Below are 72,089 nucleotides of genomic sequence, written 5' to 3'. Positions count from 1 at the left end.
TATTTATGTTCATTTGTCTTTTTCTTTTCATTCTCTCTTTTTTTTCTTTTTAAGATTCCACATATGAGCGATCTCATATGGTATTTTTCTTTCTCTTTCTGCCTTACTTCACTTAGAATGACAATCTCCAGGTCCATCCATGTTGCTGCAAATGGCATTATCTTATTCTTTTTTATGGCTGAGTAGTATTCCACTGTATAAATATACCATGGCTTCTTTATCCAGTCATCTGTGAATGGACATTTAGGCTGTTTCCATGTCTTGGCTATTGTAAATAGTGCTGCTATAACATATTATTTCTATGGTGGGCCATTTGGAAAAGAGCAGAAGACAAACCAAAATTATAGAACAGTATGTATACTTAATATAAGCTTTGATAAAGCAACAGAGAGGCTCTCACTCCAAGTATACTCAGACTTCAGCATCGACATGTGTGTGAGGAGAAGGGCTTCTGAGAGCTCTGCAGCATCTCTACAGTGTCATATAAAAGACAGTCCCTTTATTTCTGTAAAGATTTAAAACTCAAATCCAATTCCAATACCATTACAGCACGATCAATGAATGACTCTTCTCTTTTATGATTCCCAGCAGTTCTCCTGGCCAATTAGCCCTTTGAATTTATAAAGCACACTTTTGCAAATTGTACATTTAAATTACTTGGCAGGTGGCAGGAAATGCTAGATCTGTATGTGTGCCAATTGCAATAAAGGAAAGGGAACAGTGAAAAAAAAAGAATGTTTATTTAGACATAAAAGTGTTTTGATAAAAGGATCAAGGCAGGCGTGCTGAAATATAAGGAAATGGGAAGACCTGGCTTTAGGGTTTTTAGTAAGGAGGTGTAACTCTGAGCCAAACAGGAAACCGTAGTTGTTTCTTGTTCCTTATGGGCCATTTAAATGTTTTAAACTCTTGTGAAGGCACAGGGGAAACTGGCCTGTGGGTGGAGATGTGTTGTCCATCACAGACTGTCAGAATAGCATTCTACTGACGTTACAACTTCAATAAATTAAAAGCACCTATATTTCACTATGAGTTTTGACTAACCAATGTAATTCACCATCAAATACCAAATCTTTGCTGCTTAAGCATTTTTGGCTCTCTCTTTCCCTTCCTGATTTATCAGGATGGTATGATATCCATGTAGGTACAAGATAAAAAAGGAAGATCATGGGACGGTTTGAAGGAGCTTCCCAAATGGGTTATAGAGGCATTGAGCCCTTACCACCCTGTTGCAGAAAAATGTGTTACAGCTCGGTTGTGACAGCAGCCTGGAACCTGGCCAGAGACCAAGTAGCACTCGGAGAGTTGGAGAACTCAGGTTAATTTATTATGCCAGCAGAGCCAGTGGAATTAACACTCCAAGCTCTGAACCCCTTCTGTGGGTTTACACAGGCCTTTATAGGCTGCCTGTTTACACTTTGCAGCATCATATGCAAATAAAGTATAACAAAAGTTGATCAACTAGGAACAAGCTTTGTAGAAATAGACCAATCAGGAGTAAGGGAAATAACCAATCAGGAGTGAGGGAAGTGAACCAATCAGGAGTGAGAGAAATAACCAATCAGAAGTGAGCTCCATGCAAATGAAGTACTACAAATGGACCAATCAGGAGTAAGGGAAATAACCAATCAGGAGTGAGCGCAGGGAACCAATAGAATTTTAGGGGTAAGTAAGCCGTTTCAGAGCCAAAAAGTGAGATAGAGCCTCTGGCCAGGGAAGCGGATGGTGCTGGCAGGAGAGCAGTGGCCCTGCCTGGGGGTCCTGCCGGTCTTTTTATGGGGCTTCCCACCTCAGCCGCAGTGGTGACACCGTGTACCCCACTGACATCTGAGACCTGCCCATTGGAGATAGCCAATGATGGAGAGAAGTGTTATCCATGATCAGCCACCAGAGTCAATATAAAGACCATTCAGACTGTGATGTTTTGCCCAGCAGCACAGCTGTGCTGTTTGCCAGCAACTTTGAGACAAAGCAAAAAAAAGTACTGAAGAAGAAACAAAGGCATGGTTGATCTATTGGGAAAAAAATATAAATATCAACAAAACTGCTTGCTTCCCGGCCTCTCCTCGCCTCGGGATCCCGCTGTTCGTCCTGAGGGCTGTTAGATGAAACCAGCCACTGAGTGACGGAGACATTTCTCACCGCCTCTCTGTGTCTCTGGTTCTATTACTTTCCCTGTTGGCATGTATTTTGTTTTATGTCTGTTTGATGGCTCAAATTCTGCCAAAGGTCATCCCAAAAGACCATGACCAGCATTTCCTCTTTTTTGAGCCAATGGCTCAGTCATTTATGTGATGACAATTTCCCCAGAGGCTCAGCAGTTGCTGTTCTGCTCAAGCCTATTTGCATGTCTGTTTTGCTAACAGAAATTTCCAGGGTCATAGTCATGACAACCTAAGTCTGAAGTGTGTTTTTCTGCTCGTGGTGAAGTTGGAGGAAGTCTACAAGATGTTTATGATGCAGGAAAACAGATGTGGGGCATGAGGAGGGGTGTCCCAGGCTTCGGGTGAACCCCTGGGACGTGCCCCGCCACTTGTGGGTCCTTGGCTTCGTGCAGGAAAGAATTCAAGAGCGAGCCACAGTTGAGTGAAGGTGGATTTATTTAGAGATACATTAAAAGGCAAGAGAAAGGCCACGAGGTGTGGGGGTTGAGTGCTCAGATTAGAGTAAAAGCCGGTACGCACTCCGTAGACAGAGTGCGGGCCGTCTCCAAACAGGGAGAGAGGGGCCATGAGGGGCAGTGTTGCCAGTTTTTATGGGCTCAGTGGCTTCATATGCTAATGAGTGGAAGGACCAGTCTAACTAGCCTGAGGAAGGGCTGGGATTCCCAGGAAGCTGGCCATTTCCCACCCTTTGACCTTTAGTGGCCAGCCTCGGGACTGCCCTGGTGCCTGTGGGCATGTTACTCCCCATGCTAATATATTACAGTGGGCATATAATGAAGCTCAAGGTCTACTGGAAGTCAAACCTCCCTCCATCTTGAACCTCAAGGCCTCCTGGGGGTTGAATCTTTCACCATTCTGGTGTTAACTGTTGTGTTATTTCCTGAGCGGTGCCCTGCTCACTTCCTGTCTTGTTTATACTGTGAAAAGGTTGTGACTGTGTCGGGTGAGAGGGTTGGCTGTGAGAGCCAGGGCCGTGGCAGGACGAGGGAAAGTCTGTGCATCCTGATTCTGGTGTCTGGGGAGGTGTGTTAGTGCTGGCAGGTATCATCGATGTAGGTACATAAGACAACCAGGACCAAAGATAAACCAAGTCAGTAGGAAGCATTCAAGAGTTATTATAGGACCAGGGAAACAGAAGCTCCTAGGAGACTGAAGACCTGTGGGAAAGGCACATAGACAGGAAAACCCCAAAGGTTAGTTCCAAATGTACACGGCAGGAGCTGAGCCCTTTCCCTCCTGGATAACCTGCATGCGCAATGGCTTGCGGGCGTCCTTTTAGCCAGAGGAGACTGAAGGGAGAAGGACGCTCATCTCAACGACAGTGCGTTGCCCATCACAGAGTCAGTCTGCTCCTGGGTGAGCAGGTCCACCAACAGGATGGCAGGCCTTCTGAGTGCTCCCCCACCTGAAAAAAAGCCACCGCTGCAGAGCGCCTCAGAGTGTTTGAGCTATAATCAACGTTAGAGTGGACCGTGAAACTCCTTTAAGTGCAAATTACTAGGATTCCATTCTAGACCTGCTAGAACACCTGAGCATCTGTCTGGGGGAAGGTGAGAGGCATTAACTCCCACTGCACTTGGGTCTGCAAACCACTGAGCCCCATGTGCCTGCTGCTTTCAGCTTTAGGGCCAGTTCACTCATTGACCTTGTGCGACAGTTTGCCTTAGCAATCAAACAAGGATAATTGTTTATATCCTGCCTATAGGTTAAAATAATGAAAAATTCCTTTTTGAATTTGAAAGTCCTACCGAGAGATGATTATTAACTTTCATTGGACCAAGGTGAGCTTTCCTCTGGCCTCCAGCTGTCCATCCATATTCTTATATGTGTAGCTGATACACTGAAAAAGGCACTGTATTCCTAAGAGTGTTGGGTGAATTTCCTCAAACACCACCACCACAACAAATTATTGACTATTATGGGCAAGATATTCCATACAGGCATTGTGCAGGATAAATAGGTTGATCAAAATGCATTTCTCCAGGAATCTCTGCTGAAGAGAACAAAGAACATGCATTCTGTATTGCAAGGCAGGGCATGTTCATTGACGGAAATTAGATTTTGAACAAGACAATACGAGGAAAGCTTCCCTTTGACAGAAGTTGTCAGGGAGGCTCCATAAGAGAGAAGAGGATGGGCTGTGTTGTTCATGGTGTTCACATGTGAGGAGCACAAAGGGCGCTGTAGAAACAGTTCACACAGGGCTGTGGGTGGGGAGATGCAGCCGTGTGTTCCAGTAATCCACAAGGTCCTCATGACATCTGTATAAAGTACAAAATAAAAAGTCAGCCTACAGAGCAGGGGGAAGTATTTGTCAGCCATCCATCTGATAAGAGATTAATATCCAAGATATACAGGGAGTGCACATAACTCAATAGCAAACAAATAAAACTGATTTAAAAATGGGCACAGGAGTTGAATAGGTATTTTTCCAAAGAAGACATACAAAGAGCCAAGAAGTACATGAAAATGTGCTTAACATCACTAATAATCAGGGAAATGCAGATGAAAATCAAAATCACGAGCTCTCGCCTCATACCTGTTAAAATGACTATTATTAAAAATCCAAGAAAAAAGTGTTGGTGAGAATGTGGAGAAAAGGGAAGCCTGTGGACTCTGTAAATTTGTGGGAATGTAAATTGGTGCAGATGCTGTGGAAAACTGCATGGACGTCACTCAAAAATAATGAAAAGTAGACCCACCATATGATCCAGCAGTCCCCCTCCTGGGAATATATCTGAAGGAAATGAAAACACGATCTTAAAGTGAAGGGGCCAAACCCACAGAGGGACCAGCAAGACCTCCCAGGCAGGGCCACTGCCTTCCCGCTTTTGTGCTTCTGTAAAATGGCTTGCTTCTAGGAAAACAAAACTTGCTCCTAAAATTCCATTGGTTCCCAAAAGCCCACTCCTGATTGGTCCATTTCTAACACCTCATTTACATATGGCACAAACGTAATCAAAACCTGAATCCTATAAAAGCCTGTGTAAACCTACAGACAGCATCCAGAGCTTGGAGTGTTAACTCTTGCAGGCCCACTGGCCTGATAAACCCGAGTTCTCCAACCCTCCCAGTGTCGCTCTGTCTCTCGACAGGATTCAGGTTTCTGTAACAAAAGAGACATCTGCATCCCCATACTAATTGCGCCATTATTCACAATAGCCAAGACTTGTAAACAATCTAAGTGCCTGTTCATGGATGAACAGATAAAGAAAATTTGGCGTATACTCACACAGTGGAATATTATTTGGCCATAAACAGAAAGAAACCCTTCCTTCTGCAACAACACGGATGAACTTGAGGGTATTATGCCAAGTGAGATAAGTTAGATGGAAAAAAACCAACACTGTGCGGTTCTCACTTATACGCAGAGTCTAAAAAAAGCCAAACTCACTAAAATCGAGAGTAGAATGGTGATTTCCAGAGGCTGGGGGTGAGGGGTGTAGGGAAATGTTTGTCAAAAGGTATAAACTTCCAGTTACACGATACATAAGTTCTGGAGATCTAATATACTGTATGGTGATTATAATCAGGATTAATAGATTATATACTTCAAAGCACAAAAAGAGTAAATCTTGAATGTTATCACCACACACATACAAAATTTTAATTACATGAGGGGATGGAAATATCAACTAACCTTATTGTGGTAGCAATTTTGCAATATATAGACTTCCCTAATTATCACATTGTATGCAAACCTGCATATGTTTTATGTCAATAATAACTCAATTAAATTGGAAAAAAAGAAAAAGAAATTGTGAAATCTTGTTAAAGTATCCACAGCAGTGGATAGATTTAGGTGTCATCTGTCTTGCAACGTACCCTGTCCAGGTGACACTGTACCTCAGTGAAGACACATCAGTCTTGAGCTGGCCCTCAGCAGTAACCCTAAACTCCAGCAGCCTGCTAAGCGTGCGTTGTTATTTTGGGGTCAGGTGGTAAAGTCTGAGTTCACAGAGGTGGGTGGATTTATCATTGCTTATTTAACGAGCCCCTCACTGGTGGAGAGTCCGCTCACTTCCAGTGCCTTATTCTTGTACGTAACACGTATACACCCTTGCGCGTCTGTGTGAGTGTGTCTGTGTGGTTACAAACCAAAGTGCCCAAACTACGTCCATTTCAAATTCCAGGCACGTTGTCAGCCTGCCCTGTGCCACGGATGCACTCTTTCTTTTCCACCATAAACTGCATGTTTCACTTAACCTACATCAACCCTACGAGTTAGGAAACTTGTACATTTTGGCCAAATCTGTGAAAGAAAGATGCTCTCTTACAGTTGATTTGACTTGTAGTTCGTTAACTGTGAATGAGGTCAAATGCCCTCTCCTGTGTTTATCGACCATTTCTGTGTCTTTGGTTTAGATTTTCTGCTCATTCACTTTATTTATTCTTCTCTTGGTGTGTGGTGTCTATTTTTCAAATATTTTTTATTTATCATGAAAATTATAGGTTTACCATTTGCCTTTTGGCTTGGGCCATCCTCCAGCTCCATTCCAATCTGGATAAAACATACTTATAACAGGAGATGACTTAGCTGGAACTGCCTGAGGCACTTTGGAAGCATTTTCTGCAATGTGTTTTGGTTTCCCTTTTCCTGATCAAGGCGATTTTTACACAGATACAGAGAACAAATTAGTGGTTATCAGTGGGGAGAGGGTAAGGTGGAGGGGCGATATAGGGGTAGGAAATTAAGGGGTACAAATGATTAGGTATAAAATAATCAATCCACAAGCATATATTGTACAACATGGGGAATATAGCAAATATTTTAAAGTAACTATATAAATGGAGTATGAACTTTAAAAATTGTGAATCATTCTATTGTACACCTGTAATTTATATAATATTATACATCTATCATACTTCAATAAAAAATAGCAAATGAAAGGTGAAAAAGACCAACTTTCTAGTCAAAGAGAAGTGCCTTTCATTTAGTAATCACCAGAAACACAATCCCATCAACCGAGGTGGTCATTGTTTATAATTGGGATTTCAAGCACACTCCCCATTGGCAAGTTTGGCTAAAATCAAGTATTTTATTAAACAACTTCTAAGGCATGTTGTTTCCTAAACAGTTGTATTGAACTCATGCAATAGGTTAGATTATTAGAATAGGGGAGATACAGCAGAAAGAAAGGTTTGTGAAAACAAGTATGGGACACAGAGCCACGTCCGGATGCTGAGAGGATTCAGAAGGGAAGTGTCAGCTCAGGTGGGCAAGGACCTGTGGGCTCACCTGGAACACTGGACACACCCAAGTGAAAATGCATAAGGGGATTCGTAACAGAAAGAGAGCTACACTGTCCTTGTCACCGGGGCTTCGAGCTCTCCTCAGAGGCGTAACAAAACTAGTTGCCAGGCGTTTAGAAATACGTCACTTAGCCCTGAGCCTACGTGACGGTTTGGAGTTTGGAGAAGTTAATATATTCAGATTCAGATACAGCTACTCCGAAACTTCCTGAGGAAGGAGAATCTCAGTGTTCAGGTGAAACGCTCTATAATTGCTTATCCAGGAGGAGACATTCTAATGAAGCCTTAGCTTTAACGAAAGCAGCATTAATTTTGAGCAACTGGTCAGCCGGGACAGGTGGCCAAAACATAAATCAGAAGATCATGTATCTCATGAGGAGGTTTTTACATCAATAGCACATTTCGGTTTTTCTGCCTTTTGCCGCCCGCACACAGAGCCCTAACGCATCCCCCCGGGAGGAGTAAGAGAGTGTGGAAAGCTGGAGTCAGAAACGTGCTGTGGTGTGTCGTCGGGCCGACAGGATCCTGGTCTGCTGGCGTTGACCGCAGGCTCTGTGCACTTTCCCTTTGGTTGGGGAGCGTTCCAGAAAGAACAGACTGTGTCGCCAACTGCACTGATGTGCTTCCATCCTGAGGACCCTCAGAGCAGTGTCCCTGTGCCCAGGAATTTAAAATCACCCTTAGATTAATGTTCTAGTTGGTAGAAACAAAAGATGACACGCGTAAATACTATTTCATTTCTTCGAGGAATTAAATTACCATCTTTGCAAACTTCAGTTAAAAGCATCTGTTTAAAAGAGTTGCAGAGGGAAGATACAAGAATGCTGCCAACCCACCCTTACACACACTCCCCCTGCCCGCCGAGCAAGGAACTCTAGAGGGAGCCCCGTGGCTGTGTGGAGTCTTCTAAACATAGATAAGAATACACTGGCTTTTTTTTTTTTAATTCCAGATTCTGCAGCAGACATGATCCTCTAAAGAGCTCCTTAGGACAAGTTCTTGAAGAAATGTGAACACACAATGAACAAGAAAGCAAAGTGGCAGAGAAAACCATTCATCTTGCAGAAGTGGTCACGTATTGTCATCTGGATTCCACATGCACAGTTTTATAAAGGATGTGTCTGCCCGGTATCCCTCTCTGTTTTTAATATCTGCTTTTTGTAGTCAGATTTTAGATGGTCTCCTTTGAAATTCTTCTCTATGAAAGTGTTACAGGCAATTGGCCAACGCTGAACAAATTAACCAATGCCTGCGTGATTGATCAACCGTCTGGAATGACGAGGTGAGCCTTTTGGACAATAATCTGCCAATCAAAACTTCAGACCTGATCTTCGCTCAAACATGCTACAACATCCGGGCAGATTCAAGCTACTTTGAAAGCCTGCATGGCTCTTGTAAAGCATGCACCGTCTACACAGAAAATGTAACCCACGTTAAGGAAAGAAATCTGGAATAAATGTTATCAGGTTACTTCAATCTTCACCCTTTTTGTGCAGATAGAAAAAATTTTTCAAAGCTATCTTTTTAGAAAAAGATTGATGATCTGAGAATAACATGATTGAAATATATCTGGGTCATTAGACTAGATATATTTAATCATGTTATTATTTGCTTTCTCTAACATCCAAGGGCCAAGCTAAAAGCAGTGTTGCTCCATTGCAGTCTTAGCTGGGTGCATAGCCCAGTGACGGACACAGGCAAGATTCCATGCGTGTTGGCTGACCAGCGAAGTCAAATGAGACTCTGGGGTCCAAAGCCCCATCCTGAAGCTTGTTGCTAGAAGAGGTTGTTGTAACGGAAGAGCAAAGACTGGAACTGGAATTGTTTTTTTGGTTTGTTTGTTTTTGTTTTGCTTTGTTTTGTTTTTCCTGTTAGGAGCTTTGATTTAATGGCTCCCGGACTCAGCCGAGTAGACTAGAAACTTCCAGAACCCAGGTTTCCCTCCACATCTTTGAGCCAACATCAGTGTTTATCAGCTTACCTGGGTAACTTACATCATCTTACTGACTCATCGAAGTAATTATTTCCCAAGTATATATGTCATTCCTTAAAAAAAATTTCATTTAAGAACTAATCACTATATTTTTAAAACTCTACCATTATATTTTACATTTTTTCAACGTGCACTAAATTAAGAAAAGGACCTTCTCCAGGTGTCTGCTGAGGTCTACACCTCTGCTAACTCACTTGCTCAGGATCCACGGTTCAGTGCACTTCAAACTGCATGCGTGCGGCACAGTGTTCGCTGGGACCCCGTTTTCTCTCCTTCTCTCCAAGGGACTGAGAGATGTATTGCCCTGACCAGTACGTGGCCTCTTCCTTGCCCTCTCCTGCTGATGTCATGTCAAGGGTGGGAGGGGAACAAGTCCTGGAAATCCGAAGCTTTGGGCACGAGAAGCTGTGATATAGTCCTTTTGTAATTTCTATGAGTTTATTTTATTTTTGTTGATTTTTTTTTGCCTTTTACAGAAAATTAACATAATACACAGAATTTGACACCTTGCTTTTCTCACTTAGAAATGTTTTAAAAATCTCATTTATCAATAAAGAAAAATTCCTTATTTTTAGGCTGGACAGTTTTACCGCATGAACACAGTGTTGTTTACTGAGCCCGTCCCTACTGATGCCTCCAATGTTTTGCTCGTGCAAAGAAGGCTGCCTTTTATTTTCATCTTTTTTTATTGTTGCACCTATTCAAGTAGAGACAGAGGATGAATTTCTCTACATGTAAATAGCGAGTCAAGGAGTGTGTAAATTTTGAATTTCACTGCCCTCCCTGGAGATCGTCGCAGTTTCATCCTCTCTACGAATATTTGAGACTTTTGTCCCCAGACCTCACCAACTCAGTGTGTCACTTCTCTGCCTTTACAGACCAGATGGGTTAGTTAATCACACTCTTCCTGTTGTAAATTAGGCTCAGCGCCTTTTCTTCTATTTGAAATTCATTTATTTTCTTTTACATGTATTCGCAAAAATTCTTTGTATGTTAGGAAAATCAGGTTTTGTTATATGAGTTGCTGGCGTCCCCCTAGTTTTTCATTTGTCTTCGAATCTTGCTCTTGGTAATTTTAAAAGAATGCAGTGCTTCAAATCCAGCTTCATCTTCTGGTTAAACACAAAGAATTTGATGCATGTCTTATCTCTTTTCCCACAAAAACCCTCTAAAATGACTGTGATGAATATAAGGGCATTAATCTCCAGAGAGAAAAAAAGGGGAAGGGAAGAATCTGGCAGCAAACTAGAAATATCCACTGCTCGTTGGAAAACAGAAAGTGAACAGAGGAGAGGGGATGGCCGACCCCACAGCTGAGGAGGGGGACCCAGAAGGAAGTCAGCCTTCAGGATCACAGTTGCGTCCAAAGGGGAAGCCGAGGGGTGTGACGTCAGACAGGAGGGCTGTTTGAAAGAAGCTGTTTATTGTCAAAAAAAATTGAGCTGGGGGACCTTTTTCATGGGACCTTCTGAGGATTTGGATAAAACAAGCATTGAAAATGGAGATTACTGTGTTTCATTGGTTCTAATACGTATATTTTTCATCTTTTTACACCCTTGGAATTGGGGGGTTTCTTATTATCAATGGTTTCTTAGAATTTTAATTGGCAGCACCTTATTTTCTGTTCCCCTCCGTTTTTAAGATGCTGGTCATTGGATTTTTCAGTACCTTCAGCCCCCTCAACACACACACAGACACACTCAGAAAAGAGGAAAAATAAAACCACAATGACTACGTGTCTGCCATAATGAAAATACTATAAATGAATTAAAAATACAGATACCACCAAATGCTGGCAAGAATGCAGAAACACTGGATCACTCATACTTCGTTGGGGGAACCCCAGTCTAGAAAACAATTTTGCAGCCTCTTATAAAACTAAATGTGCAGCCGCCACATGACAATTGCTCTCCTGGGCATCGGTCCCAGGGCTATAAAAACTTACATTCACACAGACCACCTGTACGTGAGTGGGATGTTGGATTTATGGTCACCAAAAACTGGAAACGACCGGGATGATCTTCCAATGGGCGAACGGTAGAACAAACTGGGCTCTACCCAAACCATGGAACACTGCTCAGCACTGAGAAGGAGAGAGCTTCTGGTGCAGGGAGCCACCTGGATAAAGCTCACGGCAATGAGGCTGAGTGAAAAGAATCAGTACCAACTCCACTTACGTAAAACGTTTGAAGCTGTTTATTGTCAAAAGGAACTGAGCTGGGGGACCTTTGTCATGGGAGGGGACTAGCGGTTGTCACTACTAGGGGTTCAGGATGGCGGAGGGGAGTGAGTGAGGTGACAAAGGGGCAGTGCTGTTGGTGGGCACACAAACCTACGAAGGTGATAAAGGGCGTAGAACTTAGTACACAAGCACACGCACATGCACACGCACAAGCACACGCACATGCACACGCACAAGCACAGAGTCACACAAAGGAGCACCAGTAAGACTGGGAAGATCTGAGCAAGACCAGTGGTTTGCTTCGTTGTCAATATTCTGGCTGCGATATTACACAGGGTTTTACAAAACGTTACGTTGGAGGAAACAAGGCAGAGTGTACAAGGGATTTCTCTGAGTTACTCCTACAACCGCATAGGAATCTACAACCGGTCGTCGATACAAGGTTCAGGTAAGAAGGGAAAACGATTTTGCAAAGTATGAGATTGGCCATTGTCACAGCCCCGAGGAGCCTGAGGAGATGTGATGACTAATTGTAATGTTGCCTCTTGGATTTGATCCTGGGACAACCACACAGAAGAACCAGTATTTAAAAACAAAGGGAATCTGAGTAAGTTAATTCAGATGAATGAGTCAGTAACAATATATCAATATTGGTTCACCAGGGTTAACAAATGTATCACACCGGTGCAAGGTGATAGCACTGATTCCTGGGCGCAGGGTACAGGGGAGCCCTCTGTAACGTTTTAGTGGCTTTTCTAGAAATGCAAAATAGCTCTCAAAAAGCCTATTTTTAAAAAGTAAATGGATGGTAAAAGATATACAAAGTCATGTAAACATTAATTAAAAAAATCTGGAGTGATTACCAGTATCAACTTAAGCAGACTTTACAGCAAAGGGAGTTATCAGGGCTAGATTGAGACGTGGCCGAGTAATGAAAATGACCACGCTCCAAAAAGGCCAGAAAGCCTACTACGTGCGGGTTTCCGTGCCTGGCGTCAGAGCTTCAGACTGCACGAAGCAAACCTCGTGCCGGTCAGAATGGGCGGCATTGAAAAACCCACAAACAATAAATGCTGGAGAGGCTGCGGAGAAAAGGTTAGGTTATTCGGATTCAGCAGGTGATGAAGGAGACGTGGTGAAGATAAAAGTTAAGCTCTTTCCTCCCTTCCTCCCTTTCTTCCTTCCTTCAGCCCTTCCTTCCTCCCTTTGTTTATTTTCCTAAAGAGACTGAACGTTCTGACCATTGGCCTCACTGAAGAAAGACTAGTCTGGTGGAAGACAGCGTTAGTGGGGGGGACCTGAGCAAAGGGTTCAGTAGGGGTGCAGTCGTGACGGATGAGGCAGTACACAGGCCTTTCCCTTGGTTTCTCAAACAGAAAAGCTGGGAGTTAAAGGATGGTGTGTGTGTATGTGGAAGGGGGATACTTCTTGGAGGAAAGGGTTGGATCCATAAACTCTGAGAACAGCCATGTTTTATGATGGACCTTTGCTGTGCTTTGCATCATGATTTCCCTCCTTCCACTAATCCCAAACATTAATTGATGTTTCTGTTAACTACTGCAGTCAGGCATTAACTGCATGGCAGAGAATTCGGGAGGCAGCCAGCATCCACGATTGGTGTGGCCCTGGGAGCGAGGGGCGGCCGTCCCCGTGCCGAGAGCGCCGTCACAGCCAGCGCAGGGGTGGAAGAGCCGCCGGAGAGCAGCGGTGCCGGGGCTGAGCCTCGCTCGATGCCCACGGGCAGCATCAAGACTAGAGAGGTGACGCACGCCCAGGCGGCGGTGCTGACCGCTGCAGGAACGGACGCGGGACCTCTTCCCCACGCCCATCCGGAACAGAGGAAGGAAAAGGAACCGGCAAAAATGGATGCAGGCTGCAAGTGCCCGTCAGGAGACTGCCTGCGTGTGACAAGAAGCAGTCATGGTGGTGGAACAAAGCACCCCAGGTTCGAAGACCTGCTACTAACCAGCCAAATGCTCTCGGCCAGGTTAACCTCTGTGCTTCAGTCAGCAGACAGTGATGCAGGTGCAACGTTGCCTCAGGTACTTGTGAACAATAAGTGTTAACACAGTAAATCACTCAGAACAGTCTTGCTGCACTGCTAAGTGTTTAACATTATTGTTTAACAATTGTCTCTGATTGCAATTTCTTACTCATAAATCAGTCTCAACTAATTACATTGTGAGCGCCTCGAATAAAGAAACAATTTCTTATTTTTCTTTGTATCTCCAGATTCCAATTACTGCCAGCATTTGGAAAGTGATTAATATATACTGACTAAGAGCCAGAGGTCTTATTTTAGAGCTGCCACATATATTGTGTGGATACATATGTCATGTGAACATATTACAAACACAGACTATGTATTGACTGTAATATTTCAATAAGAGAGGGTTGCCCATAGATTCATCTCAGTTCTGCCTGACTACCTCCCCCTAAGTGATGGGCCTCGAGTCAGCGTCGTGGACATACACCCTCCACCGCCAACACCTGCCTCCACCAGGACCAGCTGCAATGACCCTCCAGATCCATCAGTGGTGAGAGCCGTGGGCCTTCCCCTGACAGTCTCGGTACCAGCCTGTCTAAGATGGGTATCTCTTGAACTCTGTAGTGAATGCCGTCTTTACGAAAACAGAAAGAACAACAAAACCAGAAGGAAGCAAAGACAATTAGCTGGTCCGTTATTGTCCTGGTTGAGATGATGTCAGACCTTCAGGCACAGAATGCATGTTTACTAATACTTGCATATCTGCAGGTGTGCAGCTGTTTGTTTCCCTTCATGAAGGAGAAAAAGATCGTGAGCTCATCACTGCAAGGCTACTGTCCTCATGGCTCACTCTTTATAGACCTCCGTGTTGTAAAGTCAACCTTATTGGCTTTTCTTTGTCCACCACCTTAAGAGGCCACAAATCCATTATTCTACTGACTTGGAAGTCAACCCAGTTGGATCTCAGCCTGTAAAAATGCAAAATTGTTGCAATTCATATTTTCCATTCCTGTTTTTCTTCCTTTTACTGAGCAATAAAGTGATTTTTGAAAGAATCATGCATGTATAGATTTTGCTCCTGTTCCCCCCTACAGAACTAAGGGCTCAGAATCTCAGAAGATGGAGACAGATACCAACAGAAAAATAACGTTAAGTGCCTGACATTAAGGGCTGCCCGGGCGTCCACTTCAAAGACATCCATCTTGAGTAAGCACGTTGCCAGCTGCACAGTTAGGTGCCAGGCTGTGTACTCCACCCATGGCACTCCCCTCGTGGAAAGCCCCGGGTGACCTAAACAACTGACTGCTTGAGTGACCATGCTTGTCCCTTCTCACACTTTAACTCTTGCTCGTATATTTTAACTTTTCCAATTAAGAGTGAATCTACCAAAGCCTGTGCTCCTCACCCTCAACCCCCGATAAAGCCAGAATGCCAAGCCCACGCCCCTCCCTCCCCCCCCCCCCCGACTTGTGACCTTACCGAGGGGCCCCTGGGTGCACCATGTAACTTCCAGGACCTGTGAGTAATAAACCTGTTTTGTTCCCGAAGTTCTCCGACGGTTGTTGCTGAGGTGAATCCTGCAGTCATAATAAGAATTACAAAGACTGGTCCAGCCGCTTGTTGGCTGTCGTTGGGGAAATGTCTGTAAGGGGGGGGGGTCTCACCACAAATAGTCCAGACCCAGTAAGTGTCCCAGGCGCTTCTAGCCGAGAACATCAGTACTGATGGGCCGAGACCAGCCCCAAACCCTGTTGTCCTGTACCTACCATTGTACGCGCGCCGTATACCACGTTACGTACTGTATCAGGCTGCGCGCTACACTGTGGCGCCTACGTGTGCACGATGTGTAGCCCTAACAGGCAGACGGTTGTCTGAGCCTGTAAACTCAGAGCCAGAAATACATTCATCAAATGTCTTCATTTACAGATACAACTGGTTTCCTGAGGTACATCGCTCCTTTGGGCTGCAAGCAGGAAACCTGCGTTTTTCTTGGTTTCAGTAATCACCGTCAAATACACTTTGTCAAATCGCATTTCTTTACTGGGCAGGTGGTCCGTGATGGGGAGCTTGGGGTCTTCAGGATTTCTGTCATCTCTGAGCTCTGGAGCTGTCTTCCTGCCTGACACGAGGCTCGGTGCTGCCCATCTCCAGGGCGCCACGGCCCTCCTGTTCTGCTGCCTGAGCTGCTGTCCTGGTACCGGTCTCGGGAATGAGGGCCTTGATTCGCTCTCAGGACGGCCATCCCCACCCTTCTAGGTGCGCGCTCCTCAGATGAGGCAGCACAAGAGGACCCGAAAGGGGGCACCGCTGCCTCACGTGACTGCTCGCCTGCTGGTGACATGGAGGTGACCTGGCCCCTGCCTGGTTCCTCCTGGTTCCATGTAACTAACATCCAAGTCTCTGCCGCAGGGCAGTCTGACACCCACAGTGCAGACCCCTCCACTGCCAGGACGCCCTGCGAGAGGCAGCCACGGCTCTTTTGAGCCTGGTCTGAGGCACACACACCTCAATCTCTTCTTCAAGTTCGAAATCCTATTTGTGCGTTCAGATGGTCAAACTTCCGAGTCTCTCCTGCACTCTCTGGTGGTTTCACAAAACAGAGGGAGAGGGAGATGCCACATCCCCCTTCTCCCCGGCACCTACCCCTGCCCTTCGGGGCCTCTCACACAAGCTGGCTAGCCGCCTCCGACCTTCAATCTCCAGGCAACAAGTTGGCAGCTGTCTGTGTTTATGTCCATCCTCCGAGCTCCAAGGACACGCGTCAGCTTTCCCAAGAACGCCATCACCGCACACGCCCGTCACTGTGAGGTTTGGGGACAGCAGGGCGATGCTGCCCGGTTATTCAAGCCCTCGTAACGTGACTTCTCTCCACGGCATTTCCATCCACTTGGAGCCATGCCACCGTTTTCCCCAAATTTCCCAAACAGCACCTTCCCAAACACCACACCTTCCCTGGATGTACCTGGCTTCCTGATGCTTTAGTAGACGCTGCTACATGGTTAAAAGGGGAAGTTGTACACAGTTGAGAGGGGAGGGGAGGTGCCTGTGCTACAGAGAAGATGTGGCTTAAACACACACCTCAGGTTTTCTACCTAGAAAAGGCATAAGCCTCGGAGTCCTGGTGGGAGAGGACAATGATTCACACAAAAAAAGAAAACTGAAGAAACAAAGACCCCAACCCATTATCGTTCTGGGGGTCCTCACCAGGGAAATATTGAAATTCCTCAGTCAACTGGCAAAGACAAACATAACACAGCCAAACACTAAAACTGGAAAATCATTAATTTTCTAGACTCACATAAATTGTTGCTAAGCCCCCAGATGTTGCATTTTCTTAACTTTGAGCATTTTTTTTCATGCCCACCAATTCTTCCTCACAGAGTATTTACATCAAAGGCAATCATTTCTTAGAAAGAAATTGTGGCAAGAAAGAAAAAAAAAATTTCACAATTTTCGTTTGCCTTTATTTTAGTTCTAGGGCGCCATCTGCTGATCGCTACTCTTCTTACTATTGTTTTTTATACTTTTAAATTGGAGTATAATCAGTTTACAATGTGTCATTTTCTGGTGTTTAGCATGTTTCAGTAATCTATAGACATGCATGTATTTGTTTTCATATTATTTTTCATTATAGTGACTACAAGATATCGAATATAGTTCCCTGTGCTGCACAGTATGATTTTGTTGTTTATCTATTTTATATACAGTAGTTAGTATCTACAAATCTTGAACTCCGAATTTATTCCTTCCCACCCCTGGTAACCATAAGTTTGTTTTCAGTGTCTGTGAGTCTGTTTCTCTTTTGTAAATAAGTTCATTTGTCTTTTTTTAGATTCCATATATAAGTGATGTCATACGGTATTTTTCTTTCTCTCTATGACTTACTTCACTCAGAATGACGATCTCCAGGTCCATCCATGTTGCCCCAGATGGCATTATTTTATTCTTTTTTATGGCTGAGTAGTATTCCATTGTACAAATATACCACCACTTCTTTATCCAGTCATCTGTCAATGGACATTTAGGTTGTTTCCACATCCTGGGTATTATAAATAGTGCTGCTGTGAACATTGGGGTGCATGAATCTTTCTGAATTAGAGTTCCCTCCAGATATATGCCCAGGAGTGGGACTGCTGGAACATCTGGTAAGTCTATTTTCAGTTTTTTTTTTAAATTTTATCGCTCAAGTTGATAACACTGGGTGAATTTGTAATCAAGAAAAATCAGCTTGGTTATGTACATCAGCCTCCATCTGGGGATTTGACCTAACCAATTTACCATTACACCTTTGGAAGTAAACCCATGAGAATAACACCTCTTTAACATGTGAAAGAACACCCGTCTCAGTCTGGGGAGGAGACAATGATAAGGACCTGCTCAGATGCAGGTGTGACCAGCAACCATGTAGCTGCTGAGTCTGTAGGAAGCTATGATGTAACTAGGTGCGCACAGATCAAGAACCTTAAAAGCATCTATTCCTTTCAACCACAGAATTAAAACTGAGCCTCCTTAGAAGGACCAGAGATGTGAGCACACATTTATGTGTGCGGCATTGGCTCATTTGTAACAATCTTTCCTATCCTTGCAGTTAGGGATATAGATATACATAGAATATGCAACCGTTATAATTTTAAATTAAAATGAAAAATTTAAAGAATGATTTGGGGAAATGTCTATGATACAATGGTAAGTAAAGTAAATCCAAAAACTAAACAGTATTTTCACCATAGTCCCAGTTAGGTGCAAACCTTAGTTATCCATCAATTCAGAAGAAACAATTTAAAAGAAGCTGTCGCTGCAGTTTAGGAATTACCACTCAGTTACAATTTCTTGTTTTGATTTCTCTTGTTTTCCAAAAATTATATAAATCTCTTTCACTTTTGTAATCAGATAATTAACATATTTCATGTAAGTACACATTTTTTTTTATTGAAAATGTTACGAGTATGGAAAAATTAAATTGCATGCTTTGTTTCCACCTAGTGGATGCAGGAGAAAGTGCACCTAGAACCATGGCTTTCTTTAAAAACTAAAATAAAAACCAGGAAGTGGGAGGAAGGAGAGCAGAGGGGAAGAAAAAAGAAAAGGCCTAAAGACCACGTGGGCTGCAGCTGAACACACACACACGAAGTCTGACAGCATTGTGTTTTAAGCAAAACTGCATCGCTGGTATGTACGCAGATCATGCAATCTCTGTCCAAATAACTAACCTCAGTGTGGCTTCTTTGATCTAACGCCGGATTCCTTGTCCTTTTTCATCCGTGACCACCCGCTCCTCGCCACCCACCGGCTGCCCAGTGGGCCCTGGCCTGAGCGCGCGGCAGCTGACGGCGACGCCCTCCCGGCCCCGCCCTGAAGGGCCCCAGTGGTCCTTCCCCTGGGCTTCCTGACTCCCGCCTTGTCTTCCACATACGTCCTCCTCCCTGCTGCCTGCGTGAGCTCCCTTCTGAGAATTCTCTGAGCCGCCTGAAAATATCAGCTCTGCATTCTAAGCTGAGAGTCTCCTTTGCTGAGAGAGCCTTGCCTGCGTCTCGCCATGGTGGGTGACGCTGGGACTCCTTTCAGTTCTGTCAGCATTTGCTTTATATATTAGGTGCTCGTATGCTGGGCACATAGCTGTGTAATTTTTACCTCTACTTGATGGATTGACATTGATCATAACAAAATGACCTTCTTTTTTCCTTCTTATCATTTTTTAGTTTAAAGTCTGTTTTGCCTAATACAAGTATAGCTACCCCTGGTCCTTTTGTTTGCTTGACCTGACTACCATTTGCTCAAAGTATCTTTTCCCACATTTTCACTCTCAGTGGATGTGTGTTTTTAGAGCTAAAGTGAGTCTCTTGTCCAGCATATTGTTGGATCTTAGTTTTTTTCTTTTAATGCATTCAAATTCCAAACTGCTTACAGTGGCGGACGGGTCAAGTCATGACTGAGTCTTTGCCTCCGATTGGGCTGCGTCTCCATTCGCTCCCTGCTCCCCATCACACCACTCTCTCTCAGGTCCCTGGGACTTGCCGTGAGCCACCCCCTCCACCTGGAACCCCTGTCCCACTTTATCAACCTGGAAAACTTCTGTTTATATTTGCTTTCTCCTCTGCATAAACTAAACATCTAGAGAAAGACAGATTTTTTTTTTAATAGTCATAGAAACCCAAGAAATGATCCTTCCAGTGACTGGCACTTACGCAAATTTTGTCTGCATTTCTCTATCTGGATACAGACCTCTCTCCAGATGAGAATGTACGTCTCATTCTGGAGACAAGACAATGGAAGCCACGAGAAGTTAAGTGACTTCAGTTTGGAGTTGGAAGCAATATTGCTGAGAGTATAAACTGTCAGATTTTTTGCAAAGCAATTTTCTCATTAGTGCTAGATATTAAAACCTCTGGCAGAGAAATGCTGTGTTGAGGGGGTTTTGTTTGTTTGTTTTACACCTGCAGTTTATGCCGGATGAATAACAAATGACAGCCAAGGACAGCAGTGCGAGTAATTGTACCTAATGCAGGGGTGGGGGTGTTGGGGAGGACATTGAGGAGGAGAAGCGTTCAGCGAGGAAGGAGAGGATGCGGGAGCTGAAGGAGCCATGAGACCAGGGCAGGGTGCATTTGGGGGAATATAGCTGGACCACGGATGATTTTCAAAAACTCCTTTTGATTAAGGTCTGCATGAAAACAGTCTGGCACACAGCACGCCCCGTGCCTACTTTACGTCCACGCCTTCCACTCAGAATCCAAAAGATGAGGACGTCTTGAAGGCAAGAGGCGTCTTGGGCCCATCTTAACCAGTGGCGAAGATGGCAGAGCCATCGGACTAACCAGAGGACAAAGTACCCAAGAGAGAAGTTGCCGCTGACCGTTTCCATTTACAATCCTTCTCTTTTTTCCACTAAAAATACCACCACACACCATGTCAGCTACATTACACACTCTTTAAATATTAATTTCCTTTATTTTAAAATGGTGAACACATAAACATTGTTCAATATTAGACATCTGAGAGAGCATTTTCTCTGATCGCAGTAAAATTAAGCTACAAGTAAGTAATTTTGAAACTAATGAACCCCTTTATGTTTGGGATTAAGTCAAAGTTGGAAAAGGCAACAGTGCAAAGTGTCTCGTTTGTCCAGTCATGACTTGCCTTCTCAGGGACGTGTGACACGCCCACAAAAACCTCCCAGAACCTTCCACTGGGACATCCACACACCAGCTCCGATTTGCTGAGGAGGTGTTAAAGGCCCTGTATTTGAGGGGCTGCACTTGTGCACAAGTCAAGCAATCTCCCAAAGAACCTGGGGACTTCGGGAGCAGAAAATGGCAAGCATATACTTGAGGAAGGAGGCTCTTAGCACAACATATACTTGACTTCAGCTGAGGCTGAAGTCAGGGTGAATTGGGAGACGAAATGTGAGCACCAGGAGCATCAGGCAGAGCAGAGAAAAAGAAAACGATCACAATGAGAAGGAGAAATATTTTGAACTGGACAGTGATAAGAACACAGCATGACAGACCTTTGGGGACGCAGCTACAGCTGAGCTCACGCACACAGAAAAAGAGAAAAAAAAAGAAACCAAGAAGCTTAATATCATCTCACAAAGTTATACAGAGAAAACCAGATTAAAAGAGGAATTGGAAGGCACAAACCAAAATAATGGTACTGAAAATAACCACACACACACACACACACACACACACACACACACTAGAATCAACAAATCCAAAACTAAAAGGAGGGCAAGATTGACCAAGAGAAAGGAAAGAACGCACAAGTTACTAATATCAAGAATAAAAAATGAGATACTACTACAGACCCCACGTACATTTAGAAGAGAAGAACATTTTATGCAAAAATGTGCACCAATGAATTTGAAAAGATAGATAAAATTTATTACCTCCTAGAAAACTTAAATTGCCCAAATCAACACAAGAAACAAAAACTCTGAATCCATCTATCTATCTATTCTCTGAATCTGTAGCTAAGAAGCAAATTTAATCAATAATTATAAACGTTTCCCCAAGAAAAACAAAATTTCAGACCCTAGGCGGCCTTACCAATAAATTGTACTAAAAACTCAAAGAAGGAATTAGACTAAATTTATCAAACCTCTTTCAGAGAATAGAAGGCAGTAGAAGGCACCTGCGTTTCTTTTATGACAACGTAACTTGATACCAACTCTAACAAAGACATCACAATAAAGGGAAGTCACAGAACAATCCTCCTCGTAAAATAAGTGCAAAAAAACTAACCAAAATGGTTAACCCAAATACAGTTATATATAAAAATAATAGAAACCGTAGAAAGTCGAGCTTATGCTAAGACGGCATCAATTGATCAGTGTGACACATCACATTAATGGGGTGAAAAAGATAAATCATCATCCTCATCTTAATAGATGGAGAAAATGCTCCTGAAAAAGTTCAAAAACCATTTACCCTTAAAAAAAAAAAGAGAGATTAAAAAGGCAAGTCACACAGTAGTAGAAGATATTTGCAACATATGAAACCAAACTGGCACTAAGAATACATAAAGAACCTCTACAAATCAATCAAAAGATAACCAAATGGATACATGGGAGTTGAACAGGTACGTGACAAGACTGAATATTCCAATGGCCAATAAACCTTATTAATCTGCAGGGAGTTGAAAATTAAAACCACAGTGCGACATAAGTGCATGCCTATGGCAAGACCGACATTATGAAGGCTCAAGCATCACGTGAACGTCCAGAGATATCCCTCCTTCCCAGTTACACGACAGAAAGGTTTGAAAGGCAAGTGAGAAAAACGAGGACACAGTAAGTTACGTGGTTACTTCTCCATGCATTTGCATTCACCTGGTCTGCACACCTTGTCTACGCCAATCACTTGGCCCCTGGCCATACCCTGCCCAGGTTGCAGTGTTTTAATAAAGAGGTAAGAAGCAACAGAGAAAGGAGGGAGAAGTGGAGATGCTAATTGCAACAGTCCAGGCAGGAGGCACTGGTGGCTGGAATGTGAATGTGGAAAAGGAGACAAGTGGGAAGAATGGAATGCAATTTGGACAGAATCGAGACGACTTGCGGATGAGTTGGGTGGGGGGTGAGCAAATGTATGGAACAGAGATGATGTCCAGCTTGGGGTTTAGCCAAGGAGGGTGTGACGGTGCAGATGGGAGACCGGGATGGCAAAGCTGGGGACGGAGAAGGCGAGGAGAGGTGAAGATCAGAGCTCTTATTTTTTTTTCTCCAGGTGCCCCCAGGCATACATTTAAAGAAAGGCAGTTGGCAGCCACTGCAGAGAAAGGAAACTGTCTTAGACGCCGACTTAGAGTAACCCAGACACGAGTGCACCAGAGCAGCCAGACAGGGCGCACAAGTTGGTTCAAAGGGACTTTGAAGGGAGCAGAAGAGTAGCCGTCGTACCAGGAAGTAGACGAGGAGGCAGGCAGCTGGTGGGCTCAGCGGTACCAGGTGTTTTCATCTTGTCGCTTCACATTCCTCGTAGGTGAACAGGCAGGGTCGTGAGCCTAGAATGGGGAGGGGAGGGGAGGTCAGAGAACGGAGAAACCCGGAGGCGTGGAAGGTCGTTTCGGGAAGCAGCAGAGCGAGTGCACAAGGGGCTGCTATGGAATGGCTCTGCGGTCTGAGAATTCGCTTGACACGTCAGCTCAAGGGCCTAGAAGCAGTTTGGTTTTCCTCACAAGCCCAGGTTAATCGGATGCACGTTAACAATAGCTGGACAGTCAGCCAGGGCAACAGGAGGAGAGCGCGGGGAGGGGGCTCAAGGTGTTTTTCAGGCGTGATTTAAAGGCAGCACTGAGACAGGAAGGGAGGGGGCAGGGCGCAGCCATCGAAGCAACGGCCCAACAGTTAGCGCCAAGACGGCAGAGAAGTCAACTCAGTCTGACTGAGGCCCCCGATGGCGGGAGATGGGACCCCCGGTGCGCCTTGGGATACACTGTGCACACTGCGACGTGCGAGCACGGTGAATGGCACTCCCACAGGCGCCACGGCAGTTCCCAGGTTAACGGTGGAAGGTCACGGAGAGGGCAGTCGCCCCGTTCCCGGGAACCCCCAGCCCTTCCCCAAAGCGGTTGGAACAATCCTCTCAGTCGTTGACCCTTGTTGGTTAAAGGCCAGCAGTCGCCGTCTCTGTCGCCTCAACGCCTGCTGAGACGGTCCGCACGCTGTCTGTGGGGTGTGCACCTCTGAATAAACCTGCGTGTACGCAGCAGTGGCTCACTCTTGATTCTCTCCTGTGTGAAGCCAAGGGCCCGCACTTGGCGGGGCGCATCCCAGGGACTCACCCGAGACCTGGGGCACGGCCAGCCTCTCGTGCCCCAGTTACCTTCCTGCATCGGCACCACAGAGCCGTCTCGGTGGAGAAGAGGTGGATATGATGGTGGGGCTTCTGTACGATAAAGAAAGGGGGTGTCTGTGGACTGGAAATCCAAATGAGATCTAAGAGCTGTCGGTGGAGTTACCAGGATAAGTGGGCGGGGAGACCAGGAATCAAAGGTCTGGGAGGGGGTTACAGCTCTGGCCTGAGACGCTGTGGCCCGACCGAGGGAGACATGGAGCCAGGGGTGAGGAACCCAGGCGGGGGGAGGAGAGGCGTCTACCGTTGCTGTGTGGGCCACGGCCTGGGGCTGCTGAGGCTACGAAGCGTGGCGGCCAAGGGATCATAGAGAGGGGACCCTCGGTGGGGGGGGGCCTCCATCCCCGCCCCCTTCCCTGCCCCGCCTCCTCCTCCAGCCTTCTCACCGCACGCTTCCCAAGCCTCTTTCCTCTGGAGACACATCCGGACTCCTCGTGCACGGCATCCTGCCAGCCCCCTGGGCCTCCCCCTGGGTTTCCTCCCTGAGCACCCCGCCAGGCGTTTCCCACGGACTTCACCACCTGGGTTCCCCAAAGTGCCACAGACCCTCACACCCGCTCCTCCCGCGGTTCCCCGTGAGTCCCCAGAGCGCCTACACGCCGGTGACGCTGACCTCCTGACCCTTCCCAGACATGCCCGCGACTCTCCAGCCTCCTAAACTCGATCCATCTTTCTTCCAGATGTGGAAGCCTGAAGACAGCGCCCACTTCCACAGGCCAGAGAGTCCTCCGGCCCTTGAGGCCCGTGGCCTCTGTGCCCTTTGATCTGCGCCACAGGAAGCCAGGCCGGCACGCGTGTGAGCGACAGCCCGTGGGTTGCGTGCAGCTCACGTCTGCCTGCAGTTGACTGCGGAAAGCACGCGGCACGGGTCCCTTCTGAGTTGTAAGTGTAAGTTCGAAAGACCTCAGTACTTCCAGACAGCCGACGTCAAGGAGCTGACAGACGCGGGCTCGCGCGGCCTGGCCCGGCCCGGCCCGGCCCGGCCCGGCCCCGGGCTGCGGGCAGGCGCCGCAGGGGCACCTCCCTGCCGGGAGCGAGTCTGGGCGAGGGCGGCCGCGCTGAGGGTGTCGCATCATCACAGGTGAAGGGGGACAGGCTTCCAAGCCGACGTGAACAGCAGCTGAGAGGAAGTACGTCAGCTCCGATTTCCTGGGAAATAGGGCTCTTTTTACGCGCTGTGCATTGTTTGCTCTAAAATGCGCACTTGAAGACACTTTCAAAGGGCCTGTTTTTAGAGGAGCGAGAGCAATGTAAAACTGAGTGCGCTCTATTCTTGAACCCCTCCACGTGGCCGCAGCAGGAAGCAGCATCCACCTTCAGCAGCGGGAGCCTTCCAGACTCGACAGGCAGCGCGGCCACTTTGTACGTGGGTCGCTTTTTACAGCTCACGGCTTGCCGGCTCCGGGGGCCGCGAGAACAGCGGGCCCCGCCCGGAGCAAGCGCCCCGCGGCCGGCAGCCGGGGCCCTCACGTCCTGCATCCCTCTTCCCCTGTTGCGGTGAGACTGCGCGGTGGTGGTGCTGTTCCTCAGTACAGGGGGCCGGTCCCTCTGCACTGGGCGCGTCTTCGTGCCCTTCCCTGCTCTGTGCCTGAGGTCCTGGCCAGAGCCGTGCTGTTTATCAAAACTCACCCGCCCAAGGAGCCCCGAGAGCCCCCTCCTCTCAATGGCAAGGAGCTCTCAACCACGCACAGCAGAGGGACCAGACCACCTCCAGGTGGCGCAATGCGACCAGTTTTAAACCCGCTCTGCCCCACCCCATAGAAATAATAGGTAACACACCAAAAATAACGTAAGGCAAAAGCAAGCACAGGTAGCTTCATGAACGGGAAATGGGTCAAAACACACTCAGAAGTGTGGGGCCCGAGACTGAAAGCTGCAGCCACCGGCGTCTAGGCTCCAGGGGTGGATACCGATGTGGTGCTCCCTTACACTCCCGGGAGGCCACCGCTCCCCAGGACGTTCTGGATGTGTCAGAGGACGAGAGCCAGGCGTACTGCCAAGCCCTGGGGCTGGGAAGAGGCTCTGAGGCTGGAGTAAAGGCCACACCCGGGCTCGAGGAAGTCGGCCACTTGTCGGTGCCACGCATTCTGCCAGGACCTGGCCAAGCCACGTGGTTTCAAGACTCTGACTTTATGAACCGATGATATCACCGTGGTCCTTGTGTAGCCATGGGGATGGGCATTCCAAGCAAACAACAAAATGGCTAAAATAGTGATTATAGAGAAAAAACCCTGAAATTTGCTCTTCGTAAGCGAGATTTCGGAGCACACAGCAGAAGTGAGCACTAACCAAGAAAACTCAGCCCTGAGTGCATTCACTCCTGACTCGTGAAGTCGGTACAACATGCAAAATTGCTATCATAGAAATATGTTTTATGTTTTTGGAGGGATAAAGGAAGGGTGGGTCTGCATTAAAAAAGAAGTCATTATGAAGGAAAGCACTGGGAACATACGAACATTAAAAATAATTTTAAAAACCCACCAGTCTGAAATCTTAGAAATGGCCAATATAACCATTGAAATTTGAAGGAGCTCTTGAAGGAAAAGAGAAATGTTATCTGACCTTTTTCTCTCTTTGAAAGACAATGAAGTAAATCAGAAGATAAAACTGAGTAATTCCTGCCCAGAACACAGAACAGAGAGAGAAAACAATTGGACACATGCTTTCATGGTTGAGAGCGCCACTGAGAAATGTCCAGATTGGAGGAGGAACTAAATAGCAGATTAGATAAACGTGAGCCTAATCCTACTGGGATGAAACATCAAAGAGGGAAGAAAGTTTTAAAAGCTACCAGAGAAGACAGACCTACGAAAGGCTGACAAGTAGAGAAGACTTTTTCATTCGTAACAAGGGATTCCAGAAGACAATAAATAGCTTCGGTCTTAAAATCACAACTCCAAATCTAGAATTCTGTGTGTTGAGCAGGAGAGAAAATGTATCAACCTAAGACAGGTGACGTTGATAGCCGAAGTACACACATTCAGGAGAAGGTCATCTTGGGAAGGAGGGAGAAAGCAGAAGGAAAAGACGGGCAGGACTGGGAAGTGGCTCGCATTCCATCGAGCCCAGTAGTGATGCTCCGTAGCATCTGACAAACCTTCATTACCTCCTCACTCCTCACTGACTTTGATCTGATAATTGGAGCCCCCGTCCACCTTAGTGTTAAGGCGTTATCATGGAAAATCCACATGCAAATGAGCCACACGATCACTGGGAACTAAACTCCACCCTGGAGGAACGTTTAGAGTGAAATCTGGAAAGGTCTTGTTTCATAGACCCAGAAGGAGATCATAACGAAGTAACATACTTTATGTAACCAAAGGGTGAACCTGATTCTCAGCGCTTGCAAAAGGTGGATTTGTGCACCTGCTCATGTCTGGAAGGAAATCTCAGGGCTCGGGACTAGGAACACCCAGTTCCCCTTTTCTGGGGCTGCATGCAGGGTTTAGAGAAATCCAAGCAGCCTGTTTCTGGATTTTTTTCCCAGGGCCAGACACGACGCAGATACGCAGCTGAGAACGCCAACCCGATAGCCAGCGAAACGATCATTCAACAATGAGGGTGACGCATAGACATTTACAAACATACCAAGTAGCTCACCATTCAGGAAGCTCTCCTTGAAAAGGGTGGGGAGCATCTAGAGTGATGGCAGAATATAAAAAATACAAGTAAGCAAAACTGTTTGTAAACCTGCTTACAAAATCGAGTGAGCTCATTCCAGTTTAAAAAATAACAACCAAAATTTTGTTTGTTTAAAAGAAAAGGTAAAATTGCCATGCAGTAATAAGACAGGTGAGAACCGGAGATTTAAAGGGTAGCAAGAGTACACAACGCTCCTTATTTCGTTCAGGAATTCCCAAGGCAGGGATCAGACTGCGAGCTCGACAAGAACAATTCTCATGCGACGGGGATTTCGAGAATCATAATAACACGTCTGATTGCAGTGAGTTCAAGAAAGAACACGTTTTCCATTTTGCTTTTCTGTAATCCTGAGCTGATAAACGAGAAGGTAGCCCAAAGCACAGCAAGTGCATTGGGGTCCTCAGAGGCCTGTATTTATTCATCTGATGGGATGCATTATGGCATGTTCTTGTGCCCAAAGGTAGACGCGATGGATGTATTAAGATATTATGGATATATGCATATACATATAAGAGAGATTGAGGTCGATCCCTTAAGTTTTTAGAGATAAAAGAGGCAAGGTTAAGAGAGAGCAGGGAGGGAAGTTTTGAAGCCTTGGGGAGCAAGAAGAATGAGGGAGAAAAGGCTGAGGAAGGATTCCTGGCAACCTGGTCAGACAGGGCGAGGGGTCCACTTGATGCTGGAGAGGACAGTGGACAATACGGCTGGCTGTCATGGCTGTGTGTTCGGCTCTGGTCGTGCTCAGCTGCTTGCCTTCTTTCCCTAAGTAAGCCTGTTTTTTAACTACCGCTTAGGGTTTCAAGAACAGGTAGGCTATTGGGAGAAAAGGTTAATACTGGGATTACCTATAAGGAACAGTGATCGTGTGAGATGAAGGTATTTAAGCAAGGAAAGGAGGGAGGTGGGTATAAGATCAAGACAATGGACGTATGATTGTTAACGGCTTGGACGGCTCCGAAAACATGGGTTGGAAAACTAAGAGGTGGTGGTCGGAGAACAAGATGCTCACGATGAAGATTATGAAGGAAACGTCGCCGTTGACAGCGCATCAGCTCCAGACTTTAACCACGGGGGTGGGCTTCTGAGATGACTTGGCAGAAAAGAGCGTTGACAGGCAGAAGGTGCAGGGATGGAGGGGCCAGGGTGTGGGATACATGGGTCTACAGGAACGTTGGAGCCACCAAATAGAGTGGCGGAAGTGATGGAGAAAAAGACGGAAAGCCAGCTGCTAGGCCCTTTCAGGAATGACAGGGCGCGCTCTGCACATAGATACAAGGAGGGCGGGAGGTCATAGGACGTGGCCTTCAAAGCTGGGGGAGGTGGTTCGTGAGGAAGGAGGAACGGAAGTCGTGAGGTCCTAGTAACGAACAAGAAGACACATTTTCCACTTCCAGGCTTGAAGGTAAAAGGATGTGGAGAATACTGGGCACCCCTTGAGATGGCCAAAGGTGAGGCGATGTCCTCAAGGGAAAAAACAACACGTTTCAGTCAGAGTATTAAAGGGAATGACCCACTGTGAGGAGCGGCTGAAGGTGTGGTCCTAACCGCCGTCTCTGTGGGGTGCAGCTGAGAGTCTGGGAAGTTGGCAAGACCTCTGAGGACCATGAAATTTGGGTGAGGGGTGAAGCCTGAGGTGGCAGGGCTGCAGGACATTGTGGAATTAACACTAGCAATCTGTCAGGAATATGTGGGTCGACAGTTCTAATGGTGGCTCCTTTTGAGACGCTAGGCGGTGTATGCACAGAATCACGGCCAGAGGAGGGGCTTGGGTGCATACGCGGGGACCAGCTGGGGAGGCAAAAGCACGGCAGGGAATATACGCCAGTGCTTCTAGACGGAGTCCTCAGCCGAAGGGATTGGCGGAGGCCTGGAGGTCCGCAGGATGCCGGCCCAGCTGACTTGGGGAGCAGTGACTAACATGTGACACAAAGCATGCGCTTGCCTGGCCTGTTCTCTGCGCTGTATATTCCTCCAAATCCAGGGCAGCGTCAAGTGTTAGGTCAGGTGTTTGGTGTCTGTGATGCAGAAATCTTCCCGCTGGGAGGCATGACTGGTCCTGAGGCCTTTGCCCTCAGATCTCCCTTAAGGGGCTTCACGAGTGGGATGAGGCAGGCCCAGCCCCAAAGGCACTTTTACTCCAGTGGCTTCCACTCAAGCTGTGGCCCCTCACCTCCTTTCACTTGCTGCTACTGGGAAATGATGGATGGCCAGAATAACTGGGAGCCCCCAGATGGCCCTGGCTGAGTCAGTAGGCATGCAGTGTCTCCAGGCCAACAAATGACCAATGCATGGAAGGATTGGGTAGATGGCGCCAGGCTTCACACAACCAAGCTATGAGGAAACTGTCTGCAGAACACTGCGGACCACTGCTAGCATCTCAGACCACATCTTGAGCCCCGGATTGGAAGGACCCTTGCACAAGGAATCACGTACGCATTCATCAGCTCAGCACATCTCCATGCGGGTCTTTTTGTTCTAGGAAACCGGCAAGTCAAAGACCGTGATAGACACGGGTCGTGCTTTTAAGGAGCTCGTGGTCAAGAAGGGGGACCAGTGGTCCAATCTCCTTTGCAGGTGGCAGAGAAAGCACACCAGAGCCTTTGCGGTGACCTGTGGAAACAAGGTGCTGACAATCCGAAGACCGCTTGGCTGGACATAGTGAACCAATGCTAACTGTTCGTTTTAAAGGCCTTCAGCCAACAGGGACCATCTCGGTATTTTCCCTGTGCTCATGAAGTATGTAAACGATCATATAGAATTCGTGCTTTCCGAGCTCCCAGGCACATCCAAACCTCTGGAACATTCCTGGCACGTCTGCTGAGAGAGCTCATGTTCTCTTAACGATGCCACGTGGGCACAGCGATTTCCAGCTTGTCAGTTTGCTCATTTCCTAGAGACTATAAATGTGTATCAAGTCAACGGAGATGCTTAAGATTTGCTTGAATCCTCCTTCTCACAGTTGACATTTTTATTCAAAAAGACGTGTGTGTGTGAGAGAGAGAGGGCGTTCTTATTCTCAGCTCTCCATCACTGTCTCACAGCTTTAACGTTTTCTTGCCGGAGGTTTCCGCTGGATTTAGGAAGGTGCCACTTACTGGGTGGAAATGCTGGTAATTGTCTCGGCTGATAACAGGTTTCGTGACGTGTTGACACTTCTTGCTCTGTCAACGTCTCTCTACCTATTTTGGTATTAGCCGCAGTGCGTGGTGTACCATGGGCGTGTATACAGAAGGTGCTCTCTCTCTGTCTCCTCTCCCCCCTTACACGTGCAAGTGCGCGTGCAGACTCGCATAGGCGTGGGCATAGTCTTGGCGAAAGATGATTATACCAGGAACTGTGCAAGTCTCTTTGAAACTGGTGACGAAGTAATTGGGAGAATGTCAGAGAAAGGATGTTTACTATTTGTATCTGATGAGCTCTGGGCAGGAAAGAGGTGGCAACGTCAAAGAGGAATTGAAGAAAGTTTGATTAAGTGCTTTCAACAAGTGTGTGGGCAGGGTTTGGGGAACTCGGTGCAGAAGAGTGGGTGCCCTGGGGCTGAAAAGGCAACAGGAGATGTTAGCTAGCATCACCTGATACCCAGGGAGGGTGTGGGCTTGGAGAAGGCTGCCCAGCAGTGCTTGTGCCGGCAGGGGTGGGGCTTGGCCAGCAGGGTTGGGGCTTGCACTGGCAGGGGTGGGGCTTGGCCAGCAGGGGTGGGGCTTGGCCAGCAGGGGTGGGGCTTGGCCAGCAGAGGTGGGGCTTGTGCCAGCAGGGGTGGGGCTTGCACTGGCAGGGGTGGGGCTTGGCCAGCAGGGGTGGGGCTTGGCCAGCAGAGGTGGGGCTTGTGCCGGCAGGGGTGGGGCTTGTGCCGGCAGGGGTGGGGCTTGTGCCAGCAGGGGTGGGGCTTGCACTGGCAGGGGTGGGGCTTGGCCAGCAGGGGTGGGGCTTGGCCAGCCTGCACTAAGGCCCAGGCCCGAGGACTCAGCTCCAGCCATCACTGCTCCGTGTGCGGCCTCCCCTGGGCCACCCCTGCCAGGCAGCCAGGAGGCAAGGCAGCCTCCCCGTACTCAGAAAGAGGGAAGGGGTCCGCAGCGACAGAGGCGCTGCTCCGCACACTTTCTCTGCTCAGGGACTGTGTCCTGTTGCGTCAGCTGGGAATTTGCCTTATTACTCCGGTCTGGCTCTAAGAAGACGACGCAATACTTGGTGCGCTCAGCTGGAACAACACTCAGAGTCACTGTCACCTGCAGAGGCTGCTTTAGAAAAGGGAATTCCTGCCTCTCTCCGTCTCGCTCGGGGCATCAGCTCTGTTAGCCGTGCGAGACATCCCAGCAGCGTGAAACCCCGAATAGCCAAGTGCATTGGTCTCTTGGCCTCTCGTTCGGTACATCCAAACTCAGGGTAGAAATAGATGTCCCCAACGTCGTGTTCTCCTGTTTCCAGCTGCATTGCGTAGCACAAAGGCAGACCAGCTGACTATTCACACACACACACACACACACACTCGTGGTCTCATTACTTGTGTCATTTCCATGGTTACTGGAAATAAGACCAGGGCACTGGACACTCTTCAATGGCTAGAAGAAGTACTGAGCCAATTGGCTGGAAGGGTTGGTGTCACGCTGTTGCGCTGTCCCCCCCTCTCCGGGCTGTGCCCAGGGACGCTCCCACGGGCAATGGCTGCTCAGCTCTGGTCAGAGGCAGGGCTGGGGTCTGTGTTGGCTCCATCCCCTCCAAGCTCACTGGCAAGGTCAGCGTCCCTTTTAGTGCAGAGCAGCACTGGAGCAAATGGGGCTGGGGCGGGAGCCCGGTAAAGGCTGGGGACCGTGCTGGACAGTCCTGGCAAGCCGGCCAGAGCCCCAGGCAGCTTGCAATCTGCTGCCTCTGTGCTGTGACCGGGAGTCATCGAGACTATTCACGTGCTCTTCAGGGCGGAGCCTCAGTTTTGTGCCGCCCTCCGGTAAGCCCCACTGGCTTTCAGACCGGCTGAGGGGGTGTGTGTTCCTGGTGCTGGAGGCCAGGGCTGGGATGCCTAACACGTGGCGCTCACCTCTTGCTCCCCAGAGGACCTTGGATCCTGTGATGTGCCCTCCTCTTCTGGCCCCCTGCTGGGGGTGTGGGTCCCAGACAGATGGCGTCTCCTCCCTTCTTACCAGACTCCGTGTGGCTCTCTCTTTCCAGCCTTGGTCATGGAAGAGCTGCTTTGCTAGTCACCAGATCAGCCTCAGTGAGAATCGCTCTGAATGTAGTTGTAGTTTTGTTGTGTTCATCAGGGGAGGTGAGCCCAGCGTCCCACTCTGCCATCTTGATCACATGTATTTTAATGAATTAAAATATTAACAGCTAAACACCTTTATTCTAAAACAAATCAGAGTCAGCTCAGAGCTACCAGGAAATGCCTTGTGCACACAGGCAGTGCTGTGCAGCTCCGGGTGTGCCAGCCTCCTTTTCCATCAAGTTCTTCCATGACCCCAGCACCTGCCGGCAATTAAAGGATCCTCAAACTACAGCTTGGCTTCTGCCTCAGCAGCTGGGCAGCCCACACCCCCTCAGAGCCCTGTCCCCACACACCAAACCACATCCTCCTCGTACCCACCCAACCCCATCCTCCTCTCCTCCCACCCCCTGGAGCAAAGGCTTTGTGGTCATCGCATCGCGTGAGCCCCCATCTCTAGTCTTCTTAAACCGACGGTCTGCCCAGACACAAGACTTGCACTGTATTTTTAGTCTCAGAAAAATCACAGACGGAGAGAGCTGTGTTTTTCTTTGTTTAGGAGGATTTGAGGAGTCGTAGGAAAAGATATGTGATGAAAATATCCTTAGAACATTCTTTCCGGAAGCACCCAGAGCCTTTCACTCCTGGAAGGCCCTAGTGGCGGTTTTCTTCATGGGCCTGAATGTGCCCCTCCTTCTGTTCAGCACCTGCGACTGACCAGCTGCTGGTAGCAGACAAGGGACTTCAAAAGTCTGGTCACATCAGGTCAGCAGCCGGGAGGGCATAGCGCAAGTGGTAGAGCGCATGCTTGGCCGGCAGGAGGTCCTGGGTTCAATCCCCACCACCTCCTCCAAGAATCAATAAGTAAATAAAGCTAATTACCTCCCTCCGCTGAAGAGGCACCTGTTTTGCAGCAGATGATAGGAACATGGAGCGTTTTTGCATCCTCTGCTAGAAGCCCTGACTTCCCTTGAGATCATAATTATGCTTGCTTGATGTATGTGTTTGCAGAGCCACATCTCAGGGGCCTTGATGAGGCTGGAGAGCTGAGACTTTGCAAAGGCTCCCGCACCCTCCCCTAAAGCAGCGAAAAGGGCCAGCTCGGGACCTGCACCCCTGGGCGACTGAAGACCCTCCCCTTCTGGCAAGAGCTGTAACAAAAGCCATGACTCGAGCGTGTCATTGAGCAATGCGTCTGTAAGGAATAAAGGGACGGTATTAAACATTTTATAACTTTGGTGGTTTCTAGCTCTTGCTGCCCAAATAGATACTTTATTCCAATAAAAATAATCAGAGTAAGGGGCAGAGAGAGGATATGACAATATTTTTCAAAACCCAAGCCAGAAGTGATTCTCTACAAAGTATTTAAAAAAATATAGATTTTTTATGCATTTCCCTGTGTAAAAAACTATATATATTTTTAAATATATATATAAGATCTTATGGTAGCTCACAGAGAAAAAATGTGACAGTGAATATATATATGTTCATGTATAACTGAAAAATTGTGCTCTACACTGGAGTTTGACACAACATTATAAAATGATTATAAATCAGTAAAAAATGTTTAAAAAAATAAAAATAAAATAAAATACAATGTATGATCTTTACCTTTAAAAAATATATAGATTTTTGGTTTTAGAAATTTGTTAATTTTTCCAGAATTTATATGTCCCTTACCATGTACCAGGTTTCACTGGGTACAAAGGAAAAGAATTAGACAAAGGTTGGTCCTCAGAGAGTGCCCAGCCTAAGAAGAGGGAATAATGTAAATATGAAACTGCAAGCTATTATTAAGTGGAGGTATATGGAAAATGCAATGAAGGTCCAGATGAAGGAGGGAGACACTCAGCACTGAGTGATGGGTGAGACTTCCTACGAAGGTGAACTTGGAGATACAGCGTACAAAGTCCCTAGCATCTCATGGGGCTGAGGGAAGGCAGGTGTGTCTTTGGGGTGCAGAGAATATAGGTCAGGGGACGAGAAATGTTGAAAAAGGGGAAGGAAGGCAGCTGGAGAAGAGGCATGTCTTCAAGCCAGCTGCCCGCATGAGTCACGGGAGAGCATTCTGCAAGGAGTCTGCAAACGGTGAGGAATACGCACCTTGTGTTGAGGGAGCTGGGTATTTATACAGCCCTGGCTGCAGGCCGCCAGAAAGGGTAGTGGAGCCTGCCACCATTGCAAGGGCAGAAGAGCCTTGGCTTGGCTTTGGAGAATTCCTGCAACCCCAAATATGCGGGTACTGGCAGCCAGCGGTTGATGGAGCATTCTGAACATTGAGGCCCAAAAGATGTGGGTGGTGCAAAGACAGGTCTTGCTACAAAGTCGGGGGTCGGGGGAGGACAGATTCCAAAGATGTCAACAGGTGGTCTGGATGCAAGAGTGCAACTTGTGAGAATGTGGGGAAAGAGAATGAGGTGACGGGGGAAAGTCCAGCTCAAGTGGACAGGGCTGTTACCAAGCAAACCAGAGACTCCAGAGGAAGAAGCGAGTTTATAGAAATGGAAGGATGAGTTAGGTTTTGGACTTGTGTGTCTGTACTAACACCAAATGGTTATGTCTAGTAACCATTATGCGACAGTAATTGATGTCTGAAGTACGTACAACCTCAGAGCCCAAAATGAGAAGAAGAAGGCCAAGGACGTTCATAATGGCATCTCTACCGTCAAAGCATAAATCTCTGTGGTCAAAATGAGCCAATTTAAATTCTGATTTCCCCCCAGGGGTTTGATTTAGGCTGTTCTGTAAGGAGGTGCTGTCCAGAACCATGTTCCTGTTTGATGCAGCAAATGCATCAAGCCACAGAGCTGCAGGGACAGAGGATGACAGTGCATTTAGCGGGGAGTACAAGTTCTTTTTTCATAAATAAAAGGAAAAATAGGGGGGAAAACCCCATAAATCTCCATAATAGCTTTATGACTGGACACAAATCCATAGATATTAACTAGAGAACAGTGACAATGCTGGGTGTGATGATGTCAGCCCCGCACTACGCCGTGGAAACGTTTGTTGTGTTGACAGGGGGTGGAGCCATTCTGACTTCCGGAGAAAGAGGTGACTGAGGACCACTGCTTTAAATTTGTTTCCTAGGAGACCCATGTTACGTTGCTAATCAACAATTCTGCTTTGACAGGTTTTACCTCCTATAAATATATCCCAATAGGAGTGTCCAGTGTTTCCTGATTCAAATCCAGAAGGAGCAGGTGTGTTCGTTGAGTGAGTCATGCCAGTAGCAGCCAAGACCGGGACACGGCAGAGCAGAGGCACTTAAAGGAATAAAAGCAAAGCTAGGAGGCGAGCCAGGCTTCCGGGATCACAGTTACTTGGAAACTGGGGACTCCGATAGGTGTGGTTCTTGTTTTTCATTTCTGCTAAAAGCAACAGAATCATCTGGGCTTCCAAGGAAAATTACTGCTTTAATAGATAAATGTGTTTTTTTTTTAAATCCATTCTTATGTTGATAGACATTTAGTTTGTTTCCACATTTGACTGTGGATTAAAAAGAGAGACAGAGAGAGAGAGAGAGAGAGAGAGAGAGAGAGAGAGTCAATGGAATATTACTCTGCCTTGAAAAGGAAAGAAATTCTATCTCATGTGACAATGTGAACAAACCTGAAGGTTTATAAATAGATAATGAATGTGAATAAAACTGTATAAGTCCACGTATATGAGACACCTAAAATAAAGTCACAGAAGCAGAGTGGCATAGTGGGTGCCAGGAGCTGGAAGAGGGGGTGTGGGGAGCTGCTGTTCATTGGGTGGAAAATTTCAGTAACATGAGCTGCATGAGTTCCAGAGCTCCACTGTACAGCACCGTGTCTGTGGTTAAGAAGACTGCACTGGGCCCTCGAACATCTATTCAGTGGGTGGATCTCACATGAGGTGCTTTTTATCATAATCAAGCAAGCAAAAGAAATAGATGAATATGTGATCAATCTCAAGAACTTTCTTACTTCCTTTAAATTCACAAGGTACCCGTGTCCTGATACACCGTTCACGCCAGTTCCCCAAGTCAAAAGACCCACTTGACCAAAAGCCCCTCAGAGGAAGCTCTTTCCTAAAAAGTAACATACAAAGGTAACTCTGTGAAGGGCACTTCACTTCATTCTGAATAAATACATTGACAGGTAAACTCGTTATAATGATGAAAGCACATATAATTTCACACGTTTCGTTTAAAGGTCTCTTAAAACAGTGATGGAAGAGAGTCTTAAAGTACTTCTAGGAATAGCAGTGTTCTGTGAGACTAGCGTCCACATGTCCATCAACCTTATAAATCACAAAGTAATGTTTGGAGAAATGTTTAGACGATTCAAACAGGGGTGCTGGAGTGTCAGGCTTAGAAATGGAAGGAGGAAACTGGCGTCCATCCTCAAATTTTTTTTCGTTAATGAGAACACAGTCTATAACAGGAAAGCAGGCAATGCTCTCTGATCTAGGACACAGATTAAAAGTTACATTCTGTAGTTAACGTGGGCTTTCAATATCATTGCACTGTGGTTAAGATGCTAAACAAAGACAGGGTAAACCCGTCTTAACTAACGCCAGGAAAACGGGAAACCCAAACTGGCAGTGGCATGCCCGCAAGGAGCTGTGCGGGAGGAAACGCCGAGCCACGTTTGTGGGAAGTGGAAGTGTGGCTTCGTGTGCAGAGGGTCACATCAACCATCGCGCTCCTGGATTCTGTCCTCCGGCCTAGGTAACTGTTCGTCCCTGCCCCTCGGCCCCGCCTTTCCTGCAGGTGCCGGCAGGCACACGGCAGGCGAGGCTGCTGGGCTGCGCTACAGGGAGCAGGCCGCCCGGCTGCGATGGCATCCGCGCGCCGCAGGCCGCTCTGCGACAGCGGCGCGGGGCAGCGCGCGGAATCGACGGTAAGAAATGAACAGACCGGAGGGCACGTGCAGAACAGAGCGACACGGCCACACTGCACAGCACAGGGAGGTGCATGCGGGACCTGGTGGTGGCTCACAGTGAAAAAGAATGTGACGATGAATATGTGTGTGTTCATGTATAACTGAGAAATCGTGCTCTACACCGGAATTTGACACAACGTTGTAAACTGACCATAACTCAATAAAAAACGTTTAAAAAAAAAAAGAAATAAAGAAACAGCACTGATAAAGGTACCTACATAGGTAAAAAAACAGGAGACAGCATAAATGCACTTTTTGTTTGTAACTTCTTTTTTTCATCTGATTTAAAGCAATAATTATAAATCTAGGTTGATGGGTACACAGCGTGTAGAGATAACAGGGTAAGAGTTGGGGCAGCGACAGAGATACAGAGGAGGCGTGGTTTTACAGACTATGGAAATTAAGCTGGTATTAATGCAAACTAGAGTGTTATAAATTAATACATTCAGCAGAAGGGGAAGCAGGGGGTGAGAAGTGCCAGAAAACGTTCTGGGTTAAAGGCGCTGTGGTTTTAACCCAGGTATAGCAGCTTCTCGTTGATGCTCTAGCAAGTTACCTTGTGCTCAGTGGCTTGAAACAGTACACATTTATTACCTTGTAGTTCTAGAAGTCAGAAGTCCAAAAGCAGCCCTGGGACTAAAATCTAGATGTCAGCAGGGACGTGTTATGTGTTCTCTCTGGAGTGTCTAAGGAGGAAGCCATTCCCTTGCTTACCCCCTTACCAGACACCGCCCCCATTCCTTGCTTGGATCATGGCCTTTATAATTCTGACTTCTGCTTCTGGTGGCACATCTCCTTCTCTGACTCTGACCCTCTTGTCTCCCTCTTATAAGGATTCTTGTGATTTCGTCAGGTCCCCCAGGTAACCAGGATCATCACCCCATCTCTAGTTCCTCAACTTCAACACATCTGCAAAGTTGCTTTTACCAAGTCAAGCAACTCACTCACAGGTTCCAAGGATTCGGAGGGGGACCTCTTCGGGGCCATCACGGCAGGCATCAGTGACTTCAGGCTACCCCTGTGAGTACTGAAGTGTGACCAGGGCTGAGAACTACCCAGACAGGGCTCAGGACGCTCACAGCTGACGGTGCATTCAGGTCACCCGGGGCCTCGCACACTCACAGGTGGCCTGATGGCGCCCACACCGCCTTTTCAGAATCAGGACTTCTGAGGGTGGGGACTGATCCCGTCCTTTTGGAGAAGTTCCCCTGCATGATTTTTGAGCGCCTTTTGGACTGTAACACACCTGAGTGGAGTCATCAGCTGTCCCGACAGCACAGTCTCCTGAGAAGCTTCCAGAAATCTCTAGAATCCTTGGCAACAGTCTGAGGCCAGAGTCCCAGCCAGAGCTGCACACGGGCTCCCCCGGGAAAATGAATTTCTGGCCGAACTTCTCAAGTGCTGCTGATGTGCAGGGAAGTGTGACCCACCGCCCTGCGGAGGGCGTCACGGGGCCTGGAGGTGGACAGTGGCTGTGGCCGAGGTGGCGGCATCGTGGAGAGCTGACAGATGTTCCCGAGCAGGCAGAGGGCGGGTAGCAAGGGCTTTGCTTAGACCGAGCTCTTGAGGGAAGTGACTTTTCTCAGAGTCAAGCTCAGACACATAGCAGAGAAGAGCTTGGAGGTATGTGGGGCCCCCATCACACATGGCCACAGACTGGGGCTGGGTGGGGGGCCTGAAACCTCAGAAATGCACTTTGTGCACGTTCCGCAGGCTGGAGCGTCCAGGATCAAGGTGCGGGCAGGGTCGGGTCTGGTGGAGCCTCTCCCCTTGGCTTGCGACATCTTCCTCCTTGAGTGTCCTCTTTTGGCCTCTTCCTTGTACACGTGGAAAGAGAGCGAGGTCTCTGGTGTCTCTTCCCACAAGGACGCCAGTCCTAACGGACTAGAACCCCACTCTTAGGAGCTCATTTGATCTTAGTTACCTCCTTCAAGGCTCCGTCTCCAAACGGAGTCACACTGGGGGTTAGGGCCTCAGTGTGTGAGCTGGGCCAGGGATGGAGGGGTGGACGCCATTAGTCTGTAACAAAAGGCCAGCAAAGACTTGACTCTGGGAAAGAATATGTGGGCTTCAAGTACAGAGAAACATGTTCAGGACTGGATTGTTGAAGCATCAGTAAAGTCCTCTCCAATCTAGTTTGAAACGCTATCAGCGTGTGTTGCTGTGATCAGTCCTATTAAAGGAAAAGTTACGTGAAGGGACTATATCTCGTGATGACAATGATGTAACTTTGCGGGGCAGAGTTCCAATCTGCCTTCTTTTGGGAAGCATTCAGACAACTGTGAAGTTTTAAAAACATTAGGGGTGGAAGGAACTCTGAAGTCGTCTGGTGGAAATGTAACCGGACTCACAAGGCTCTTTGGGAGCCCCTAAATTTCTCTTATTCCCTCTGAAAATAAAACCCTTATCCCGCGTCCCATGAGGTGAAGTGAAAATTGAGGACGTACAAATTGACCAAGAAAAATATTACAAGCACAGGTCAAAAAAATGTGCCTCTAACTTTAAAAAAATGGAAGTAATCAAAGCTGGATGAAGCAAACTATGTTTTAAAATCTACCTGCTGGCGGTGGGAGGGTGTAGCTCAAGGGTGGAGTGTGTGCCGAGCGTGCACACGGTCCTGGGCTCAATCCCAGTGCCTCCACTAAAATAAATCAATGAATATGCAGATAAATAAACCTAAATACCTCCCCCTAAAAATTTTTAAAAATAAAAATACATTTAAAAAAAACCATATCTGCTTATTTCTGCATTTTTGAGTTGGTTAAGTGAAAGGTGTAATTAACTATCATTGTTAAAAGTTGACTGAAATCCTCAAACGGAAAAATCTGAGTGACTAGAGAAAAAAACTCGGAGAACAGGGTTCTTAAACTCCAAACCTAAGCAAACACTCTCATCTCCGCCCCTCGCCGCCTGACATCTTAGGCGCAGGTAAATACTTCTAAACGTGCTCGCGTTACCTGCAGACCTCGTTTGGGAGCACCTCGTTTACCTGCAGAGCGTCTGCCTCTGCAGTGTTCCTGGTCTGTAAAGTCTTCAAAGCAACAGCGCTAGACCAGGAAAGAAAAGGAGAGGAAAGATCACGAGTAATGTGTCTCCAAGTGGTCACTCTAGTCCCTTCTCTGAGCCTTAGATTAAAGGATGCTGCTGCCCAGGCGGGCTGTGGCTTCACATTACAGACGACGTCATTAAGACGCTTACATCGGAACTTAGCTTCACTATTGCCCTCGATGGAAAAAGAAATAGTTGTCTGCTAGGTATTTGTAGATCCTGACCCGCATATGCAGAATAGATAAACAAGATTACACTGTACAGCACAGGGAAACGTACACAAGATTTTGTGGAACTCACAGCGAACAAAAATGTGACAGTGAATATATGTATGTTCATGTGTAACTGAGAAGTTGTGCTCTGCACTGGAATTTGACACAACATTGTAAAATGGCTACAACTCAATAAAATAAATGTTAAAAAAAAAAAAAAGAAACAGTTGCCCATTAGGTATGCCACCAAGAACAAGAATGGATCCAGTATACCTAAAAATATCAATAATAAGATAACAATAACCTGGTTGATAATATTACAGGGCACTGGACCCCCGTAGTAGTTAAAAATCAGTGTAAATTTGCAGTAGACACAGAGTTTCATGCTAGAGTCCATGATAGAAGTTGGAGGTTGGCAAATTGTGGGCCAAATTCAGTGCAGCTAAGAATGGTTTTTTGGATTTTGAAATAAAAAAGAAATTAAAAGAAAAAGGATATTTCATGATGAATTTAAAAAATACATAAAATTCAGTTTTCGGTGTCCTGAAATAAACTTTGGTTGGAACTTGGCCACGGTCATTCATCACGGATCGCCTGGCACTGCTTCCAGGAGACACGGGCAAGGCTGAATCGTTGGGACATGATAGCCACTATATATAAAAATAGATTTAAAAAAATTTCTTCTGTACAGGACAGGGAACTATGCTCAATATCTTGTAATAACCTTTTATGGAAAGAATATGAAAATGAATATATGCCTGTATACGCGTGGTGGGGACATTGCGCTGGACGCCGGGAACTGACACATTGTAACTGACTGTACTTCAACTGAAAGAAAAAAAAAGAATCAGACTCAGGCCTTTCAAACAGAGTTTTACAGACACAAATTGGAACCAGTTTCCAAGCTAACTGACCCGGAAGCCTGAGCCAGGTGACTTCATGAGCTCTCGGAGGGTTCTACCTCGTTCTGAGCTTGCAACTTCTGGCCGTCCACTCTCCTCCCTGCGCGCTTCCCCAACCCCCCTGCAAGACTTCTGGCCACTTCCTCCGCCTTGGATGCGCACTACGAGAGTGTCTTCTCAGGAACCACACACACACAGGTGTGCGCACACATGCATGCACACAGACGCACAGGTCTCTCTCACACACACCCGTGTGTGCACACGCACACACGCATGCCCAGAAACAAATACACACACGTGCACGCACGCACATAGGGCGTGATTTCGGCGCTCACAAGAGTGCGAACTAGATTCTACTAAATCAAGCCTGTAGATTAGATCCCTTGTCCAAATAACACATGTATCTCCCCCAGATGGGAACCTCTCTGGCCACTGATTTTGAAGGATAAGCAGTTGCTCTTGGTTGCAGAGATTGGATTTGAAGACGTCCCAGTGGTTCCATTGTTTTCATCTGCTCACTCCACAACTGAACCTCTAGGTGGCAGCAGAGACTCACAGTTGAAAGGCATCTTATTTTGTGTGTGTGTGTGTGTGTGTGTGTGTGTGTGTGTGGTCTGTGTCTGTGTCCAGCTGCCCCAGAGATGCCTCTTTGAGGAAGATTGTTTTGGGGAAGACGTGCCGTGTTCTGTGCTGCTCACATGAGACGAGGAATCATCACACCGACAGCCTCCCTGCCTGCTGCCCAGGGTCAGCTGGAGACCGCAGCACCGCCTCCCACCCCACTCCAGCCGTGGCCTCAAGTCTGTCACTGGGTCGCTCCTGGGGGGCAGGTGGCCGACCCCCAGAACACGCCCGCTTTCAGTGGAAACGTCCCTCTGTTGCCTGCTTTTCCCCACAAGGCCCCCTTGGCCTTCTGTCACCCACACTGGCCAAGGGGGCAGTGCTTCTTGTCTTTTAAATCTGTTTGCAGTGACTCCCATGGGCGGGGGCAGGGAGGTGACCGAATACACGCAGCAGCCCCCCCACCTCGTGGGCGGTGGGCGACAGTGCCCCAGTCTCTCCAGGCCCTCCGTGCAGCTGCCCCAGTCTCTCTGCCAGCAGCCAGAGGTTATCCTTACTCCGCGTGTTTCCCTCTGAAACAACAGAGGGAAACTCTGGCCTCATCTTTGTCACCTGGGGCTGTGATAAGAGTGTGATGGGAGGGGACCTGATCATTAAATCCTTGCAGGTTAAAAAAGAGTATCCGGTTTTCAGACAAAAATAGTGCTTCGCTGTACACCTGAAACTAACATTGTAAATCAACTACTTACTTCAATTAAAAATTTTTTTTAAATAAATAAAATAAATTTTTTTTTTAAAGTTTGGAAAAAAAGAGAAGGGTATAGACATATACAGATCCCACGTGAGAGGGCCTGGTGCCCCCAAGAGGCCTTACGCACCTCTCGCAGGCCTCTCTGAGCCCCATTTTCCTCATCTGTAAAATGGGGTCACATGGCCTCACCTACCACTGCCAAGTTTGGAGAAGGAGACAGTGTGTCCGGAAAGGCTTTGTAAACTGAAGCCACAAGCATGGGTGCTGGACAGGATGATGGCAATGACAAGGTTTCCACGTGGACGGTGCCAGGACATCTCCGAACTGCGGCTCCAGGCCCCTGATCCTGGGTGAGGGCTTCCCCGCTTCCTGCATTAGCCTGAAGAGCTCTCGGCGTGCCCTCCAGAGGCCCCGGGCCTTTCTGCCGATTGCACCACCGAGCACTGAGTGAAGCGCAGAGCACATGCCGAAGCTCCCAGCCCGTGGCCCCCGTGCGGCTGTCCTGCGAGCTTGCGGTTGCTGGGGCCCTGGGTGTGCTGGGATGGACTGTGCAGCTGGGCTGAGCGGGGGTCAGCGCTGGGCGGGCTCTGATGGGAGCACAGAGGAGCTTGCCCTTGGGCGCCCTCCACGCCTGTCCCGCTGCCTCTGTTCACTTGGGTGCCTGGGAGACGAGCGCGCCCACCCGCGTTCTGGGCCAGGGCCCCCGTGCCCACGTTTGCCCTTCACCTCGGAACTGGCTTTCTGCTGCCAGCGCTCCTTCCACTGTGAAAGGTGCCAGCTGCCCAGCCCTGGGGACGCAGCCGGGCCCAGGGCCAGAGCTGGAAAGAGGGGCCGCCCCACACTGCTCCCAGGGAACTTGACCTTGGCCCTTAATTATTTGCGTCACATTCACAGTCTCTGCGCATCCAGTTTCCTTTTCCCTGAGACTCCGGCTGCAGGTGAGATCCTGCAGTTTGGACCCACCTGTGTACATGGAAGGGTTTTTATAAGACTCTAGACATTGCTTTGAGTAGAGGAGAAGCTTGTTCTAGAAATGCAGCTCCTTCTTGCCCCCACGCCCCTCCAGGGCTGCCAGGGATCCAGGTCTGCATGAGGGTTCTCCTTAAGACAAACACCCTCTGCAGAAACTGCCCTCATTCAACGTCTCTACCCCAACCAGGCGCCCGAGAGGAGACAGCGCCAAGCTGGGTGACAGCGCCCGATTCAGATTCCCGAAAAGCCAGCAGGTGATGCGCTGCTGCAGGGCTCCCCGTCTCCTTCCAGGTGACTCTTCAATGATAAAACCGTTGAGCAAAACCCATTCTATTTCCTCCGCTCAGTCAGCGAAGTCAGTTTCAGAAACCCACTGAGCCTGCAAGATTTCGGGGTCATGGTTGGTATAAAGTGAGATGTGGGGGTTTGCAACAGCTCTGAGATGTCCTGCCCGGCTGTGTGTATGTATGTGCGGGCCCCACTGCACACGGGCCAGCTTATAAACGGTCCACGCTCCCTCTTAGACAAACTGAGACAATCTTGTTAGAATGTTAAACAGAAAAGGAAACTGTATCCTGCCCTCTTGTTCAGTTTTTTCCTGCCTATTCAAATAATAATAATGATGATGTATTAATAATGATGATGATGATGATGATGATGATGAATGGTGTTCATGTGACCTAACTCCAGCAAACCAGTCAAAGCAAAGATGAGAAATGATGGCCGAGGGGTGCCCCAAACCCACAGCCTCTGAGCACACGCTGGCATGCTCACGGCGCTCTGGAGTGCCCTCTGGACCAGGAGGACAGCAGAGCCCTGGGCTTCTCGTGTCACGGACCCCAGGGGGAGCTGCACGTATCCAAACATGCTCAGAAAGCACTTTGCAGATTGCTGCAGTGCTGACACTGAAAGAGAACTCTGAGTCTGCACGGGACGCGGTCCTCCGTGCAACGGCGGTTACCACGACGTCAGATGGGTGTAAGTGCACGATCTCCCAGGCGCTGGTGAAGACCAGCTGAGCCTTTCTGAGCCGAACTCTCTGTGAGTCTCCACAGGCAGTGGGTGGGAGCCCGGAGGAACAGGACCTCGGCGGCGGGTGCTGGGAGCACCTGTCAGACGTGCATCGGCCGCAGAGACAGAGCGGCGGCCAAGAGGAGACGTCCGTCCGGGCCTGCGGCTTAGTGACTTGTAAGTAACGCGCCCCCGGTGGGAGGCCTGTGCGTGTCAGAGCATCTGCTCTGACAGATGGGACGGGCGTCGGCAGGTTTGGGGGTGCACTCCGGGGACCTGCCAATCACCGGCCGCCGGCTTTGGGAGAGAACAGCCTTTGGACAAGGAAAGCTGTGTTAGAGGGCGGCTGCAAATGCATCTCAGTGCTGGCTGGCCCTGATCACAGTGACCCTCCCACCCACCTGCCTTCCCCTGGAGCCCAGAGAGCCCCCAGCTGGACTTCAGAGCAGTCTGGAGATGCCGCACGCGGAGAACGGTAGCCACATCTGCAGTCCTCACGGGGGGCCCCCGGACAAGCAGTGGCAGTGCCTGAAAACTTGTCAGAGACAAGAATTCTGGCCCATCTCACACCTGCTGGGCCAGAAGCTCCAAGGTGGGGCCCGTGGCTGTGTTGTAACAAGTCACCCAACAGGTTCCTGGATGAGCTGAAGTGTGAGGACCGCTGACCCGGCTTGTCATCTGCTTAAGGACCAGGACGGCATCCTTTCCTCCTTTCAGTCCTGTTTCCTCAGTGACAGCAGGTCATTGGACACAAAATGGGATCCTAACAGATATTTTTGAAGGGAGTCGAAAAAGAAAGGAAGGGACTCTGGTATCATTTCAGCTTCACTGCTTGAACTTGATTTCTGATTGAGAAGCTGAATCCAAGGAAGACAGCGCCTCTGTGGGGGTCTATTTCACACCCTCCTCCGGGAGCTAGACGCCCGCGGCGCCTGGGGCTGGTCCCCGCGCCGGCCGGACCTCGGGGAGGGCAGAGTCTGCAGAGAAATGCAGTACTAACGCCAGCCCTGTCCTGAACCGGGGAACATGCCACTTGAAATGACAGGATCAAGCCTGCAGTGCTAGGGACCCTGCCAATTAAGAAGCAAAGCAAAGCGAAACAAAAACCAAACCAAAGCAGCTCCCGAAGACACTCTTGCAGGGGACTTGCTGCAGTTTGAAGTAGCGGTGATTCCATCAGAGATGCTCCCAGCCAGGATGCGGAGAGGCTGCGGCTGAAAGACTGCACAGAATTCTCGGGTCCAGACTTCAGGGGAGCAACTACTGCCATCAGAGATGCCGTGCGGACCCCACACCAGGGAGCCCCTGCCACCTGCCCCCAGCACCCCGCCCCCCACAGCGGGGAGCGAGAATGGGCTTCTATTAGGCAAAGGATTTCCCCAAGTCACTTGTGCTGACAGAGCTTTCTGGGTCTTCATGGGCAAAATGGAGCTGTTAGTATCTTCCTCGAGTGCGTTTTGTGGGTGTTAAATGAGCCGTGCCCGGCCTCTAGCATCTGGTACATGCGTGATTATGCCAGTGATTTGGAAATGCGGGTTCCCATTAAAGGGGAGGAGAATCAACTCAGTAAGTCGTGATTCTAAATGATTTGTGCTGCTGTTGACCCTAAATGATTTGGGGGGGATTTGAACTTAAATCTTCTCAAAGTCACATTTGATATTCACTTTGTTATAGTTTTTTCTTTATCACATGTAGTAAGAGTAAGCTTTTTCATAAAACTTTTGATTCAGTTGTATCTATCACGCACTTGAAGGGCAATGGGAAAAATCATCTGAATATCGAAAAGGGTTCTGCATCCAGTTCTGGGGTGTGTGTGTGTGTGTGTGTGTGGTGTGGCGGAGGTGTAGGGAGCTCCCCACGCCACCAAGCAACTCAGTTCCAGCCATGTCTACCTGGACACAGCAGCAGCTCCCACAGACTGAGGGCTCAGTCCTTCAAGACTCTCCCACCACCTCCCACGCTTCAGATGCCAGTCAGCCAGTCACCAAGTCCAAGTTGTCACCTGAGCTTTGGGGCTGTAGATCAAAGGTTTCCAACAACCCTGTGCCTTGGACTTGATTAATTTGCTAGAGCAGCTCATGGAACTCAAAGAAACATTTGACTTACTAAATTACCTGTTTTTTGGGGGGTGTTTTTTGGGGTTTTTTCTTTTTAAAGGATATCACTCAGGAACGGCCAGTTGGATGAGACGCACAGGGCAGGGCACGGGGAGAGGGTGCAGAGCTTCCACGCCCTCTCCAGGTGCCACTCCCCCCACACCTCCACGTGCCCACCATCGCGGAAGCTCTCCCAGCGTCGTCTTTTTGACTTTTTAGAGGCTTCATTACAGAGGCATGATTGATTAAATGGCCATTCAATTTCTGGCCCCTCTCCCCTTTCTGGAGGGTGGGGACTGAAAGTTCCAACCCTCTGATCCTATCATTGGTTCTCCCGGCAACCAGCAGCCAATCCTAGGTGCTTTCCAAAAGTCATCTCATTAACATAACAAAAGACACATTTATCGCCTGTATTGCTTAGGAAATTCCAAGAGTTTCAGGAGCTCTGTGCCAGGAATGCAGACAAGGACCAAACATACACATACATATGTTTCATTATAAATCACACCATCACAATATGGACGTTCACAGTCACCACAGTGGAGCAGAGGAGGGGGTACAGAAGTTGCTTAGCGCGGGGTGCGGCCACTCTGCTCTCTGGAAGGAAGTCCTGGGCCAGCAGAGCAGGAGTCTACACGCACTCAGGAGAGACAGTGGGACCCCAGGGCGCCCTGGAGGGACAACTCCTGGCCTGAGAGCAGCCTGTGAATAAAAAAGAGAGAACAGAGCACCCTCCTTGCTGGTTCTTCTTGCCCTGCAGGTAATCAGAGGAGCCGAAACCTCAGAGATCATCAGGAGGGAGGGGTGAGGGGTGAGTGTGTGTGTGTGAACAGAGACAGAGACAGAGACAGAGACAGAGACAGAGAGACCTGGAGGCACGGGAGGGGAATTCCCAGCCAGAGCTGAGCCCATCCTGTTTGAAGAGAAAGCAAATATTTGTCACCTGACCCCTGGCTGCCGGACCGAGCTCGCCCCTCCCTGTGCAGCTGGGCTGCTGTGGGGACACGCACGTGTGGGAACACAGGCCCCGCTGCTGCAGCACCGTGGCAGCCATTCCACTGAACAATGGCCTCGACTCCCCAGGGACTGGGAGCCGCACAGATGTGCCACGTGGTACGCCCGGCTTCCTTGTGCAGGCAGACGTCCAGGGTGGACACCCGCCGCCTCCCCTCTCAGCTCAAAGACACGCCTCTCCTCTCTTGTTGGAACATGGGTTTCTGAGCGCAAAGGCTCAGAGCCACAGGACAGGAAGCAGGTTCCCAGCTCCCCCTCTGGGGGTCCCTGGTGCAATTTCCTGGACCTCTTTCCTAAGAACTAGAAGGTTCTGGCTTGCAATTCTGGGAGGGAGGCCTGCCTCCCGGAAGCTGCCAGCTCCCCCTCTGGGGCCCTGCTGAGAGGCAGGACAGGGACAGGGTGTGAAAAGCTGGGGAGGTGCCTCTCGGGGCCAAGAGCATGCCCTCTGACCTCAGGACAAGCTGGGTCTAGGACTGTTGCCAAACTTTCTCTTGAGGGCGGCGGTGGGGACCCTGCTGAGAAGTTCCTCCCTGCTCTCTCTGGACGAGAGGGGGCACTTTCAGAGGCTCTGGGCCACCAAAGCCTGGGAGACACGAGACATCTCAGCCTATGGGGACAACGACTGTCCTGTTCCCCTTGCTCTTTATTTTTACCTTTTTGTTGCTTTTGGCCACTTGGGGCTCAGCAGAAACACCTTGCTATTTATCTGAAGGTCTTAATCAATCTTCATGACAAGTGTATTCTGAGAAATGCTTTTAGGGGCAGGGCAACACCAAGCTGCAATAGATTGACATTAAACATTTTTTTCAACGATCTGAATGAATTAGATTCTTATTTCTCAGTGAACATTTTCCCTTTTCTCACCCCCATTAAAGTACGTGTTCAGTCAATTGGCAGCGAACTTACTTGGGTTTTGGGGAGGAAACTTCGCTTTTAGGGCTGCAGGTAACATGTCAATATTGTGTCCACTCCCTATTGTCAAAATACCTCAGCTTTCGCATGGAACTCTATTTTCCCGAGAAGCATGGATTTTTTGAGATTCCAAACCTCTTCGTTTTGAATTCATCCATTCAACAAATGCGAATGGAGTGCTGCTGACCACTGGAACGCCAGCCAGCCTCTCTCCTCCTAGCGGTGTGATGAAACATGGCTTTACAACCTGGGCCGCACACACAAAGCATCTGAAAAGCCACTAAGCGCTCTCAGTGTTTAGGCAGCCTGACTCCTGGCTACTTACCCAAAACTGTTGAAAGCAGAGGACTCTTGAAGGTAATTTCTGTACACTCGTGTTCATGGCAGTGTTATTCACGGTGACCCAAAGGTGGAAACAACTCGCGTGTGCACGGCAGATAAATGCAAAAGCAAAATACGGTAGCATACACACAGTGGGAAATTACTCAGCCTTAAGAAAGAAGGAAATTCTGACACACGCTACAACACGGATGGGCCCTGAAGACCGTATGCAAAGTGAAGTAGGCCTGTCACAAAGGGACAGGTGCGTGTGACTCTGCTCGGATGTGGTACCCAGCTAGCGGAGTCAGAGCCGGGGAGACGGGGAGCAGAGCGGTGGCTGCCGGGCTCTGCAGAGGAGGGTGATGAGGCCTTGTCTAACGGTACAGAGTGTCAGGTTTTCGAGACGAAAGGGTTCTGGGGATGACTGGTGTTGACGGTTGCACAATGTGAGTGTATTTAATGCCACTGGACTGTACACTTTAAAAGGATTAAAGCAGTAAATTTTATATTATGGGTATTTTACCCCCAAATTAAAAGGCCTCAGTGTTTGGACAGCAAATCAGTCCCATGGGGCCGTTTCCATGGCAGCAGACCCCGGGAGTCGGTTTCCGACGTGCAGCCCAGACCGGGCTGGGGCTTCAGGTGGCTCCAGTGCCACGGACGCCCACGGGTTTCTGTGGCGCTTCCGTGCGGGGTCTGGTGCTCGATGCTCGTTTGAAGAAGCTGATGTGCTGCAAACATGGAAAACGGACAAATCGTATCACTTCTCCAGACGACAGATGTATGGAGATCCTCTTCGGGGCCCACTGACATTGAAGAGACATCATCTGAATCCACATGGATACCCAGGCTCAGCTGCCGGTGCTCACTTCACTTAATGCAGACACCCTGTGTTCTGCCAGGTGCGAGGCCACAGCAGAAGATAAAACCTACGAAGTTCCCCACTCGAATGGAGCTTCCATTCTAATCAGAGAGATGGACACAATTTAATACATTGACAAAATTTATAAAGTGTATCTGAAGTGGGAACTGTCAACAGAGCAAAGTGAAGGGGGGTTAAGAAGATGGGAACGGAGTGGAAACAAGAGGGGTGATATTATTTTTAAAAGGATCTATCCGACTACCTGTCAAAGGATCGATCCAATCTATCAAAAAGAAAGATACAAAAAGACAGAAAGGATCCCCCAAAAGACAAAGACAAAATAAGTTACACAGGACTGTTACTCTAGTGGGTAAATTTGTTTCTTACAGAAATAGTGGTTAGGCATTTCAGAACTAGTTTGCTTTTTTTTAACTGCAGTGTGTAGTTCAATTAATACATGTTACGTAAGCTGCAAGTGCGCCGTGCAGTGATTCACAATTTGTAACCGTTGCGCTCTGTGTCTGGTTATTATAGGACATTGGCTGTATGCCCTGTGCGGTACAGTGTAAACTTGCAGCTCGTTTTATACATGATGGTCTTAATCCCATACCCTTATACTGCTCCAAATACAGCAAATAAATAAATAAATAAATAAATAAATAAATAAATAAATAAATAAATAAAGTGTTTGATTATGCCCCCAAGAATAAAATCAATAGCCATGAGTCCATACTGATGTAAATACATGATTGAACATGTGAATGAAATGGGAGAAACACATCCTCCTTACAGAATAATTCGAGTCAATAAATGCAGAAGGACTGAGGGAGGAACACCTGCCGTCAGCAAGTCTGACAACTTTGCGGAGAAGCAGGATATTAACGCAGCCTCAAGGTATCCATCCCCAAATGTTTCCAAAATCCTTATTCGTTTTAACATATGTCCACAGAGTCCAGAGGTGAAGCGGAGTTCCTGTCCTCTAAGGGGAAAGGAAAGGCAGTGATGTTGCGGTGGAGAGCCTTGGCAGACGCCATCTCAGCTGGGTGAGCCAAGTGGACACCACAGGGGACAGGTGATGGTGACACCATGGGCCCCTTGATACGATGCAGTGATACAGACACAGCGCTTCTGTGGTATTCTCCCCAAGCTCGTAACTTCAGTTCAATCATGAAAAAAAAACCAGAGAAGCCCAGTTTGAGGGAAATCCTGCAGAATACGTGACAAGTATTAGTCAAAGGGTCATGGAAAACACCGAGGAAATGTCACAGATTGGGGGAGACTTCAAGAGACATGCACCCAAGGCAGCGTGGCGACCTGCGGGGAATCCTGGCCGAGAGAAAAGTCATGAGTGGGCGGTGTGGTCGAGTCTGGGGACCCCAGACGAGGTTGCCCGTCTCCAGCCGTGCCCGTCATAAACGCACTACGGTTTTGCGAGATGTTGGCTTTAGAGGAAGCCGGTTGAAGGAGCAGAAAGTCTTGGTACTAAGTTTGCAACCGTTCTGCAAATTTAAAGTTATTTCAAAATAATAAGTTAAATTAATAAAATGCTGTGGCCTTCTAAACCTTCAGATACCAAAGTGTAACAAAAACAAGTATTTGCCTCCGTGAGACCCAGACCTTCCACATATGAAAGCACAGAGGCTTGATCCTGGATGGTCCACAGTGAGGCCATGCCAGGCACGCCTTGGTGGCTTCTGGTGACAAACGCTGACCACTGGAGGTTGGGAAGCAGGCTTTTCTTCATGCTTCCAAGCTGAATCGTGGTCCAGTCATGGCTTCTTCCACCAGTGAATTCCAAAAGACCAAACGCAGTGCCTAGATTGTCTCTTTGTCTGGAAAAGACTCAGCTCCGACCGGAGATGCCTGCTAACTCAGGCTGATCACGGATCAGAACCAGCTGGCTCTGGACCCCGGACACTGCTGTCGTGGTCTTCAATCTGGTCTTGGGGTCTTCTTCTCCATTTACCCCCACTCAGTCTCCGCACACCAGTCAGAATGATGTTACACCAGGGGGAGAGCGCACCGAGATGTGTGCTGAGTGCTGGCAGAGAGACGTCCTCACCTGTCAGGATGGGAAACAAAATCACGACTGCACACTGAAGCCACCTCGCTCCAAAGGGGTCGACACCATCGTTTTAACGGCTGACCATCACCTCTGTCTACATAGACTTTCCGCAGAGATGACTTGTGGAATGCTCTGCGGAAAAGGGAGGGCAGTTAGGGGTGGGGGCTGGGGAAGAAAGGCTTTTATGACCTTCGGAGAGACACACTGATAATTCCAGGATTGAGCACATTTCCTTTTTTCTTCTTCCCTCCAAAGAGATTTGTAAGGTATGCGTGGCTGCGTGTGTGTGTGTGTGTGTGGAGTGTGACACAGACAATAACATCAATGTCTACAATGGAAGGAACCCAGGACCAGTAACCAAGAGACCCGGTTCTAGTCCTGGCCTCATGACAAGCTGCATCTGGATCCACACCTGAACTTTCTACCTCATTGCGTCCGGCATTAAGCAGGGCATTTGAGCAGCAGTTAACTTCCAGAGCTTTTATCCTGTTATCTCCAATTGCACGAATAGCCACTCAGCTCCACGGTATCAGCAGCAGAAAGCTGTTGAGAATTCACGGGGTGTCTCTGGCACCCCTTCCGCCTGAACGCGCTCATCACAAACGCAAAGTGGCGATGAGCTGGCTTCAAGGCTTCTCGCCTCTCAAAGTTTCTCATTGAGCCCTGGACAAAAGTTAACAGAATGTTTACAAAGTGCTTCCAGATGAGGTCAATAGCCATCCATTTTGTAAAATGGAAATGTGAGTTTGGATCCAGCAGGTCAGTGCTGCCGTCTGACAGTATATCAAGACCGACCTCACTATGAGCCGTGTCAGACCATCTGGTGTCAGAGACAGCGGTTCCAAACCGAAATGCCCGGCCATGCCCTCCTTTCTTCCCTAAGAGGCAGCCCTGTGATTCTAGCCGACCCCAGCAGGGAGGTCGGCGTGATTAGATCAGGTGAAAATGAACGGCCTCTCTCTTCCTTTGCTCTCGGGTGGCCGCCCCAGCCCCTGCCCTGACAACCAGGACTCCGGGGGAGGAGGGCCGCCACGGGCTCGCCCTGCTGGGTCACGCTGCCCCCCCCCCGCCCCCGGGACCACAAGGCCTGGAAGGACTTCAGCGGGGCGAGCAGATGTGAAGCCCAGAAGCCCAGCTCAAAACGCACGGCGGGGCCCAGCCTGGCTGCCGAGCTGAGCTTCCAGGCAACTTGACTGAAACCCTGAAATCAGTGCAAACTCCAAAGGCGCCATCTCAGCGACCTGGTTTACCCTCCTCAGCATGCGAATTACTGCTGTGGCTGAGGGTCTCTCTGGGGTGTTCCCTGACGTCAAACATGGCTCAGTCAGCAAAACCACATTTTGACAAATTTAAGGAGAAACAAACCGAAACCATTCATGGGTTTAATTGTTCATAAAACGCAGATGGATTGAAAAAATTAAGAGGGAAAATATCTGGGCAAAATCAACCCGGAGCAAGCAAGCACAACGCATGCAAAAGCTCGAGAGACTTCGCATGAGACATTGGGGAAAAAACGGAGGTCAGATCAGCCAGCCCTGTCGTCAAATCTCCTATCTCAGCCAGCTAGCGGCAGTGCGAGTCCCGTGTAAGGGGCCACACACCACTCATCTGTTGAAGGCAAGCCCAGGACCCAGGCTGCCACGGGGCAGGAAGTCCCCCCAGAAGCACAGGGCACCTCCAAAAACGCCCGTGACAGCTTCTCACAGCCCGCCACACCCATGGATCACTAGTGCTGGCTGCATTTCTATTGGCTTATGGCCTTTTTAACCAGGATAGACAGATAGATAGATAGACAGACAGGATAGATAGATAGATAGATAGATAGATAGATAGATAGATAGATAGATAGATAGACAGACAGACAGACAGACAGACTAGGTAGATCGGTAGGTAGATAGATAGACAGACAGACTAGATAGACAGATAGACAGACAGACTAGATAGATAGAGAGATAGACAGACTAGATAGACAGACAGACAGACTAGATAGATAGATAGATAGACAGACTAGATAGATAGATAGACTAGATAGATAGATAGACAGACAAAATGAACCTGCTCCAGGGCCTTTAGAGGGAGCATGGGTCTGCTGGCTCGATTTGTAATCTGACCTCCAGAACTATAAGAACATAAAATCCTATTGTTTTAGGACACCCAGTTTGTAATGCAATACAGCAGCCTTGGGAAGCTAATAAAGACTTTGGTATCAGGGAGTGAGTTGCTCTGTAACAGCTGCTTAAAAATGTGGAAGTGATTTTGGAATGGGGCAGTGGGCAGTGACCAGATTAACTTTGAGGTGCATGGTAGAAAAAGCCTAGATTTTCTTCCCAAGACTGTTGATAGAAGTCTGGGTGCCAAGACTTTAGAAGTGAGGGCTCAGGAGAACATGAGGAACACAACAGAGAAAGCTTCCATCATCTTGGAGAACGGGTATGGAGTCATAAACAGAATGTTGGAAAAATCTGACACTGAACGTGCTTTTGGTGAAGGCTCAGGAGGAAATGAGGACAGTGTATTGGAAACTGGAGGAAAGGTGATCTTTGTTACGCAGCACAGAGGACAGAGCCAAGCTGGGTGCTGCTGTTGTGCAGAAAGAGGAAATGTTACATAATGAACTTGCATATTTAGCAGAAGAGATTTTCAAGTGAGGTGTTGAAGGTGTGGTCTGGTTTTTCTTTGCTGTTTATAGTAAAATGCAAGAGGAAGGTGATAAATTGAGGCAAAACTACTGGGGAGAAAAGGAACCAAAAAAGGATACTTGGAAAAATTTGCAAAAGATACTAACATTAGGAGATGCACTCTCAAGAATGTGTGCTCTGGACAGAAGTCCAAGGGTGCGCCCGGACTACCTTTGATTTATTACGTGTGTCTCTTGGATCCACTCAGTCGTCTCAGCAGAGCCCGGAGTGAGATGGCATTATTCAGGAAAGGTCTGTGGAAGACACGTTTAGTGGTGTGGGTCCCCACGACATACATGGGAAGCCCACAAGGTTTTCTCACAATGTTATATCAGCAGAAACACTGCCAGCTTGTAGGGAAGGGGACAGAAAGAGGGAAAAAAAATGAAGGAAGACTGTCAGACTTCTGGGGTTCTACTGGCGGGAAATGAGAGGGCGGAGCTGCTCAGCTGCAAACACATGCTAGTCTTCAAGGAAAGGAAGGGTGACCCTGAGAGCAGAGGATGGAGCTGTAGGTACACAGGGCAGATCACCAAGTGCCAGAGGATTATTCCCAGGCATCAAATCCAACGAAAACTTCCCCGCTGCATTTTAGTTCTCCTTGCGACTGGAGATTTCTTCCTGCTCTCTGGTTTCTCTCTTTTGGGAGAGGAATGCCTTCAGACTGTTATCTTACGGCTGCCCCATTGTTGTATTTTGTTTTCTAGTTTTCTGGGTCCGCAGATGGAGAGAAATTTTGCACCAAAGTCTCACTGATTCCTGACTTACACGATTAGACGATGAGATTTGGGCTTATTGAGCTGATGATTCTTGGATAAACTTTTAGACTCAAGAGTTGATGCAATGTGTTGAGCATCTGGGGGATGCTGAGGTGGGGTGAATGCATTTCACATGTAAGACGGACACTAATTTTGGGGAGCCAGTGGGCAAACTGTAGGGTCGGATGGTGGTCTCCAGAGAGAGGGGTCCACACCCTGATGCCTGGAACCTGTGAGTGTGAGCTTGTTTGGGAAGAGGGGCTTCACAGAAGTGATTAAGCAAAGGATCCTGAGATGAGGGGCGCACCCTCAGTTACCCAGGTGGGCCCTAATTTCAATCACGAGCGTCCTTACAGGTGACAGAAGGCACACAGGTGAGGAGGCAGTATGAGAAGGAGGCAGGAACTGGAGTCACGTGGCCTTCAAGGAAGCTGACAGCAGAAACTGGGGGAGGTAAGGACAGAGTCTCCCCTAGAACTTGTCCAAGCACAGCTCTGCCAATGCGTTGATTTAGGGCTTCGGGCCTCCACAGCTGTGAAAGAATACATCTAGGACACTCGGGGACGTGCCGTCAAGGCCCAGAGAAGAGGCCCCTGCGTTGTTAAGGCGCTGGGACCCTGGGGGGCAAGCAGTGCACGGCAGCCTCCCCAGCGCAGTAAATGTGCGTTTCCCGGCTAACTGTAAATCATCCCAGAAGCATCTTCAGTGCAGAATCAGAACATTCTTCATTTAACCAGCACCTTAATTAGCCTGCTTTCAAAAATATTTAAGCAGAGAATTAAAATTCAGTTGTCAGGATAAAAATAAACATCACCTTATTGGACTAATTTTATTGTAGATTATTTGAATCAATTTATGTGCATTTATATATTAGATAAAATACTTCGGCCGTTTATCCTTTGGTACTAGAATCTGTAATGAATCTTTATCTTTTTTTAATTAAATGAAAAAAAAGATGAATTCTGTTTCTAAACTTCTAAAAGATGGTTTCCTTTATTCCTTGGCTCTAGGAAATCTGAAATAATTTGCTTAAGCGGAGTCAAAATCTTTAGAAATTGTTGGCCTTCGTTTACAAAAGACACAGAGACAATCATATTGTTCATGGCCCTGAAAACCAGATGGTTAATACTCTTCTCAGAATTACAGGTCATAACCTGTTAGGGAATTGTGGGTTAAACAGAGGCTGCTACAGATGAGACATAGACATTGTACATTAGCAAGAGTTCATGGAAATCCAGTGACACAGCAGTAACAGTTAACACACACCAGGCTGCTGCCCACAGCTGAGCACTTCACAGGGGGGTGAGAAGCGGTCACTGTGGTTTCTTGATGCTCACGGCTCTCCGCTGTATCTCAGCCATCTCCATCCCGCCAGTCTTGAGCTTAATGGGGTTGACCCAGACAGGGTCTGGCTTTCCTTTATCTTTATTACCTGACAGTAGTGTTTGCCCCAAGGTGGAAAAAAAAAAAATCAATGCACAGGCAAAGATAAAACATAGCCTCTGGAGAGCATGAAAATTTGGAGCCGACAGGCCGATAATGTTACAGGGAGCGTAATTTAATGCTCAAACGCATTCTCTAGGAAAAATACTGTATGATGTCACTCACATGTGGAATCTAAAAAAAAAAAGAAAGAAAGAAAAGAGAAGACAGTAATGAACTCACCTGCAAAACAGAAACAAACCCGCAGACATAGTGCACAATCTTATGGCTACCGGGCAAAGCGGGTGCAAAGGGATAAATCTGGGAGTGTGAGGTTTGCAAATGTTAACCACTACGTATAAAAATAGATAAAAAACAAATTTCTTTTTATAGCACAGCAAACCATACTCAGTATCTTGTAATAGCCTTTAATGAAAAAGAATATGAAATGAGTATATGTATGTGTATGCATGACGGGGACACTGTGCTGCACACCAGAAACGGACACGTTGCAACTGACTGTACTTCAATTAAAAAAAAATTTTGAACATTCTCTAAAATCGATACTGCTATCATCATCATTGCAAGTAAGGCACCTGAAGTTTCATCCTTTCTCAGTCTACAGCGTATGTGAGCGGTCCTCAGCGCTGACATCCAGGACAAGGGCTTTCCTAAAGCAACAGCTCTAGGACCAGATTCACTGCCATGTGGGAGCGGCTGTCCCACCTTCTCCTTGAGTCACGTCGGCAAGTGTATACATAACAACTCAGAGAAGAATAAACCCCCGCCCTGTAAGAGAAGACACTCTGTATCAATGTTGTGGACGTTAGGTGTTTTTTGTTTGTTTGTTTTTTGTTTTTGCAGCAACAGCACATGAAGAAAGAATTTTGCCATCTGTTGAGGACAAAATAACTCTTCCTTTAAAGTGCTCCTCAAAAAAAAAAAAAAAAAGTAGTCCTCAAAATGAGGCCTGCTACTTCCATTAAGGGTAGGATCATGGTGTTTTATTGGCTTTTAGAGCTGCTTGCAGGTCTAATTCCACCGTTTTATCATGCCGAGCCACTTCTATAAAGCCGAAGGTTATCTCAGGAAAGTCTCTTGTGACAAGCCTCTGAGGAGCCTGTCTGCGGGGCCCCTCCCCGCAGAGGGAGACACCCGAACTGGAAAGAAGCTGCGAGCAGCCCCCCGAGGTGACAAGGCCCTGCTGCTGCGGGGCTTCTGGCGCTGGCCCAGAGGGGAGGCAGCCGGGCTCCGCATCCAGCGGAGGAAACAGAAACGGGGGGGGGGGGGGGGCGGTGGGGTCCCCCCGCTGCTCTGCCCTGCGGCCCTGGGACACGGCCTCTGGGCCCCAGGGTGTCCTCCGGGAAGTGCTCCGGCCTGGGAGGGGCGCCTGGAGGGCGAGGCTGGACGGACGGAGCCCAGGGAAGAGCTGAAGAGACACTGGCTGGGACGTTTCCAGAAGCGACTTCGAGCGGGGCTCCGGGGTGAGGGTGTTTTCGGAACTTCTTCCCCCGTGTGTGGCGTGCACTTCGCTTTCGCGCGCTGTGAGCAAGCTGGTGCCCGGAACTCTACGTGTGGAAAGGAGCCGCAATGAAAGGTTTCTATCAACTACTTCAAAGTAAGTATTCTAAGTGGTCAGAAGCACGTTCGTTACCGATTAAACGGCACCCTGCAGCTTTTATTTTTTCTTTGCAATTCTTAAAGCAAGGGAGTGGCTTTCAGTCAACAGCAACTTAGATTTTATTAAATCTAATGCCTCTATTTGTAAGTATGGATATGCATACACTACCTGTAATATTTTGGGTAGGATAGCCAACATTTTGCCAAAAAGTTTGACAATTCAAATGATATGGATCATTTCCTAAGAATGTCTAAATTGACAAAATTAACTGCAGAAATTATGGAAAGCCAGAGATGTTTTTTAACATAGAAAAATAAAAAAGAAGAAAAGAGATGCATGTGAAAGGTCTACTTTTAAAAAAAGAACCCAGGCCAGGCCTCTGATTCTTCCAAATTTTCAGGGTTCAGATACTTCTTACACTTAATACATTATGTAAATTTAAGTATCTTATACCCACATCATAGTGTTACATGTTATATTTATTATATTATTTAAATAACTTATTTAATTGACATTTAATTAGTTAACTATTATTAGTATTTAATTTACTTATATAAATAATATATACATGCATATAGAGATGGAGACAGAGAAAAAGAATTCCAAGGTCATTACGCTATGAGACTATCACAGCTGGGATGCTAAACGTAGACAAGGATCGTACATAGACACAAAATATATAGGAAAACTCTAGTTCTTAAAATATATGCGAAAATCCTGAACTAGACGTAGCAACAACCACATAAGCAAACAAGCAACATAGTAAAGTAATCGTATCTTAGGACCAACAGGGTTTATCCTGGGAATCGAAAGTGTCTCATTAATAAAATTCATATATATTAAGAGATAGAACCATCTTAATACACACCAAAAAAGAGAAGGAAATGGACAAAATCTACCACCTATAGTTACTCTATAAACAAACTATCAAACAAAGCAAGGCAGGATATGGATTCCACCGAACCCGTGAAGAAGAGTGAACACCAGGTCCTCTCAGACTTTCCCCGAAGACGGCAGAGGGGCCGTGGGTGTGACTGGATGGTCTCCGTCCTCCCGACCCGCCTCGGCGTGGCCTTTTCTTTAAGTCCCTAGTGCTGGAAAGTCTGCTCCGTTAGTCTCCACTCATGCTTGGGGACAGTTGCTCTGCACGTAGCTGTAGCTTTGGTCTTACGGGAGGAGACCCACTCTGCCGTCCTGATCCGAGCTCCACGAACTGTGAGTGTCATAAGGAGAGCCAACATCTTCCCTGAGAAAACGACATGTGAGCGTTACTGAAAAAAGGAGGAAATGATGACCTTCGTGGAAGAAGGGATAACAGGAAGCAAAGAATTTGAGTTAAAATTAGCACGAACTGTGGAAGTAGTTACGGTTTTGGACGTGAAAAACCACAGAAATAGAATTCTGGAGACAGAAGAGCTCTTGGTAATAGTTTGAGGAACTTTGATTCTTTAGATGAAAAAATTTGGTCAAATCCCTGCAGTATGCCTCACGATCACTCAGTAGTGAGGCCACTAGAATCCAATGAACCTTGACTTTTAATTCAGAGATTTTTTTCTTCCCAACTAAGGAAAGCTACTTAAGTTTTTCCCCAAGGAAATGTCTTTGATTGGCGACATTTTTTTCTTTTTGTTGTTCAGAGACATGTCAAAACTATATGTTTTTTGAGATTTTGGCTCTTTTCCCCTTTTTGTCTCGCTGCACTGGCTAGGAAAGATTGTGTTTTTCAAAGACAGACTTGTCAGCATCCTGTTACCAACTGAACGTGTCCTCCTAAAGTCCGTATTTTGAAAAGCTAAACCCCAGCGTAGCTGCTTTTGGAGATGTGGCCTGTAAGAAAGTAGTGAAGGCTGAAGAGACAGTAAGGGTGGGGCCCGCATCCGACGGGGTTAGCGTCCTTACATAACGACACACCTGGGGACTCGGTCTCCACGCACACACACTGAAGAACGGCCGTGCGAGGACACAGAGAGAAGGCGGCCATCTCCACAAGCCAAAAAGGGAGTCCTTGCCAGCAGCTGAATGGGCCAGAACCTTTATTTTGGGCTTCCAACCTCCAGAAGTGTGAGAAATAAAACTCAGTCGTTCAAGCCAACCAAGTCTGTGGCGTTTGGTACGGCAGCCCAAACGGAGTGCTTCCCCTCCCCTCCCATCCCACAAGCTTTATACGTCGCAGCCTTCCTACCTCCCCCCAAAGTGGGAGGATGACTGTCTCCCTCTGAAGCTGCACGGGCCTGAGAAACGTGCTTGCCGTCGCCAGAACGTGGGAGTGAGAATGAACTGGAGCGGGTGGTTCAGAGACATTCACCGTTGCGCGATGCGAGGCTCCTGAGGCCTGGTCAGAAGAGGTCGAGCACTTTGGGCTGGTTCCTCCCCACACACGGGCTCTCCAGGCGCCTCCTCTCGAAGGGCTCTGTTTCCGAGCCCGGCCTCCGTGCTGGGAGAGGCCCAGGCCACATGGGGGCGCTGTGTGTGGGCACAGGGCAGAGGGCCCCGCCGAGCCCAGCCTCCAGGTCCTTCCAGTCTGGGCTCCAGGTGGGTCCAGCCCCCCGCCGGTCACGCTACCCATCAGTGTTTCAGATCCTCCCAGCGGAAGCCCCGGAGTTGTGAGCTCTGGAGCAACGTCTGAATTTCCGACTACAGAGTCTGGGAGCAGGGTAAATGGTTGATCTAAGTCACTAAGTTTGGGCTGGCTTCGTATTCAGCAGTGGATAACTGGAGCGTGGAATTACCTGCTGTAAAACTTGCTCAGTGGCGGCCACCTGACTAGCCCTGTTACTCCTACTCCTTGCGCCTTGTGAGGCGGAGACAGAGCCAAGACGAGCACGGGAGAGACGTCTTCTCCTGGACAAGCTAAAGGCAACTTTTGAAACAGTGCAGTGTCTTCCTTTCTTCTGTTCTTTTGCCCAGCTTTATACTTGATGATGAAAGACTCCAAGTTGCCGACTCCAACTGCAAATGTTTCTGAGCTCCTGGCGTTTGCTGATTTATGGTCAAGGCTAGTTGATCGTCATCGCCACATTGAAAGCGGAAAGCGTCAAAATGATTCAGGTGCTCCGTGCTGCGCTACACCAGCCCGAGGAGCCATCCTCCCCAGACGGAAGTCAGGGCACCTAACAGGGAGTGAACACATACCCCCCAGAGCAAGGGTGGACTTGGTCTCCTGTTAGGAAAAGACACCCAGGGCTCAGAAACACTCTTGCAGCCAACTCCTTGCCTGTTACTAGGCTGGCTACCGTATAGTTAATTGCCCAGCCTGGAAAGGAGGTGCTTTTCAGATTAAACTGGAACAACAGACGTGCATCCTGTACGATTCCACTGATGCAAAATTCCATGAAATGCAAAGTTTCCTGGTGACTGAAAGCACCAGAGACAGTCACTGGAAGTACCTGAGCGTCTGCCTGGGGTGGCCCGGAGGCAAACAGGAGCACGAAGAGACTTTCAGGGCTGACGGGCGTGTTCGCTGTCTTGATGTGGTGGTGGTTGCACAGCTGTGAACATACGTTAAACCTTTTCCAGTTGTGTGCTTCAAACACATACAGCTTATCGTCTGACAATTATCTCCAGAAAGCTGCTTGAAAAAAATTCTGTTATAGACAAGGTCATGTCATTGAACTTTCTGCTAGCATTTTTTTTTCTTTTTGTTTAAAAAATAAATAAAAGTATTACAGAAACATCCCTGCCTCCCAGTCTCTTCCTTCGTACTCCCTCCCACTTGGTCATTTTCCCAAAGCAACCCTTATCGAGATGCCGGTGTACTTTCCATGCAAGATTTTATACAGTACCTCTCTGTGTGTGTCTATTAAAACTATTTTTTTCATGAGTTCAGAATATTCACATAAGTATTATTGTTTAGGTAAAAATGCCAATTTGTCGTCGTTGAAAAGGAAAAAGAGTTTCCTTTTCCACCTTCTTTTCGGGCCTGGTGGTCAAGTTGCCATCCTAGGATTGCTTTCTATGCATCCTTTGATTGTGATGATATTTCTTAAACACCATGTACTCTCTTTGGTTTCTGTGTTTGTTTTTCTCCAGTGTGTTCTCAGCAAATCTTATTTTCTGAAAGGTACTTGGATAGGATGTGAAGTTTCCAATCTTTCTTTGCATGTCTGAAAATTCTTTAGGTTTGTGCTCATGTTTGATGAATAGCTTGGTTGGCTTCAAATAGGATTTTAAGTTCCAAATAAATTTCCTAAGGGAATTCAGCCATTGTTCCATCATATTCTAAACACTAGTGTTTCTGATGCAAAATCTGTTGCCAGTCTTGGTCTTGTTCCATTGTAGTTCATGTGCCTTTTGCTGTGAGAAATTTTTAGCATCTTTGTTTTATTCTTCATTTTCTGAAATTGCTCCGATTTTTTTCTCTCATATTTCTCATCTCTCTGTACTGGGAAACTTCATCAAATGTTCCTTTTAATCAGTTCTATAAAATTGTTTTATTCAGATATTATGTTTTTAATTCCATGAATTTATTCTATGTTCTGATTTTTTTTTTCCTTCTGAACAGTAATCTATTCTTAGTTTATAGATTTAATTTCTTCTCTAACTCTGACTAGAGATTTAAAAACGTCTCTTCTTTTCTCCAGATTGTCTTTATTTCCTCTGGGGTCAGTTCTATTTGGCCATCCTTCTCCTCTCCCTTTTTTTTTTTTTTTTTCCTTTCTTCTCCCCCTTTGATTTTTTTCTTGGGGTGGGTATTTATAAATAAATCATATGGTTGATTAATTTAGACAGTTGACAAGAATTTATTCTAACATTACTCGTTTATGGCTTCTCCCCGGAATTTGAGGATTTCTTGCCAGCCTGAATATAGGTGAAATATGTCAACTGGCAAATTTGAGGAAACAAATAATGGTAAAGAAACTGGCAGATACTCTTAAGCCTCAAATGCCAGAAAAGGACCCTGTCTCAAGCATCTATTATTTTAGGAGACCTATCCCCTCCTACTCAGGTATTTCTGCCTTCAGTCTGGGACTAAACACAGGTTCTGGGAAAGACAGTTGGAAGAGATTACCACGAACCCTACCCCATTCTCAGCATTGCTATGAATTTATCCTATTTTATATATTTTAATCCCAGGACCACAACCCACATAAACTACATGCATTAAAATCTGTCATTGGGTCCATTTTGGGGTGAACCTAAATTATGTTAATCTCCTGAGTTCAACACTTAATCCCGAAATCTGAAGATTTTCCTTCTTTGATTCATCAACTATGTGCTTACAAAGATTTTACCCATAACTTTGTAGGAAAATATACACAGAATTCAGTGCCACCATCACTATTACTGTTTTGTGATGCTATCTTTAAACGTGGAAAAATTTTTACTTGGCATGAATTACAATCTTCTTGAATCGTCCATGCATTAATCTGGAACCTTCCCTCCACAGCAGATCCAGGAAAAAAAAATCATTCCATAACCTAAGAGTCCAGTTACCTTTGACTTCTGGGTAACTCTGGTTTTTATGAAAAATTCTCCTTCTAACCTCCAATAACCAGCTAACGAAATGGTGCAAAGTATTTGCTCTACCCATCAAACTAGTCTTTAAGAAATGACTGAACACTGTTTGATGCCCAGCCGTCTAGGAGATATAAAAAGTCCATAATCACAGTCCAGATCATCACAAAGTTCATAGTCTAGTGAGAAATGTGCACAAACAATATTATGATTTGTGAGATAAAGGCTATGGGAGAGGGGCACAGGATGCTGTGACAGCTCCTGGGAGGACACGGGTCCCAGTCTACAGCAACTGGGAGGGTTCCATAAAGGAAGTGGTCCTGAATCTCAGAGGGTGGGGGACCACGTCTTTCCAGCAGAGAGAAGAGCATTTGTGAAACGTCCCATCTCATCCACTGGATCTATGATTTTCAATACATTATTTTTCTTGAAATAGTCAGTTTATAATGTGTCAATTTCTGGTTACAGTGTAATGTTTCAGCCACACATGAACATACATATATTCCTTTTCATATCTTTTTTCATTATAGGTGACTACAAGATATTGAATATAGTTCCCTGAGCTGTACAGAAGAGACCTGTTGCTTATCTATTTTATATATACTAGTTAATATTTGCAAATTTCGAACTCCCAATTTATCCCTTCCCACCCCTCTCCCCCTGGTAACCATAGATCGTTTACTGTGTCTGTGAGTCTGTTTCTGTTTTGTAGACGAGTTCATTAGTGTCTTCTTTTTCCCTTTTATAGATTCCACGTGTAAGTGATATCATATGGTATTTTCTTTCTCTTTCTGGCTTATAATCTAAGCCCATCGTCTAATGACAGTGTTCCACTTTGCTTGTAGTGCAGGTATAATTCAGTATTTCTACTTATGAATTTTTACTTGTATTTGACTACCCTACTCTTTCTTTTCATCCCTTACAACCTTGCTGTCATTCATTTAATTTATGTGTATGCCATAATCACCCAATAAGTTGTTGCTGTTATTAATTTAAACAAGCATTTATTAGATCAATAGAAATACGTTAAACAGAAGATTTTATTTTACCGTCATTTTCCCAGAATTCTCTTCCTCTGTGTAGACCCAACTTTCTGACCTGTATCATTTTCCTTCCCTCTGAAGAACTTCTTTCAAACATTCCTAAAAGGCAGATCTACTGACAACCTATTATCTTAGTTTTTATTGGTCTTGGAAAGTCTTTATTTCTCACTCACTTTTGAAGAAAATTTCACTCTATGTAGAATCCTAGGTTGATTTCTCTTTTCTTTCAATGGTTTAAATATTTTGCTCCATGTTTTCAGTAAGTTTTTTTTTTAAAGGGGACAGAACACTTTCTTAAAAGAGCATCTTCTTGGGGTGCCAAGCAGGTACAACCAAGGCGCTCTGGGGCTGTAAGAAGCAGAGCCGAGATACCATCCTGTTCAAGCTTTCTGTCAACTCTGACGCGTCGCCTCCTCCCCCGCCAGGCAGCCTCCACACAGGATAACCCATAGCAAGGAGGGTTCACGTGATGCGGACACAGGTCCATGAGTTAAAGGCAGTCATTCCTGTTACTGACTCTCACGAGACGGACCACTGCAAAATGCGCAGAAAGAGCCTCCGGAGATGGTACAAAATGCCCTTTTGAAGGGGGGCCGTATTTCCATGATAAGCCACACACACAGCTACCGTGAGTTGGAGAGAGACTGCGTTGGCACGAAATAGGAAATCAAAGACTGCCGAATTATTCTCCTTAGGAAGATGAGAGTTTTAAAACGTATTTTTATTATTACTCCTGAGATGATGAGGACAGAGAAGTCAGGAATGGGAAAGAAAGATGACCTGTTCCTCTGGAGGCGGAAGTCCCAGCTGGCTGAAATGGCAAAGAGGCAATATTTTTTAAGGAGCACAGATGTCTAATATTTAGTTTTAGGTTGTTTGCTAAGCATGCAGGTGCCAGCAGTGGTGGCTGCAGCCGGCTCAGACTGGGGCACAAAAGCCAATTGTCACATTGTCAAGAATTTCACAAGCTGGTTGTTGAACTTAGCAATTATTCAGGATTAAATCACAGAAACTCGCAATAAAGAAAACATATTGAAGGCAAAGGTAAGAGATACTCAAAACTTGCCACTTCCTAATTGTTTTGCCGGCACCGCACACCTGCGCGCTTGAAGTCACCTGCCCGTATGGCGTGTGTCTGGTGGAGACACTGCGTAACACCGTGACGGTCACGCCGTCACACAGCGCACAGTGATCTCTTCCTGGCTGAGCCAGTGCTGTCAGGTTGGGAGCCGGAAGTGTTTACACCGCAGGATTTGGCAAATGCTTCCTACTGGGGCGTGTCTGTTTGGAGAGCAGGTTGTTAGGTTTCTATCAGAGCCCCAGCTGGTCAAGGGCACGTCTGCCTGAAAGCAGCCACTCAGAGTCCTTGCTCTACCACTAGCCAGCGGTGAGAGCTGAGCAATTACTTAGCCTTCTGCCTGGCTTTTCTCTTGTGGTTATTTTGAGAAGCAAGTGAATCAAAATGTAACTTAATCCATTATTGGTGTTTTGTCATTGTTACTTTTATTTACACAATCATATTAATGACATACGTATCCAGTACAAATGCCTGACATCTTCCTAAACCCTCAGAAACACACACCAACTCCTGGCTTCCCGCTGGTATCCATGCACCCTGTCTACATAGTTAAAGAACGAACAGCTGTTAGCTGGGGCACCTAACCCCTCTAACAAAGACAACATTCCCCTGCTTCTGTTGGCTGTGATGAGTAACGTTTTAAAACCCAAAGTGTCATGGAAACAGCTACTTACAGCCTCCCTCCCTTAAGTGACAACTGAGTGGCAGCCTTGTCTCTGCCTTTTCACCTTTCCCTCCTCTCTGCTGGTTGGATGTGGACACAATGGCAGGATCTTCAGCAGCCATTCTGAACTCTAAGGTAACTGACTGAGTGCAGGTTCCATGATGGAGCTGCAATATGGAACTTGCCTGGGTCCCTTCCAACGCCGTGGAGCAAGGTCTCCACACCAACCCTTTCTTGGGAAAGAAAACTGTGTGTCTACACTGTTGTTCCACCTCGGAGTGTGTTCCTTAAAACAGCGGACCTTGTGAAAAGCTCAGAATCTCATCCTTCTTCAAAGCTGCTGGTCTGTAGATTAATAAAATCTGCATTTAGCAAAGTCATTGGGTGATTTCTTTGCAAATTAAAGTTTGAGGAGTGCTGGGTTAGGCCATTTTATTTTGGCTATTCTGACTTTCGGCTGAGCCCATCCTAACGGCTTTTGCCCTTGTGGGATCAAATCCATGCAGAGCCACCAATGGGAGGGACAGTGGGTGTCCTCAGGCTCTCAGGATGAAAAGGAACAACAGAACATGGTGCAGTGAGGAAAATGTATGAGAGGCAGGGACCGAGAACCTGCCCCCCAAAGCTCTTCTTAGGGAAAACAGGGAGTTAATGGCTTTTTCCAGAACTCGAAGAGGAGGACTGCAGTCTTGCCCATCAGGAGGTCCCAGGTGATACCTGAGTAATAGATTGAACATCTCACTCCTATTTGGTCAACAAGCAGCTCCTCCAGGATCCTGGAGCTTGGAAATCTGATTCCAGGCATTGCACTATTGCATCGGGATCCCTGTTTTGAGGTTATCAGATCAGAGTAAATTCCTTGTTCACTTTTCCCTTCCCTCTCAAGTCTGCTGTGTGGGCTTTCTAAGGGATCTCTCACTTTCTGTCTGTAGTACAATTTAAATTAGTTATTCTCACCCCCATGGTTTTCATTTCTGCCTAGCCACACTTGGCGGCCCTCTCCATCGTCTTTCTGTCCCTTCCAGCCCCCTCAGAAATAATAAAGCTGCCATCCTGGCAGGTTGTCTCGTCTTCCCCACAGCTCTTTGCCGTCTCCATCCAGCCAATGTGCATGATTCACTTTTGAATCCAAGGCTTCACAAGACATAAAAGTCTGGGAAAGGAAAGCTCCATTGGTTCCTACTACTGCTAAAGCTAGCTTGGGAAGTGTTTTAAAACAGAGGCTTCATGATTATCTAGATATGGCGAGGCCAACAAATCGGGAGACAGTGATGACAGCCACTGAAAGACAGTGTGTTACTTACAGTTCTCAGGAGGAGGGAGCGTGCCCTGCAGGGCCACTGGGGGAAGCATCAGGGGCGGCCAGGAGGCAGATGGAGAGGGCAAAACGTGGCCAGAGTCTGTGGAGTGACTTTCGTGGGAAGGAATTGGCGAGACAGAGAAAGCATCATTAGCTCGTTTGGGATTGGCTGGTTTGAATAATTTCATAGGGCCCTGGGATGTAGAGGCTGCCCCCCCAAATTGTCTGGTACCTGGCCCTGGGGTGATCAGGGCAAAGAAATATAGGCCTGGAGTGTGGAAGCCTCAGAGAGGAGTGGGCTGGATCGGCTACTTTGCATACAAATAGCACGCTCCTGGGTGGGCCATCTGCTATCTCCACGGATTAGCTCGTCCTAGGAAGAGCAGTGCCTCCTGGTCAGCAAGACTCCAGCCACTGGAGGACCAAGAATACAGAAAATCAGAAGATATGGTAAATCCAGGAGGGCTGAGAGGAGGCAATAATTTGGCCTCAAAGGAAGAAGATTTGGTTTAGAGAGAGACAGAGAAAATTCTAAGTCAAATAAAAGCCCAAAAGGCTGATCTTTGGGACAGATGACAGTGAGAGTGGGAAGGGCAGTTGAGGATGGGCTGTCAGCTGCCTGCTGAGAGCTGTGCCAGGACCCTTGGACCCAGGTGGTGATGACGAGAGAGGGCCACGCTGGAAGGTAGAGCTTGCTGAGCTTCTAAAGTAATCTCGGGATGGTCTCGCCCCAGAGTCAGGCTCCGTGACTCCGTGAGGGGTCCTCTTGCCTACGGCACCGTTAGGCTGGTTCTCTGACACCTGCAGCCGAAAGTTTGAAATCAGTATAATGAACACAGAGGGCTGGGGGACAATAAGGAACGGTTTGGACTCCCAGACATAGGAAACAAATTTTTGGTTACCAGGGGGACAGAGGCTGGGGAGGGATAAATTGGGAGTTTGGGATTTGTAGATACAAACTACTATATATAAAATAGATAAACTGTATAACTGTATAACACAGGAAACTATATTCCATACCTTGTAATAGCCTATAATGGAAAAGAAGATGAAAAGAAATATATGTATATTTGAATCACAATGCTGTACACCAGAAATTAACACAACATTGTAAACCAAATATACTTCATTAAAAAAAAAAAAGAAAGCAACAATTTGGGACTGGTAAAATCTGACCCAAATATGAAACTAAATGATTAAGGGGAGAGCAATGATCATAATATTTTTAAAAGATTATGGCAGCAATAATGCATAAGAGGACTGGAGAGGAAACAGAACAAAGGAGAAAATATCAAAAAGAAATGAACAGGGTTGGATGAGGATCCAGACAGTGAAAATACAAAGGAATAGGGAAATCTGAGATTGCTTCAGAGCATGGCCCCTGAAGCTGGTGACACCGGGTAAGAAGGGAAGCTCTTCTGAGCCCCTGTGACCAGGACAGTGTAGGTGCCCCACGAAGAGGGTTGTCAGGATCCACAGTCAAGCAGAGGCGGCCCAAGTCCAGGTCTCCGGGCAGGTCCACAAGCTCGTGGTTGCCCATCACGCACCCCCAAAGGCCACGCAGGTCTCTCACCTGCGATAAAAAGAAAGGTGATATTTATGACCTTTGAGAATAAGCAAATGCCCCTTCTTGGAGCAAGGGGAAGGTGTACTGATTCTCTGGCTTTCCAGAGCGGGGACCACGTCATCTCATTTTTTACTTTACCATAGACATCCGTGCTCAGTGATTGTCGTTGTCTGACTCACAATTTAATATGAAGAAACCAAGGCTCAAAAAGTTGAAGTCTAGTCGGGGAGCCGGTGGCAAAGCGACTCAGTAGCTCTGGTCCGCGTTTTAAGGACAAGCGCACGTGATGTTTTAAGAGCATCTGAAGGTTTTTTTTTTTAATCTGGTGTAAGATGCTTACCATTTTAACGGCCTCAAAGCACCTCCTGAATTAGCCAGCGACTCATTTTACTCCAGAATTTATTAATAGCGCTGATAACGATCACCAGGATGAAATATAGAACAGAACAGATAATCTCTATAAACACGGGGATTAACTTTTTTTTTTTATCTTCATGGCAGGATCTGGATCAAAAGCTTTCATGCATCTTGGGTCCTACATTTCAGAGAAGAGTTGGGAAAGAATACAGGGGGGAGCGCGTGGGAGTTTGCAGCCGACGGTGGGAGAGAGAGGGCTGTTTATGGGCACGAACGGAGCGTCAGTTTATTTGTTCACCGCCTGCGGCTTCACAGACGGAGCGAGGAGCCAGCCCACGCAGGGTCAGGCCCAAGCAACACAAAGGCACCGGTCTCTTGGGGTTGAGGGTCCCCTGTCACCCGGGAAACACCACGGGGTTTTCTCGGCGTGGGTCTTTGTGGGGGAGGATGAGCGAGCTGGCATCCACTTCACCAAGGCAGCCCTCACCACGCGGCCTGTCTAGGCGAGCAGCTGCCTGGCTGGCCGAGACCAGGCAAAGCCCGTGGCCCCTCTCGCGGAGCGCGGCGCCTCGGGCCCGGGCGGGGGGGGGGGGGCGCGCTGTTCGCCGTGCGCGCCTAGGAGCCCCTGCCCCGCCGGCGGCCTCGGACAGACACACACAGGGCTCACCCAGAGGCGCCCCGTGGCCCGCGCCCTCGGAGCGCCCGCCGGCACCGGCAGCCAGCGGGCGCCAGTTCAGACCGGGAGCAGCAGGCACTGAGTGAAAGCGGGAGGCAGAATACCCTTTGATAAGGAAATATAAGCCAAAGGCCTTAGTTCTGGCCGTTTTACCCATATGAATTCAGAGTGTGTACTTTAGATTTTGCAATGTGTGGCTCCGGACCTAGATTATTTTTAGCTGAAGTACAGTCAGTTGCAATGTGTCAGTCTCTGGGGCGCAGCGCACTGTCCCCATCATGCACGTACACGTATATTCAGTTTCTTATTCTTTTTCACTAAAGGTTATTACGAGGTATCGAATACTGTTCCCTGTGCTGTACAGAAAGGGTTTGTTTTTATGCAGAGATTTTTAAATGTCAGCCAGCATACAGCTCTCTCAACTTGGCTTCAGCCATGCCTTGCACCCTGATTTTGGGGTGCTCTCATTCCTGAACCGCCCCCTCCCTGTCCATCCCCCAGGCTGCCCCAGACCCCCCAGCGACTCCAGCCGAACCACAGCACACGACGCTGCCTGATGCTTTTGGCCAGCAAGGCCGTACCAGAATCCTCTCAGACCACCGCAGGACCCTGTGTTTCCAGAATGCAGAGTTTTCTGTTGCATGACCCAGATGAGCCTCGCTGTCTCCTCCCGGCTTGTGGGTCAGCTCCTGCCCGGTTTACTGCGTCTCCGTGAGAGCTTAATTCCCAGGTGCCTGTTATCAGATGCACCAGTTTTAGCCCTGCGTTTTCTGGGTCAGCTGGATAATGGACCTGACTTACCGGCTGATCACTACTGCGTTGTTTTTGAGGGGCCATGATTAGTTTCCTGGGCCTGCCGTGATAAAGTACCACACACTGAGTGGCTTAAGACAGCAGGAATTTATTGTCTCACAGTACTGGAGGCCAGAAGTCTCAAATAAAACTGTCAGCAGGGCCACACTCCCTCTGAAGACGCTACGGGAGGGTCCTCTTGTCTCTTCCTGCTTCTGGTGGCTGCAGGTGTTCCTTGGTTTGTGACCGCATCGCTTCAGTCTCTGCC

The sequence above is a fragment of the Camelus dromedarius genome, chromosome 36, assembly GCF_036321535.1.
Source record: "Camelus dromedarius isolate mCamDro1 chromosome 36, mCamDro1.pat, whole genome shotgun sequence".
NCBI classification, from domain to species: Eukaryota; Metazoa; Chordata; class Mammalia; order Artiodactyla; family Camelidae; genus Camelus; species Camelus dromedarius.
Note: the sequence above shows the minus strand (reverse complement) of the source record.